This window comes from Hyperoodon ampullatus, assembly GCF_949752795.1.
Source record: "Hyperoodon ampullatus genome assembly, chromosome: 16".
NCBI lineage: Eukaryota > Metazoa > Chordata > Mammalia > Artiodactyla > Ziphiidae > Hyperoodon > Hyperoodon ampullatus.
Window position 1 is genome coordinate 44,307,911 of NC_136929.1, and position 72,089 is coordinate 44,379,999.

A 72,089-nucleotide genomic window follows, 5' to 3' on the forward strand; every position below is an offset into this window, starting at 1 on the left:
GCAGCACGTATATGGGTATTTCCTTTTTATCCATTCAGGCACTCTGTGTCTTTTGATTGAAGCATTTAGTCCATATCCATTTAAAGTAATCATAGGTATGCATTTATTCCTATTTTGTTCATTGTTTTCTGGTTGTTTTTGTAGTTCTCTGTTCCTTTCTTCTTTTCTTGTTCTCTTCCCTTGTGATTTGGTAATATTCTTTAGTGTTGTGTTTGTATTCCTTTCTCTTTATTGTTTGTGTATCTATTATAGGTTTTTGATTCTGGTTACCATGAGGTTCATATATAAGAAACTATGTATATAGCAGTCTATTTTAAGTTGATACTCATTTAAGTCTGAGCACATTCTAAAAGCACTACATTTTTACTCTGCCCTCTCCAATTTTTTTTTTTTTTTTTTTTTGCGGTACGTTGGCCTCTCACTGTCGTGGCCTCTCCCGTTGCGGAGCACAGGCTCTGGAAGCGCAGGCTCAGCAGCCGTGGCTCACGGGCCCAGCCACTCCACGGCATGTGGGATCCTTCCAGACCGGGGCACGAACCCGCGTTCCCTGCATCGGCAGGCGGACTCTCAACCACTGCGCCACCAGGGAAGCCCTGCCCTCTCCATTTTAATGTTATATTTTATATTCATTTATTTTGTGTATTGCTTAACAAATTATTTTGGATATAGATGATTTTACTACATTACTATATTTGCCTTTATACTAGCTTTATAGCTGACTGATCCACTACCTATACTATATGTTTTCCTTTACCAATGATATTTTTTTCTTTTATAATTTTCTTATTTCTAGTTATGGTCTTTCTTTTCCATTTTTTCTGTTTTTTAAAAATTTTTATTGGAGTATAGTTGATATACAATATTGTGTTAGTTTCAGGTGTACAGCAAAGTGAATAAGTTACAGATATACATATATCCACTCTTTTTCAGATGCTTGTTGCATATAGTCCATCACAGAGAATTAAGTAGAGTTCCCTGTGCCATACGGTAGGTCCGTATTATCTATTATATATATGGTACAGTGGATATGTCAATCTCAATCTCCCAATTTATCCCTCCCCCCACCTTACACCCTAGTAACAATAAGTTTGTTTCCTACATCTGTGACTTTATTTCTGTTTTGTAGATAGGTTCATTTGTACATTCTATGTATAAGCAATATCAGATGACATCTGTCTTTCTCTGTCTGACTTACTTCACACAGTATGATTATATCTAGGTCCATCAATGTTGCTGCAAATGGCCTTATTTCATTATTTTTTTACGGCTGATTCATATGACATTGTAAATATCTGCCACATATTATTTATCCATTCCTCTGTTGATGAACATTTAGGTTGTTTCTGTTTCCTGTCCTGGATATTGTAAATAGTGCTGCAATGAACATTGGGGTACATGTATCTTTTTTAATTATGGTTTTCGCCAAGTATATTCCCAGGAGTAGGATTGCTGAATCATATGGCAGCTCTATTTTTAGTTTTTTAAGGAACCTCCATACTGTTTTCCATAGTGGCTGTACCAATTTACATCCCCACAGTGTAAGATGGTTCCCATTTCTCCACACCCTATCTAGCATTTACTGTTTGTAGAATTTTTGATGATGGTCATTCTGACTGGCATAAGGTGATAACTCGTTGTAGTTTTGATTGGCATTTTTCTAATAATTAGTGATGTTGAGCATCTTTTCATATGTTTTTTAGTCATCTGTATGTCTTCTTTGGGGAAATGTCTATTTAGATCTTCTGCTCATTTTCTGACTAGGTTGTTTAGTTTTTTTGACACTGAGCTGCATGAGCCATTTGTATATTTTAGAGATTAATCCCTTGTTGGTTGCTTCATTTGCAAATATTTTCTCCCATTCTGAGGGTTGTCTTTTCATTTTGTTTATGGTTCCCTTTGCTATGCAAAAGCTCTTAAGTTTCATTAGGTTCCATCTGTTTATTTTTGTTTTTATTTTATTACTCTAAGAGGTGGATCAAAAAATATCTTTCTGTGATTTATATCAAAGAGTGTTCTGCCTATATTTTCCTCTAAAAATTTTATCATATCCAGTGTTACATTTAGGTCTTTAATTCATTTTGAGTTTATTTTTGTGTATGGTGTTAGGGTGTGTTCTAATTTCATTCTTTTACATATAGCTGTCCAGTTTTCCCAGCACCACACATTGAAGAGATGTTTTTGTCTCCATTGTATATTCTTGCCTCCTTTGTCATAGATTAAGTGACCATATGTGCATCGGTTTATCTCTGGAATTTATATCCTGTTCCATTGAACTATATTTCTGTTTTTGTGCCAGTACTATACTGCCTTGATTACTGTAGCTTTGTAGTATAATCTGAAGTCAGGGAGCCTGATTCCTCCAGCTCAGTTTTTCTTTCTTAAGATTCCTCTGGCTATTTGAGATCTTTTGTGTTTCCATACAAATTGTAAAATATTTTGTTTTTAATTCTGTGAAAAATGTCATTGGTCATTTGATAGGGATTGCAATGAATCTGTAGATTACTTTGGATAGTACTGTCATTTTGACAGTATTGATTCTTCTATTCCAAGAACATGTCATATCTCTCCATCTGTTTGTGTTCTTTTATTTCTTTCATCAATATCTTATAGTTTTCAGAGTACAGGTCTTTTGCTTCCTGATGTATGTTTATTCGTAGGTATTTTATACTTTCTTGTGTGATGGTAAATGGGATTGTTTCCTTAAATTCTATTTTTGATCTTTCTTTGTAGTGTATAGGAATGCAAGAGGTTTCTGTGTATCAATTTTGTATCCTGCAACTTTAGCAAATTCATTGATGAGGTCTAGTAGTTTTTGGTAGCATCTTTAGGATTTTCTATGTATAGTATCATATCATCTGCAAACAGTAACAGTTTAAATTATTTTTTTTCTAATTTGGTTTCATTTTATTTCTTTTTCATCTCAGATTGCTGTGGCTAGGACTTCCAAAACTATGTTGAATAAAAGTGGAGACAGTGGACAGCCTTATCTTGTTCGTGATCTTAGAGGAAATGCTTTCAGCTTTTCACCACTGAGAATAATGTTTGCTGTGGGTTTGTCATATATGGCCTTTATTATGTTGAGGCATGTTCCCTCTATGCCCACTTTCTGGAGTGTTTTTTTCATAAATCAGTGTTGAATATTGTCAAAAGCTTTTTCTGCATCTATAGAGATGAACATTTCCTTTTTTTTTAACTTCTTTATTGGAGTATAATTGCTTTACAATGGTGTGTTAGTTTCTGCTTTATAACCATCTCACACCAGTCAGAATGGCAATCATCAAAATATCTACAAACAATAATTTCTGGAGAGAATGTGGAGAAAAGGGAACCCTCTTGCACTGTTGGTGGAAATGTAAATTGATACAGCCACTATGGAGAACATGATGGAGCTTCCTTTAAAAACTAAAACTAGAATTACTATATGACTCAGCAATCCCACTACTCACATATACCCTGAGAAATCCATAATTCAAAAAAAGTCATGTACCAAAATGTTCACTGCAGCTCTATTTACAATAGTCATGACATGGAAGCAACCTAAGTGTCCATCGACAGATGAATGGATAAAGAAGATGTGGCACATATATACAATGGAATATTACTCAGACATAAAAAGAAACGAAATTGAGTTATTTGCAGTGAGGTGGATGGACCTACAATCTGACATACAGAGTGAAGTAAGTCAGAAAGAGAAAAACAAATACCATATGCTAACACATATATATGGAATCTAAAAAAAAAAAGACCATATCCTTTTTACTCTTCAGTTTCTTAATGTGGTATATCACATTGTTTGATTTACATACATTGAAGAATCCTTACAGCCCTGTGATAAATCCAACTGGATAATGGTGTGTGGTCCTTTTAATGTGTTGTTGGATTTGGTTTGCTAGTATTTTGTTGAGGATTTTTGTATCTATCTTCATCAGTGATATTGACCTGTAATTTTTGTTTTTGTGTGATATCTTTGTCTGCTATTGGTATCAGGGTACTAGTGGGCTTGTGGAGTGAGCTTGGGAGTGTTCCTTCCTCTATAATTTTTTGGAATACTTTGAGAAGGAATTGTGTTAACTCTTCTGTAAAGGTTTAATAGAATTCACCTGTGAAGCCATCTTGTTCTGGACTTTTGTTTGTTGGAAATTTTTAAATCACAGTTTCATTTTCAGTACTTGTGATTATTCCATTCCAATTTTCTATGCTTCCTGGTTTAGTCTAGGAAAGTTGTACCTTTCTAAGACCTTCCCCATTTCTTCTAGGTTGTCCATTTTATTGGTGTATATTTGGTTGTAGCAGTCTTTTATGATCCTTTGTATTTCTGTAGTGTCCATTGTAACTTCTCCTTTATCATTTCTAATTTGATTGATTTGAGTCCTCTCCCTTTTTTTCTTGATGAGTCTGGCCAAAGGTGTATCAATTTTGTTTACCATCTCGAAGAACCAGCTTTTCATTTCATTGATCATTGCTATTCTTTTCTTCATTTCTATTTCATTTGTTTCTGCTCTGTTCTTTATGATTTCTTTTCTTCTACTGCCTACTGGTTTCGTTTATTCTTTCTCTGTTTGCTTTAGTTGTAAGGTTAGATTGTTTATTAGAGCATTTTTGTATTCCCTGAGGTAAGAATGTACTGCTAGAAACTTCCCTCTTAGTACTGTTCTTGCTGTATCCCATAGGTTTTGGATCATCATGATTTCATGGTCATTTGTGTCTAGGTATTTTTTTATCTCATCTTTAATTTCTTCAGTGATCCATTGGTGTTTAGTAACATATTGTTTAGCCTCTATATGTTTGTGATTTTAAAGCTTTTTCTTCTGCAATTGATTTCTAATCTCATAGCTCTGTGGTCAGAAAATATGCTTGATATGATTTCCATTTTCTGAAATATACCAAGTCTTGATTTGTGGCCCTAGATGTGATCTATCCTGGAGAATGTTCCAGGTGCCCTTGAGAAAAAAGTGTATTCTGCTGTTTTCACATGGAATGTCCTATAGTTATCAATAAAGTCTTTCTGGTCTAATGTGTCATTTAAGGCTTGTGTTTCCTTATTAATTTTCTGTATGATCTGTCCATTGATGAAATTGAGGTGTTAAGATACCCCACTATTATTGTGTTACTGTCAATTTCCCCTTTTATGGCTGTTAGCATTTGCCTTATGTATTGAGGTGCTCCTATGTTGGATGCATATCTATTTACAATTGTTATATCTTCTTCTTGGACTGATCCCTTGAAGGACATTATGTAGTGTCCTTCTTTGTCTCTTGTAATAGTCTTTATTTTAAAGTGTATTTTGTGTGATATGAGTATTGTTACTCCAGTTTTCTTTTGATTTCCATTTGCATGGAATATCTTTTTCCATCCCCTCACTTTCAGTCTGTATATGTCCCTAAGTATGAAGTGGGTCTCTTGTAGACAGCATATCTATGGATCTTGTTTTTTGTATCCATTCAGCTAGTCTATGTCTTTTGGTTGGAGCATTTAATCCATTTACTCTTAAGGTAGTTATTAATATGTATGTTCCTATTGCCATTTTCTTAATTGTTTTGGGGTTTTTTTGTAGGTCTTTTTCCTTCCCTTCCTCTTTTGTTCTCTTCTCTTGTGTTGTAAAGCTGGTTTGGTAGTGCTGAGTTCTCTTAGTTTTTGCTCGTCTATAAAGTTTTGATTTCCCTCTTGAAGCTGAATGAGAGCCTTCCTCTGTAATCTTGTTTGTAGGGTTTTCCCTTTCATCACTTTAAATATATCATGCCTCTTCCTTCTGACCGGAAGACTTTCTGGTGAAAAATCAGCTGATATACTTATGGGGTCCCCTTGTATGTTATATGTTGCTTTTCCCTTGTTGCTTTTATAATTTTTCACTGTCTTTAATTTTTATCAGTTTTATTAATATGTGTCTCAGCATGTTCCTCCTTGGGTTCATCCTGTGTGGGATTGTCTCTGCTTCCTGAACTGGAGTTTCCTTTCTCATGTTAGGGAAGTTTTCAGTTATAATACCTTCAAATATTTTGTAGGCCTTTTCTCTTTCTCTTCTCCTTCTGGGACCCCTATAATGTTAATGATGGTTTGTTTTAATATTGTCCCAGTTGTCTCTGAGACTGTCCTCATTTCTTTTCATTCTTATCTGTTCTTCTGCCTCAGTTATTCTGTTATTGATTCCTTTTAGTGTATTTTTTATTTCAGTTATTGTATTGTTCATCTCTGTTTGTTCTTTAAATCTTGTAGTTCCTTTTTAAACATTTTTTGTACCTTCTCAATCTGTGCCTCCTTTACTTTTTGGAGACGTTTGATCATCTTTATGTCAACTACAAACTGGCACTTGCCATGGGCACTTGCCATCTACCTATACAAGGATTACATTTTGTGCCAATGCAGATGCTGACTTTCAACACCCCCTGAAAGGAATTCAGTGTGGAGATCAGGAATGAGGCACCCTGTGCTCTGAGAAAAACTGGCAGAACATGTCTCCAGATAGATATTTTCAGGAGCTGATTTTATGCACCCAATTCTTGCATCTCCTCATATCTAAAAAAGCATTAAATTCCTTCATGGTGACGTCTGCTCCTCATGACAAGCAGAAACCCTCATGAGACCTTCTGCAAAAAATATGTGTTTGATTGCATGTACTCCATCTTCACCAAAATCACATATATGCTGACCTTCCCCCCTACTTCTTTGGAGCAGTTTCTCAGAGTTATCTGAAATGCTGTTTCTCAGGCTATAGTCCTCATTTTGCCCCAAATAACACTTAACTCACAACTCTTATGCTGCGCATTTTTTTAAGTCTGAATTTATTATCGTTACTCTGAATAGCTTTTCAAGTAGGTTGACTATCTTCTCTTCATTTGGTTGTTCCTGTGGGTTTTTATCTTGATCCTTCTTTTGCAACATATTTTTTGTCATCTCATTTATTTTTGTCTTTTTACTGTGTTTGTGGTCTCCTTTCTACAGGCTACAGGACTGTAGTTACTCTTGCTTCTGGCATCTGCCCCCTGGTGGGTGAGTTTGGACCATGTACTTGTGCAGGGTTCCTGGTGGGAGGGACTTGTGTCTGCCCTTTCTTTGGTGGAGCTGGGTCTTGTCCCTCTGATGGGCAAGGCCACATCAAGGGGTGTGTTTTTAGTTGTCTGTGAATTCTGTACACCTTTAGCCAGCCTTCTTCTGCTGGGTGGGGCTGTGTTGCTATCTTGGTGGTTGTTTGGTCTGAGTCTTTCCAACACTGGAGCCTGCAGGTTGTTGGGTAGGGCTGGGTCTTGGTGCCAAAATGTGTATCTCTAGGAGAGCTCACCCTGATCGATACTGCCTCGGACTTACACTCCCATTGTCCTTGTCCTCACAGTGAGCTATAGTTTACCTTTGCCTCCTCAGGACACCCTCCAAGAACCATAGGTAGGAGTAGTCCGGGTTCCTATGGATGTACTGCTTTGTGCTGGATCCCAGTGCACATGAAACCTTCTGTGTGTCCTCCAAGAGTGGAGTCTCTATTTCCCCCTGCCCTGTGAAGCTCCTGCACTCAACCCATGCTGGCCTTGAAGGTTAAATGCTCTCAGGGTTCTTCCATCAAGTCAGACTCTCAGACTGTCTTGGAGGGCTATTTTTATGTGGAACGTCTCTCTGTGTAGTCTCAGTGTGTTTAAAATTTTTTGGTGCAAGTGCTGTTTTTAGTATAGATATCTGCCATCTCTTTCCTCAGTGTATGCAGGCTATTATCCCTTTTACAACAGGTGTGACTGATGCTGTGACCAGAGCCTGCACTGGATATTGAGAGGGCCTCCCTTTTGCTCTGTGGTTGTCACTGTCAGAGGTGGGTTCTGCTCCCTAGTAGTTGTAGTAGAGGTTCCCAGATCAGTTTCTTCACTGTGTTTCTGATCTGTTGTGTGAGGTACGTGGGACTGGAGCACTCCCACTGGTACAGAAGCCACTGAGTATTCCTATTCTTGAGCTGTTCACCTGTGAATGTGCTCTGTTGTGTCACCTTTCATCTGTTGGGAGAGCTCTCGGATTACACTGCTCTCAACCCAACCTTAACTGTGGGTATGCCAACAATTGACCCTGGTGTCTCTGAGATGTTGTTTTCACCAGGCCACCAGCATAGATCCACTGCAGTCAGGTCCTAGGATTGCAGTAATCATGGATATGGACCCACTGTGTGTGATATTAAGGTATCTCAGAATCTGGCCTGGCCCAATCCCCACATGTATGTTACCACAAAGTCTACAGCTGCTAAAGCTAGACCCACTGTGGGAGCACTTGTTGTCCATTCAGATGTTCTGTAGCTATTGAGTTTACAAAGCTGGTCACAGGGGTGTCAATTTGCAGTTTGCACAGCTGCAAAGAGAGATTTCAGCTTTTCTTCCTTGGTTGCATAGCCCTTGGTGGTCAGCTGTGGCTTCAGTCCCACCTCTGTGTGTGGGCCATCCACAGGTGTCTGCTCCTAAGGCCTTGGGGCACACAAGTCTGCCTTGGCAAGGAATAGGTGCAGAGACAGCAGTGACCGGGGTCACAGGAGTCCCAGTGAGAACAGGGCTCACGTGGTATCTGGCGGCTGTGGACACAAGAGAGCCAGCACTGGTGAGGGCCCTTCCTAGTTCCCAGGTGCAGGTGCGAGACTCATGAATGTCTTTTTATTGGCACATTTAGTCTGTTTACATTTAAAGTAATTATTCATGGGTATGCAATTATTGCCATTTTGTTAATTGTTTTAAGATTGTTTTTGTAGTTCTTTTTTGTTTTTTCTTCTTCTTCTGCTCTCTTCCTTTGTGATTTGATTATGATCTTTACTGTTATGTTTGAATTCTTTTCTCTTTTATGTGTGTGTACCTATTATAGATTTTTGGTTTGTGGTTACCATGAGGTTTGTGTATAGCAATCTGTATATATACATGATTATTTTAAGTCACTGATTTCTAAAGTTCATACACATTTTAACAAACTTAATTTTTAATCCCACTCTTACATTTAATTTTTGACATCATATTTACATCTTTTTTGTGTATTCCTTAACTACTTATTGTGAATATAGATGATTTTACTACTTGGATTTTATCCTTCCTACTAGCTTTATAAGTGGTTGAACTTTGCTCTATACTTGCCTTTACCAATGAGATTTTTCCTTTTGTAATTTTCTTATTTCTAGTTCTGGTCTTTTCTTTTCCACTTAGAGATGCCTTTTTAACATTTCATGTAAAGCCTGTTTAGCAGTTCTGAACTCTTTTAGTTTTTGTCTGTAAAACTCTTTATCTTTCTTTCAAATATGAATGATAGCCTTACTGCGTATTCTTGGTTGTAGGTATTTTTCTTAATATTATTTTAAATATATTGTGCCATTCCTTTCTGTCCTGCAGAGTTTCTGCTGAAATGTCAGTTCATAGTCTTATGGGAGTTCCCCTGTACATAACTATTTGCTTTTCCTTTTGGAACTTTTAATATACTCTCTTAATTTTAAATTTTTTCTATTTTAATTACAATGTGTCTAGGTGCTGACCTCTTTAGGCTGATCTTGTTTTAGTCTCTCTGTGCTTCCCAGACCTGGATGTCTGCTTCCTTTCCCAGGTTAACGAATTTTTCAACTTTATGTCTTTAAATAAGTTCTCTGTAGCTTTCTCTCTCTCTTTTCATTCTTGCATCTCCTGTAATGAAAATGTTGCACCTGACAACACTTGATGTTGTCCCAGTGGTCTCTTAAACTGTCTTCATTTTTTTAAATACATTTTTCCTGTTGTTTGAGTGATTTCCACTACCTTGTGTACCAGTTCACTGATCCATTTATCTGTATAACCTAATCTATTATTGATTCCATATAGTGTATATTTTATTTCAGTTATTGTAGTATTCAGCTCTGTTAGTATCTCCTTATACTTTCTAACTCCTTTTAAACTTTGCACTGTGTTCATTCATTCTTCTCCGTAGTTCATTGAACATTTTTGCAGTCAGTTCATTGAACATCTTTACGGTCATTATCTTTATCCATTACCTTGGGTAGATTTTTATCTCCATTTCCCTTAGGTTTTCTACTGGGGCTTTATCTTGTTCCTTTGTCTCAAAAATATTCCTCTGTTGCCTCATTTTGCCTGAGTCTCTTTTACATCTCTATGTATTAGTTAGGTTGGTTATGATTCCTGATCTCAGAAAAGGGGGCATATGTAGAAGGTATCTTATGTGACCCAGCATCACACTACTCTCTGTTGACCAGAGCTATATGCTCTAGGTGTATCCCCTATGTGTCCTGCATGGGCCCTTCTGTTGTAGAGAGGCTAACTACCATGGGTGTGCTGATGGGAATGGCTGGCTCCTACCTGGTTGGTTGCCAGACCCTGCCTAATTCAGAGGCTGCTGATCACCGGTGAGCAGGTCTAAGTCCTGGCACAGCTGGCTCTAGGGTCTGAGAGATTCTAGGGCTGATGTGTGAATTGAGTTCATGCATTCTTCTCCTGAGTTTTGTGACCAACTTTATGATTATTCCTTTAAATCCTTAATCTGGTAAATTGTTTGTCTCTGTTTTGTTTAGTTATTTCCAGAGGTTTTGTCATATTCTTTCATTTGGAAGGTGTTCCTTTTTCTCTTCATTTTTGAATAATTCTTTGTGCTAATTTCTGTATATTAGGTATATCAGCTATGTTTCAAGATCGTTGAAGAGTAGTCTTGTGTGGAAGGTGTCCTGTGGGGCCCAGTGATGCAATCCTGCCAGTCACCAGAAACAAGTTTTCCAGGGTTATCCCTTCTGTGAGCAGTATGTGCTCTTCTATTGTGGTTGGACTCAATTGATTTGGCACTCTGCTGAGTATGTTTGGTCCCCAGGGAAGCTGGCTGTGAGGTTTGGGTACAACTGCTGTGGACACCCTGGAGGGTGAGGCTGGTCCCCCCCACCTGGAGCTTATTTGAAGGATGCCAGTGCCAGGACCATTAACTTATTTTTAAAATGCACTTAATACTATTAAAATTTTCACAGATTGAAACAAATGCAAATAATTGTGTAAAAGGGGGATTGGAAAGACTAACTTAAAATCTAACAGTCTATGGGAAGAGGAGCCATGAAAGTAGTTGAGCATGAGAGCCGAAGGTGAAAATTAAACAAAGAAAACCATATAAAATAGATTATGCAAGGAGAAATGATATACTAGCGTGTTATTATTGAGGGACATAGTTAACTCAATTCTATATTCCTGGTAAAATTAGAATAAAAACAAGAATAAAACAGTTACCTTTCAGTCCCCTTTCTAAACTTACTTGGAGTATATTTGTAAATTCTCTTCCTCAATATCTTGCATATTTTTTTTCTTTTCTACTATGCAAATACCCGTGTTATTTCAAAATAAACTGTTATAGTTAAGCTTAGATAAAACTCTAATGTTTCCAAAGTTTGTAAGCCTCTGCTTCCTACATATAATAATAACTGGGATAGAAAAACTGAGTATTAAATGAAAGAATACATGTACAACAATATTAATATGTGTAATATGGAGGGAGAACCCATCTTGTTGTGAAGCAAAGGTGTGCAGAGCCTAGTGCTACAAGAATCTGATTTTGAGTTTCAACATCATCCTCTCTGAGTTTTAAACTGCTTTAATCCATTCTCCTAAAACAAGAGTCTTGAACCCCTTAGCAGCAAAATCGTTTGTTTTAAAAAATTCAACCTGGAGATGGAGACAAGTTCATGGAACAGAAAGACATAAGTTCACCTCTTCTTATAAAAACACCAGAATCACAACAACTGCTGAACAACCATAGACAAACAAACAAAAACATAAAACAAAACAAAACCTGCTGGTACCTACCAAAAAAGATATCCTACGTCAAAAGACAAAGAAGAAGCCACAACGAGACAATGGGGGGGTGCCATCATGATAAAATCAAAACCCATAACCACCAAGTTGGCAACCCGCAAACTGTAAAATAACTATATCACAGATGTTCTCTCACAGGAGTGAAAGTTCTGAGCCCCCACATGAGGCTTTCCAGCCTTGGGGTCTGGCAATGGGAGGAGGATATCCCAGAGAAACTGTTTTTTTGTTTGTTTGTTTTTTGTTTTTTGTTTTTTTGTGGTATGCAGGTCTCTCACTGTTGTGGCCTCTCCCATTGCAGAGGCACAGGCTCCGGATGCACAGGCTCAGTGGCCATGGCTCACGGGCCCAGCTGCTCCACAGTATGTGGGACCTTCCCGGACCGGGGCACGAACCCGTGTCCCCTGCATCGGCAGGCAGACTCTCAACCACTGTGCCACCAAGGAAGCCCGAGAAACTGGTTTTGAAGGCCAGCAGGGTTTGATCACAGGAATTCCACAGGACTGGGAGAAACAGAAACTCAAGTCTTGGAGGGCACATACAAGGTCTCATGTGCACGAAGAACTCATAAGAGACTGGGCCAGACTTACTAGACTGGGCTAGTATTAGAGGGTCTCCTGCAGAGGAAGGGGCAGTTGTGGCTCATTGAGGGTACAAAGACACTGGTAGCAATAGTTTTGGGGAGTACTCTTTGGTGTGAGCCCTCCTGGAGGCTGACATTTTCTCACCAAGTTCTGGTCCCACCCACAGCCACAAGGCTCCAGTGCTGGGACACCTCAGGCCAAACAACCAACAGGGCAGGAACTCAGACACACCTATCAGTATGCAGGCTGCTTAAAGTCTTCCTGAGCAAACAGTGGCCCAGTAAACACAACCCTTGACACAGCCCTGCCACTAGAGGAACAAGATCCAGCTCCACCCAGCAGTTAACAAGGATCAGTCCCTCCCACCATTAGGCCCACAAAAGCCTCTTACACAGCCTCATCCACCAGCAGATAGACAGCAGAAGCAAGAACTACAACACTGCAGCTGATGGAACAGAAACTGCAATCACAGAAATTTAGACAAAATGAGAGGGCAGAGGAACATATACCTTTTCTTGAAGAAACAAAAAAAATACCCAGAAGAACAACTAAGTGAAGTAGAGATAGGAAATCTATCCAAAAAGGAATTCAGAGTAATGATAATAAACGTGATGCAAGACTTTGTAAAAAGAATGGAGTCACAGACCTACCTAGAAGACAAAAGAAATGTTTAGTAAAGACCTAGAAAAACTAAAGAACAAACAAACAGAGATGAATAATAAAATAAATGAAATGAAAAATACACTAGAAGGAATCAATTGCAGAGTAACTGAGGCAGAAGAACGGATAAGTTAACTGGAAGACAGAAGAGTGGAAATCACTGCCATGGAACAGAATAGAGAAAAAAGAATGAAAAGAAATGAAGACAGTCTAAGAGAACTCTGGGACAACATTAAACGCACCAACATTTGCATTATAGGGGTCCCAGAAGGAGGAGAGAAAGAGAAAGGACCTGAAATACTATTTAATAAGATAATAGCTGAAAACTTCTGTAACTTGGGAAAAGAAACAGTCAGCCAAGTCCAGGAAGTGCAGAGTCAAAGGGAGGATAAACCCAAGGAGGAATATGCTGAGGCATATATTAATCAAACTAACAAAAATTAAATACAAGGAAAAAATATTAATACCAACAAGGGAAAAACAACAAATGACATACTAGGGAATTCCCATAAGGTTATCAGCAGATTTTTCAGCAGAAACTCTGCAGGTCAGAAGGGAGTGGCATGATATATTTAAAATGATGACAGGGAAAAACTTACAAACAAAATTACTCTACCCAGCAAGGCTCTCATTCAGATTCAGTGGAGAAATCAAAAGCCTTACAGACAAGCAAAGCTAAGAGAATTCAGCACCACCAGACCAGCTTTATAACAAATGTTAATGGAACTTCTCTAGGTGGCAAACAAAAGGCCACAATGAGAAAAAATAAAATTATGAATGGAAAAGCTCACCAGGAAAGGCAAACATACTGTAAAAATAAGAAATCATACACACACAAATATGATATCAAAACCAGCAAACTTGAGAAGATAGTACAAATGCAACATATTGGAAATGCATTTGAAAATAAAAGAACTGCCACTTAAAACAATTTTGTTTATATATAGACTTGTATAACAAAACTTCATGGTAACCACAAACCAAACATCTAAAATAGATAAACACACACAAAAAAAGAGAAAGGAATCCAAACACAACACTAAAGTTAATCAGGAAATCCAAAGAGAAGAGAACGAAAGAAGAAGGGAAGAAAAAAAGAACAACAACAAAAAAACTCAAACCACAAAATGGCAATAAGAACATACATATCAATAATTACCTCAAAGGTAAACAGATTAAATGCTCCAATCATAAGACATGGACAGGCTGAATGGATTTTTTTTTTAAATCCATATATATGCTGTCTACAAGAGAACTACTTCAGATCTAGGAACACATACAGACTGAAAGTGAGGGGATGGAAAATGTATTCCATGAAAATTGAAATCAAAAGAAAGCTGGAGTAGCAATTTTCATATCAGACAAAATGGGCTTTAAAAAAGAAAAAAAAAACTCTTACAAGAGACATAGAAAAACACTACATAATGATTAAGGGATCAATCTAAGAAAAAGATATAATAATTGTAAATATACATGCACCAAAAAAGGGGGCACTCCAATATATAAGGCAAATATTAACAACCATAAAAGGAGAAATCGACAGTAACACAATAATAGTGGAGGATTTTAATATCCCATTTTCATCAATGGACAGATCATCCAGACAGAAAATAAATAAGTAAACACAAGCCTTAAAAGATACATTAGGCTAGATAGAGTTAATTGATAGTTATACAGCATTGTATCCAAAAGCAGCAGAATACATGTTCTTCTCACATGCACATGGAACATTCGTCAGGACTGATCATATTTTGGGCCACAAAGCAAGATTTGGTAAACTTAAGAAAACAAATCATTTCAAGCATCTTTTCCAACCAAAACGCTATGAAATTAGAAATCAACTACAAGGACAATAAAACTGTGAAAACACAAACACGTGGAGGCTAAACAATATGCTACTAAACAAACAATGAAACACTGAAGAAATCAAAGAGGAAATAAAAAAATACTGAGACAAATGAAAAATAAAGCACGATGATCCAAAACCTATGGGACACAGCAAAAGCAGTTCTAAGATGGAAGTTTATAGCAATACAGTCTTTACTTCAGGAAACAAGAAAAATGTGAAATAAACAACACACCTGAAGCAACTAGAGAAAGAACAACAAGCAAAATCCAAAGTTAGTAGAAGGGAAAAAAATCATAAAGATCAGAAAAGAAATAAATGAAATAGAGATGAAGAAAGCAATAGCAAAGATCAATGAAACTAAAAGTTGGGTCTTTGAGAAGATAAACAAAATTGATAAACCTTTAGCCAGACATGTCAATAAATAAAGGGAAAGGGTTCAATTCAATAAAATTAGTAGTGAAAAACGAGAAGCTGGACTTCCCTGGTAGTGCAGTGGTTAAGGTTCTGCCTGCCAATGTAGGGACACAGGTTCACGCCCTGGTCCTGGAAGATCTCACATGCTGCGGAGCAACCAAGCCCATACACCACAACTACCAAGCCTGCAGTCTAGAGCCTGCAAGCCACAATGACTGAGCCTGCATGCCACAACTACTGAAGCCTGAGTGAAGCCATAGCAATGAGAAGCCAATGCACCACAATGAAGAGCAGCCACCCTTCTCCAAATGTGCAGCAATGAAGACCCAATGCAGGAAAAATAAATAAATTTTTTTAAAGAAGTTACAACAGACACCACAGAAGTACAAAGGATCATGAGGGAATACCACAAGCAACTATATGCCAATAAAATGGGCAACCTGGAAGGAATGGATAAATTCTTAGAAAGGTACAATCTCCCTGGACCAAACCAAGGAGAAATAGAACATATGAAAAGACCAATCACAAGTACTGAAATTGAAACTGTGATTTAAAAACTCCCAACAAACAAAACCCAGGACCAAATGGCTTCACAGGCAAATTCTATCAAAGTTTTAAAGAAGAGTTAACACCTATCCTTCTGAAACTATTATGAAAAATTGCCAAGGATGGAACACACCCAAAGTCATTCTATGAGTGACCTTCACCTTGATACTAGAACCAGGAAAAGATATCACAAAAGAAGAAAATTACAGGCCAATATCACTAGTGAACATAGAGGAAAAAATAATTAACAAAATAGTAGCAAACCAAATCCAAAAACACATTAAAAAGATTATCATGGTCAAGTGGGATTTATCCCAGGGATGCAAGGATTTTTCAATATCTGCAAAGCAATCAATGTGATACATATGACAACTGAAGAATAAAAACCATATGACCATCTCAATAGATGCAGAAAAATCTTCTGACAAAACTTAACACCAATTTATGATAGTCTCCAGAAAGTGGACATAGAGGGAATATACATCAACATAATAAATACCATATATGACAAACCTACATCTAGCTTCATACTCAATGTGGAAAAGCTGAAAGCATTTCCTCTATGATCAGGAACTAGACAAGGATGTCCACACTCTCCACTTTTACTCAACACATTATTGGAAGTCTTTGCCAGGACAAACAGAGAAAAAGATAAGAAAGGAATGCAAATTGGAAAAGAAGGCATAAAACTGTCACTGTATGCATATGTCATGATAATATATGCAGAAAATCCTAAAGATGCTACCAGAAAACTACTAGAGCTCATCAATGAATTCAGTAATGTTGCAGGGTACAATATGAACACAGAGACATCTATTACATTTCTATACACTAACAACAAAAGAACAGAAAGAGAAATTAAGGAAACAATAGCATTTATCATCACACGAAAAAGAATAAAATACCTAGGAATAAACCTACTTAAAGAGGCAAAAGACCTGTACTTAGAAAACTCTAAGATACTGATGAAAGAAACCAAAGATGACACAAACAGATAGACATACCATGTTCTTGGATTGGAAGAAATTATATTATGAAAATGGCTATACTATCCAAAGCAATCTACAGATTTTCTGCAATCCCTATCAAATTTCCAATGGTATTTTTCACAGAAGTAGAACAAAAAAATCTTAAAATTTTTATGGAGACAGAAAAGACTACAATAGCCAAAGCAATCTTGAGAAAGAAAAACTGAGCTGGAGGAATCAGGCTCCATGGCTTCAGATTATACTACAAAGCTACAGTCATCAAAACAGTATAGCACTGGCACAAAAACAGATCAATGGAACAGGATAGAAAGCCCAGAGATAAACCCACACACCTGTGGTCAATTAATCTACAACAAATGAGGCAAGATTATACAATAGTTGAAAGACAGTCTCTTCAATGAATAGTGCTGGGAAATTGGACAGCTACATGTAAAAAAAATGAAATTAGAACCTTCTTTAATACCATATACATAAACAAACTCAAAATTGATTAAAGACTAAATGCAAGACAGGATACTATAAAACTCTTAGAGAAAAACATAGGCTGAACACTTTCTGACATAAATCACAGCAATCATTTTTGAGCCACTTCCTAGGTAATGGAAATGAAAACAAAATAAACAAATGGGACCTAATGAAACTTAAAAGATTTTTCACAGCAAAGGAAACCATAAACAAAACAAAAAGACAACCCACAGAATTGGAGAAAATATTTGCAAATCTTGAGACTGACATGGGATTAATCTCCAAAATTTACATCAGCTCATGCAGCTCAATATCAAAAACCCAAAAACCCAATCAAAAAATGGGCAGAAGATCTAAATAGACATTTCTCCAAAGAAGACATACAGATGGCTAAAAAACATATGAAAAGAAGCTCAACATCACTAATTATTAGAAAAATGCAAATTAAAGCCACAATGATGCATCACCTTACTCCGGTCAGAATGGCCATGATCATATAATCTACACGTGATAAATGCTGGATTAGGTATATAGAAAAGAGAATCTGCCTACACTGTTGGTGGGAATATAAATTGGTACAGCCACTATGGAGAACAGTGTGGATCTTCCTTAGTAAACTAAAGATAAAGCTATCATATGATCCAACAATCCCACTCCTGGGCATATATCTGGAGAAAACCATGGTTTGAATGGATACATGCACCTCAATGTTCATTGCAGCACTGTTTCTAATAGCCAAGACATAGAAGCAACCTAAATGTTCATCAACAGAGGAATGGATAAAGAAGATGTGGTACATATATACAATGGAATATTACTCAGCCATTAAAAAAGAATGAAATAATGCCATTTGCAGCAACATGGATGGACCTGGAGATTATCATACTAAGTGAAGTAAGTCAGACAAAGACAAATATCATATGATATTGCTCATATGCAGAATCTTAAAAATATGATACAAATGAAATTATTTACAAAACAGAAACAAACTCACAGACTTAAAGAATGAACTATGGTTACCAAGGGGGAAGGGTGGGGGGGAAGGGATAGATTAGGATTTGGGATTGACATAGACACACTGCTATATTTAAAATGGGTAACCAACAGGGACCTATTGTATATCACAGGGAACTCTGTTCAATATTCTGCAATAACCTACATGGAAAAAGAAATTAATAATGAATAGATACACATATATGTATAACTGAATCATGTTGCTGTACACCTGAAATTTGTACAACAATTTTAATCAACTGTACTCTAATATAAATATTGTTTTTAATTTGTATGTGTAATGTACTTAGTTTTTAATAAATAATAACTCCTTTTCTTCCTTCTTTCTTCTTCATACTGAGATTTTCCTTATTATCTCTGAACCTTCTCCAGGTTCTTACTACTGTCTCTGCTACATAATTTGCTAATAATTTTTTTTTTTTTTTTTTGCGTTATGTGGGCCTCTCACTGTTGTGGCCTCTCCCATTGCGGAGCACAAGCTCCTGACGTGCAGGCTCAGCGGCCATGGCTCACGGGCCCAGCCGCTCTGAGGAATGCGGGATCTTCCCAGACTGGGGCACGAACCCATGTCCCCTGCATCAGCAGGTGGACTCTCAACCACTGCGCCACCAGGGAAGACCTTCCAGATCATTTTTGCATTCTTCTATATCACTTAGTCTTCTATTCATTTCTTCTAGTGTGTTTTTTATTTCAGTTTTGAATTATTTATTTCTGAATGGGCATTTTTTAAAATACTTTCTAGCTCCTTGTTAAGATGTTCACTATTTACATAAATGCTTTCTCTAATTCAGTTAACATTTTTATTACCAATATTTATTACCAATGAATTATTTATCTGGTAAATTGTTTTATTTCTGTTCCACTTTTTCTCAGGGTTTTTCCCTTGCTCTTTCAATTCAGAGTAGTTTTGCTTCCTTTTCATTTTGCTTAAATTTCTCTGTCTTTATGAATTGAGGTGAATTTACCTATTGCAGTCTTGAAGGGGTGTTCTTATGTAAGAGTGTCTCTATACAGACTATGTGTCCGATGCTTTTGTTGAGAGAACTAGATCTGACATGGATTCAAATCACATCTTTCCTGAGGTTGTGCTGGCAGCTCTCACATTGGTAGGTGGTGGGGCTGGAGACGGAAGGGCTAGAGGGTGTTAGGCAGGACTTCCTCTCTGCTAATTGTTAATCACTGCCCCGTTGAGGACCGGGTCTGATCCCAAGTTCCTGAAGCAGAAGCCCTGAAGGTCTTGCCTGAAGAGGTTCTTCTCTCTTTGTGTGTTTTTCACTTTCCCTGTGCTGGGACACTTGCCTCAGTAGAGGGGAGTGCTAAAACAAGTGGGGACCATTCATGGACAGAGGTCTGATGTGCTGCCTGTTTAGGTGATTGTGTCTCCACTCAGACTCAGCCTCAACTGCAAGTCCCCTTTATCCCTCACTCAATCATTATGCCCAGCCTCTGAGTCCCCCTCTTATTTGTGGAGCTGCTCCACAGGGTTAGCCAGGGCCCACATAGACTGTTGTTGTGTGTCAAGAATTGAACTGTGGTGGGGAAGCTGCCATCAGAGATCTGGGCAGCTTGAAGAGTGCTGTTTAAGTAAGCACCAACAATGGTTGTCTCCACCCCACCCAGGTCCCACCCTGGGACCAGGTTGCCTCTGTATCCCAAGGTCGAGTGTCTTCCCCAGTTATGGCTTCTCCAGATCCTGTGCTGCACTGTGGCATGGAGTAAGCAGAACTGGAGTGTTTGCTCAGCTTGGGCTGGGATATACAGTGAGGTGGTCCTTGGAAATCCAGTAGCCACTAGAGCATACATCTCTCTGCACTGTCTTGGGGATAGCCAGTGTGCATACTCCTCACAAGTCCAGGTTTCCCACAAGCCCACAGGTTTCCCAGCAGTCCTCCAACCATCCAAGGGGGCTTGTCTCCTCTGCATATGACCCCAGGACAGGGGTGTCCAATTTGTGGCTTAACCGCTTACTCTCCAGGGCAGGTATCCACCTGTGTAATCTCTTTTTTCCTCTGAGTCCCTTCCCAGGGGCACAGGTCTCGACCTTATTGCTTTCTTTCCCTTCCTACTTGATTTCATGTTTATCTTTCTTACAGCTTTGGTTGTACAGGAATCCTTCTGCCAGTTTCCAGTTAACTTTCAGTGAGAATTGTTCCACAAGTAGATATAGTTTTGATGTGTTTGTTGGGGGAAGTGAGCTCCACATCTTCTTCCTCCAACATCTTGATGTCTCCCCTCAGGAGTATTAACAAATGCTAGCTAATGCATTCCCTTTCAAAAAGAACCATATGAATCCAGAACAGTGTAGCCTCTACTACATGAAAAATATTTTTGGTCTTCTCCTCTGCATCAGCCATTCTCTCTCTGACGTATTATTTTCATTGGCATCCTAACATGATAAATGATAAACCATGTATATAAAATGCTTCCCTTGCCCTCACATCCCTCCAACAATCACCCCATTTCTCTGCTCAATTTTTTTCTATTTCTAAACTTCTTGTTTTCTCTTTAGTACACTCCAGTGGAGTTTTTAATACCCATCACTTCTCTCATCTATGTCACCAGTGAACACCATCTTGCCAAGCCTAATGTACACTTGCCTGTCTTCCTCTTTCTTGACTGCTCAGCAGAACTTAATACAGGTGACCATTTCTCATCCTTGAAACACTTTCTTTACTTTACTTCCATGTCACCAAAGACACTTATTTTCAGTTACCAGCAGCTCCTTCTTGGTCTCCTCTAGTAGATCTTCTTCCTTCTCCCTATTTCTGAATTCTAGAGTTCCCTAGACATAGTCCTTAGTCCTCTTCACTTTTCTATCTGTACTCATTCTGTGTGTGTTTAAATTTAACCCCATGGCTCTAAATACTCTGAGTCATAATTTAGAGTAATGCCAGTTGCTTTAACAAAGAAGAAACAGACCAAATTACTGTAATTAAATAAAATAAAAGTTTACTTCTTACATAGCAGCTCAGTGCACTTTCCTGATAAGTGAAGTTATAGTGAAGAAATAATTAGGAATCTCATGATCAGAAGAGTTTTGTATGACTTTCTTTCTCTCTCCCTCTTCAATTCTTACTTCTACTCCAGGGGCTTGACTTTTTTTAGTTATTCTTTGTTAATTGAAGTTATTATATTCTAACAGTTATTAATGGTATTAATGATCTGATTATAGAGGCATGTGGTCTCAAATGAGCATGTACTTAACAGGAAACAGGTTCTACATGCATCACATAAAAGAACTGGTTAGAGCACACAGAAATAAGTAGATCCACTGGGAAGGATGCAGTCCGATAGGGGAACCAAGTTAGTAGATCAATTTAGAGAAGTTACTTTAACTCAAGGCAAGGCCAAAGCTTTTGTGAATGAATATTCAAATCCATCTGATACCCTCATGATTTTTGCCAATTTATCAGGTATAAATGGAACAGAAACAGCACATGAATTTAAAATACATTTGTCAGGAAAGTAGAGAATTTATATTATTTAGAAAAAAATCACCAAGGTTCAGATGGTATAATTTTTTTTTAACTGAACAAATATGAACTTATTTTTTTATTTTATTATTGTTAACACCTTTATTGGAGTATAATTGCTTTACAATGTTGTATTAGTTTCTGCTGTATAACAAAGTGAATCAGCAATATGTATACATATATCCCCATATCCCCTCCCTCTTGCATTTCCCTCACACCCTTCATATCTCACCACTCTAGGTGGTCACAAAGCACTGAGGTGATATCCCTGTGCGATGCACCTACTTCCCACTAGCTATCTATTTTACTTTTGGTAGTATATATATATGTCAGTGCTACTCTCTTAATTCGTCCAGCTTACCTTCCCCTTCCCCATGTCCTCAAGACCATTCTCTACGTCTGCATCTTTATTCCTGTCCTGTCCCTAAGTTCGTCAGAAACATTTTTTTTCTTAGATTCCATATATATGTGTTAGTGTATGATATTTGTTTTTCTCTTTCTGACTTACTTCACTTTGTATGACAGACTATAGGTCCATCCACCTGACTACAAATAACTCAATTTCGTTTATTTTTCTGGCTGGGTAATATTCCATTGTATATATGTGCCACATCTTCTTTATCCATTCATCTGTCGTTGGACATTAGGTTGATCCATGTCCTGGCTGTTGTAAATAGTGCTGCAATGAACATTGTGGTACATGACTATTTTTGAATTATGATTTTCTCAGGGTATATGCCCAGTAGTGGGATTGCTGGATCATACAGTATTTCTATTTTCAGGTTTTAAGGAACCTCCATACTGTTCTCCATAGTGGCTGTATCAATTCACATTCCCATCAACAGTACAAGAGGGTTCCCTTTTCTCCACACCCTTTCAGGAATTTATTGTTTTTAGATTTTTTGATGATGGCCATTCTGACTGGTGTGAACTTATATCACATTGAATATTTGATTTGTATTTCTCTAATGATTTGTGATGTTCAGCATCCTTTCATGTGTTTTTTGGCAATCTGTATATCTTCTTTGAAGAAATATTTATTTAGATCTTCTGCCCATTTTTGGATTGGTTTGTTTGTACCTTTGATATTGAGCTACATCTGTTGGTTGTATATTTTGGAGATTAATCCTTTGTCAGTTGCTTCATTTGCAAATATTTCCTACCATTCTGAAGGTTGTCTTTCCATCTTGTTTATGGTGTCCTTTGCTGTGCAAAAGCTTTTAAGTTTCGTTAGGTCCAATTTGCTTATTTTTGTTCTTATATCCATTTCTCTAGGAGGTGGGTCAAAATGAATTTTCCTCTGATGTAAGTCAAAGAGCATTCTGCCTATGTTTTCCTCTAAGAGTTTAATGGTCTCTGGCCTTACATTTATGTCTTTAATCCATTTTGAGATTATTTTTGTGTATGGTGTTAGGAAGCATTCTAATTTTATTCTTTTACATGTAGCTGTCCAGGTTTCCCAGCACCATTTATTGAAGGGGCTGTCTTTTCTCCATTGTATATTCTTGCCTCCTTTATCAAAGATAAGTTGAACATATGTGCGTGGGTTAATGGGCTTTCTATACTGTTCCATTGATCTATATTTCTGTTTCTGTGCCAGTGCCATACTGTCTTGATTACTGTAGCTTTGTAGTATAGTCTGAAGTCTGGGACCCTGATTCCTCCAGCTCCATTTTTCTTCCTCAAGATTGCTTTGGTTATTCAGGGTCTTTTGTGTTTCCACACAAATTGTGAAAATTTTGTTCTAGTTCCATGAAAAATGCCATTGGTAATTTGACAGGTAATCTGTCAAATCTGTAGATTGTTTTGGGTAGTATAATTATTATCACAATGTTGATTCTTCCAATCATAGAAGATGGTATATCTCTCCATCTGTTTGTATCATCTTTAATTTCCTTCATCAGTGTCATAGTTTTCTGCATACAGGCATTTTTCTCCTTAGGTAGGTTTATTCCTAGGTATTTTATTCTTTTTTTTGCAATGGTAAAGGGGAGTGTTTCCTTAATTTCTCTTTCAGATTTTTCATCATTAGTGTACAGGAATGCCAGAGATTTCTGTGCATTAATTTTGTATCCTGCTACTTTACCAAATTCATTGATTAGTTCTAGTAGTTTTCAGGTAGCAGTTTTAAGATTCTCTATGTATGGTATCATGTCATCTTCAAACAGTGCCAGCTTTACCTCTTCTTTTCCAATTTGGATTCCTTTTATTTCTTTTTCTTCTCTGATTGCTGTGGCTAAAACTTCCAAAACTATGTTGTATAATTGTGGTGAGTGTGAGCCTCCTTGTCTTGTTCCTGATTTTAGAGGAAATTGTTTTAGATTTTCAGCATTGAGAATGATGTTGGAAGTGAGTTTTTCGTATATGGTCTTTAGTATGTTGAGGTAGGTTCCCTCTATGCCTATTTTCTGGAGAGTTTTTAACATAAATCAGTGTTGAAATTTGTCAAAAGCTTTTCCTGCATCTGTTGAGATTATCATATGTTTGTTTTTGTTTTTGTTTTTGTTTTTGTTTTGGTACAAGGGCCTCTCACTCTTGTGGCCTCTCCTGTTGCGGAGCACAGACTCCAGATGCGCAGGCTCAGCCGCCATGGCTTACAGGCCTAGTCGCTCCGCGGCATGTGGGATCTCCCCTGACCAGGGCACGAACCCGTGTCCCCTGCATTGGCAGGTGGACTCTCAACCACTGCACCACCAGGGAATCATTATCATATGGTTTTTATCCTTCACATGTTTTTTGTTTTTTTTTTTTTTGTGTGTGTTATGCAGGCCTCTCACTGTTGTGGCCTCTCCCGTTGCGGAGCACAGGCTCTGGATGCGCAGGCTCAGCGGCCATGGCTCACGGGCCCAGCCGCTCCGCGGCATGTGGGATCTTCCCAGACCGGGGCACGAACCCGTGTCCCCTGCATCGGCAGGCGAACTCTCAACCACTGCGCCACCAGGGAAGCCCAATCCTTCACTTTTTTAATATGGTTAACATTGATTGATTTGTGTATATTGAAGAATCCTTGTATTCTTGGGATAAGCCCCATTTCATCATGGTGTATGATCCTTTTAATGTGCTGTTGGATTCTGTTTGCTAGTATTTTGTTGAGGATTTTTGCATCTATGTTCATCAGTGATATTGGCCTGTAGGTTTCTTTTTTGAGACATATTTGATTGGTTTTGGTATCAAGGTGATGGTTGCCTCCTAGAATGAACTTGGTGAGTGTTCCTCCCTCTCTTATATTTTGGAAGAGTTTGAGGAGGATAAGTGTTAGCTCTTCTCTAAATGTTTGATAGAATTCACCTGTGAAGACATCTGGTCCTGGGATTTTTTTTGGGGGGGGAAGTTTTTAATCACGGTTTCAATTTCAATGCTTGTGATTGGTCCGTTTATATGTTCTATTTCTCTTTGGTTCAGTCTCAAATGGTTGTGCTTTTCTAAGAATTTGTCTATTTCTTCCAGGTTGTGCATTTTATTGGAATAGAGTTGCTTGTAGCAATCTCTCATGATCCTTTATATTTCTGCAGGTTAAGTTGTTACTTCTGTTTAACTTTTAGTTTTGTTGATTTGAGCCTTCTCCCCTTTTTTTATGACAAGTCTGTCTAATGGTTTATTGATTTTGTTTATTTTTACAAAGAACCAGCTTTTAGTTTTACTGATCTTTGCTATTGTTTCCTTCTTTTCTTTTTCATTTATTTTTGATCAAATCTTTATGATTTCTTTCCTTCTGCTAACTTTGGGGTTTTTTTTTTTGTTTGTTTGTTCTTCTTTCTCTAATTGCTTTAGGTGTAAAGTTAGGGTGTTTATTTGAGATGTTTCTTGTTTCTTGAGGTAGGTTTGCATTGTTATAAACTTTCCTCTTAGAACTGCTTTTACTGCATCTCATAGGTTTTGGGTCATTGTGTTTTCATTGTCATTTGTTTCTAGGTATTTTTTTGATTTCCTCTTTGATTTCTTCAGTTATCTCTAGTTATTTAGTAGCATATGGTTTAGCCTCCATGTGTTTGTATTTTTTACAGTTTTTTTTCCTGTAATTTATACCAAGTCTCATAGCATTGTGGTCAGCAAAGATACCTGATATGATTTTAATATTCTTAAATTTACCAAGCCTTGATTTGTGACTCAAGATATGGTCTATCCTGGAGAATGTTCTCTGAGTACTTGAGAATAAAATGTGTTCTGTTGTTTTTAGTTGGAATGTCCTATAAATGTCAATTAAGTCCATCTTGTTTAATGTGTCATTTAAAGTTTGTGTTTCCTTATTTGTTTTCATTTTGGATGATATGTCTATTTGTGAAAGTGGGGTGTTAAAGTCTCCTACTATTATTGTGTTACTGTTGATTTCCCCTTTTATTGCTGTTAGCATTTTCCTTATGTGTTGAGGTCCTCCTGTGTTGGGCACACAAATATTTACAATTGTTATATGTTCTTCTTGGATTGATCCCTTGATCATTATGCAGTGTCCTTCTTTGTATTTTATAATAGTCTTTGTTTTAAAGTCTATTTTGTTTGATATGAGAATTGCTACTCCAGCTTTCTTTTGATTTTCATTTGCATGGAATATCTTTTTACATCCCCTCACTTTCAGTCTGTATGTGTCCCTAAGTCTGAAGTGGGTCTCTTGTAGACAGCATATTTATGGGTCTTGTTTTTATATCCATTCAGCCAGTCTATGTTTTTTGGTTGGAGCATTTAATCCATTTACATTTAAGGTAATTATCAATATGTATGTTCCTGTTACGTTTTTCTTAATTGTTTTGGGTTTGTTATTGTAGGTCTTTTGCTTCTCTTGTGTTTCCTTCCTAGAGAAGTTCCTTTAGCACTTGTGAAGTTGGTTTGGTGGTGATCTTAACTTTTGCTTGTCTGTAAAGGTTTATTCTGTCAAATCTGAATGAGGTCCTTACTGGGTAGAGTAATCTTAGTTGTAGGTTTTTCCCTTTCATCACTTTAAATTTGTCCTGCCACTCCCTTCTGACTTGCAGAATTTCTGCTGAAAGTGCAGCTGTAACATTATGGGCATTCCCTTGTATATTATTTGTTGCTTTTCTCTTGCTGCTTTTAATATATTTTCTTTGTATGTAATTTTTGTTAGTTTGATTAATATGTGTCTTGGCATGTTTCTACTTGGATTTATCCTGTTGGGACTCTCTGCACTTCTGGGACTTGATTGACTATTTCCTTTCCTACGTTACAGAAGTTTTCAACTATAACCTCTTCAAATATTTTCTCAGTCCATTTCTTTCACTCTTCTTCTCCTTGCACCCCTATAATTTGAATGTTGGTACGTTTAATGTTGTCCCTGAGGTCTCTGAGACTATCCTCAATTCTTTTCATTCTTTTTTCTTTATTCTGTTCTGCCGTAGTTATTTCCATTATTTTATCTTCCTGGTCACTTATCCATTCTTCTGCCTCAGTTATTCTGCTATTGATTACTTCTAGAGAAATTTTAATTTCATTTATTGTGTTCTTCATCATTGTTTGTTTGCTCTTTAGTTCTTCTAGGTCCTTGTTAAATGTTTCTTGTATTTTCTCCTTTATATTTCCACAATTTTTGATATCTTTACTATCATTACTCTGGATTCCTTTTCAGGTAGACTGCCTATTTCCTCTTCATTTTTTTGGTCTAGTGGGTTTTTACTTTGCTCCTTCATCTGCTGTGTATTTCTCTGTCTTCTCATTTAGCTTAACTTACTGTGTTTGAGGTCTCCTTTTTGTGGGCTGCAGGTTCGTAGTTCCTATTATTTTTGGTGTCTGCTCCCAGTGGGTAAGGTTGGTTCAGTGGCTTGTGTAGGCTTCATGGTGTAGGGGGCTAGTGACTGTGTTCTGGTGGGTGGAGCTCGATCTTGTCTTTCTGTTGGCTAGAGCTTCATCCAGTGGTGCGTTTTAGGTTTTCTGTGTACTTAGTATTATTTTCAGCACCTTCTCTGTTAATGGGTGGGATTGTGTTCCTCTCTTGCTAGTTGATTGTCATGGGACATCCAGCACTGGAGCTTGCTGGCCATTGGATGGAGCTGGGTCTTAGTGTTGAGACAGAGGTCTCTAGAAGAGCTCTCATTGATTGATATTACGTGGGTCCAGGTTGTCTCTGGTGGTCTAATGTCCTGAACTCTGTTCTCCCATTTAAGAGCATCAGGTCTGACACTAGGCCATAACACCAAGACCCTGTCAGCCACACAGCCTGGTAAGTGTGGATTTTCTTGACTTTTGGGAAATCTGAGGTCTTCTGCCAGCATTCAGTATGTGTTCTGTAGGAGTTGTTCCAAGTGTCAGATGGTATAAATTTAAAAATTAGCTCAGCAGCTCAATGATTTAATTAACATTTCACTGCATAATAACAATAGCTACAATAATGATAGTTACTATCAATTCATGTTATTCTTCATAGCTCTTCATAGCTTACCATACATAATGCTTACAACAATACTAAGAACTAAATTCCATTTATACAGATGAGAAAACTGAAAGGCAGAGCTGGTTAAGTGACATGTTAATGTTCTATAATAAGCTGCTGGGGGCATCCGATAAAATTCAACATCCATTAATGATAAAAAAAAAAACCCTTATTAAAGTGGGTATAGAGGGAACATATCTCAAAATAGTAAAAACTATTTATAACAAATGCACAACTTCTATAATACTCAATGGTGAAAAGTTGAAAGCCTTCCCACTAAAATCTGGAACAAGATTAGGATGCCCACTCTCACCACTTCTCTTCAACAAAGTATTGGAAAGTCCTAGATATAGCAATCAGACAAGAAAAAGAAATAAACAGTATCCAAATTGGAAGGGAAGAGGTACAGTCGACATCATATGTAGATGATATGATACTATACATAGAAAACCCTAAAGATTCCACACAAAAACTACTAGAACTTATAACTGAATTCAGCAAAGTAGCAGGTTACAAGATTAACATGTTGAAATCAGTGGCAATTCTTTACACCAACAATGAAATATCAGAAAGGGAATGTTAAAACAAAACAATAACTTTTAAAATTGCAACCCCCCAAATAAAACACTTAGGAATAAACCTCACCAAGGAGGTGAAAAACTTATACTCTGAGAACTATAAAACATTAATAAAGGAAATTGAAGATGTTTCAAAGAAATGGAAAGATATCAATACTCTTGGATTGGAAGAATTAATATTGTTAAAATGGACATATTACCTAAAGTAATCTACCGATTTAATGTAATCCCTATCAAATTACCCATGACTTTTTTTTCACAGAACTAGAACGAATAATCCTAAAATTCATATGGAACCATAAAAGACCAAGAATTGTCAAATTGATCCTGAAGAAAAATAGCAAAGCAGGAGGCATAACCATCCCAGACTTCAGACAATACTACAAAGCTACAGTAATCAAAACAGTGTAGTATTGGCACAAAAATAGACATACAGATCAATGGAACAGAATAGAGAGCCCAGAAATAAACCCACACACCTATGTTCAATTAATCTTTGACAAAGGAGGCAAGAATATACAATGGGAAAAAGACAGTCTCTTCAGCCAGTGATGTTGGGAAAGTTGGGCAGCCGCATGTAAATCAATGAAGTTAGAGCATGCCCTCTCACCATACACAAAAATAAACTCAAAATGGCTTACAAACTTGAACATAAGACATGACATCCCAAAACTCCTAGAAGAGAAATAGGCAAAATATTCTCTGACATAAATTGTACCAATGTTTTCTTAGGTCAGTCTCCCAAGGCAATAAAAATAAAAACAAAAATAAACAAATAAAACCTAATCAAACTTACAAGCTTCTGCACACAAAGGAAACCATAAACAAAATGAAAAGACAACCTACAGAATGGGAGAAAATATTTGCTAATTATGTGACTGACAAGTGCTTAATTTCCAAAATATACAAATAACTCGTACAATTTGACAACAACAACAAAACCAACCCAATCAAAAAATGGGTAGAAGACCTAAAGAGACATTTCTCCAAAGAAGAAATACAGATGGTCAATAGGCACATTAAAATTTGCTCAACTTTGCTAATTATTAGAGAAATACAAATCAAATCTACAATGAGATATCATGTCACACCAGTCAGAATGGCCATCGTTAAAAACTCTACAAATAACAAATGCTGTAGAGTGTATGGAGAAAAGGGAACCCTCCTACACTGTTTGTGGGATGTAAATTGGTGTAGCCACTTGGAAAACAGTATGGAGTTTCCTCAGAAAACTAAAATTTGAATCACTATATGATCCAGCAATCCCACTCCCCGGCATGTATCCAGACAAAACTGCAATTCAAAAAGATATATGCACCCCAATGTTCATAGCAGCACTATTCAGAGTAACCAAGACATGGAAACCACCTAAATGTCCATCAACATGTGAATGGATAAAGACGATGTTGTACATATATACAATGGAATACTACTTAGCCATAACAGATGAAATAATGTCCTTTGCAGCAACATGGATTCAACTAGAGATGATCATACTAAGTGATGTAAATCAGAAAGAGAAAGACAAATACCATATGGTATCACCTATATATGGAATCTAAAATATGACACAAAAGAACCTATCTATGAAACAGAAACAAAATAAGGGACATAGAGAATAGACTGGTGGCTGCCAAGGGGAAGGGGGTTGGGAGAGTGTAGGCGTGGGAGTTTGGGATTAGCAGATGCAAACTGGTATGTATAGAATGGATAAACAAGGTCCTATTGTATAGCACAGGGAAATATATTCAATATCCTGTGATAAACCATAATGGAAAAGAATATGAAAAAGAATCTATATGTATAACTGAGTAACTTTGCTGTACAGCAGTAATTAACACAACACTGTAATTTAGCTTTACTTCAATAAAAAAAAAGACTATTTGCCCCACTTCTATGGAAGTTTTATTTGTGTCAAATGGATTCCTGGTGGGCCCTTTCCATCTCTTGTGAAAGCAAGGCTATATGATGGCACGCATGATCTGACCACTGTTCAGACTCAGCCTGGACCACTGCTTCTAATTTCATTGTCCCTGGATCTGATATGTTAAACACATGGCATTTGCTATGTTCTTATTTAGATGGAATGAAACTTTGGATCCTATCTGAATTATGAAAAAAAAATTTAAGGGGATGAAAACTTATTGAATATTACTTCCTCACAATAAAGTTGTCAATTGTTCTTAATGAAAAAACTTGAAAATACTGAAAAAGTTAAATGAATTTTAGAAAGTTATCATTAATACTCTTGCCAGTAAGAAATAATTCCATATGAATTTCTTTTAAGACTATTGCATATACTTGAAATCATAATTTGTTTACCTTTCTCTTCTATATTTTTACTAAAAATAAATTTTTCAGATTATTAAATTTTCTTATAAAAATAATGTGAATGCCATGATCACATTCCATTGTATGTATATACCATATTTTACTTAATCCGTTCATTGTTATTGAACATTTAGTTCATAATTTTTCATTATTGTAAATAAAACTGCAGCAAACATCTTGAATACAGAAAACGGTCCTCCTTTCTGGTTTTATCTTTAGTATTAGTAGTGTGGATAAAACCAAGCAACTTAACATTTTCATCTTTGTAAATCTTTTGTTCCATTATCTTAAACTTGTATTCTGGAAAGACTGTGTACCTTTGAATAGTCTCACTAGAAATGTACAAAATACCCAACTAGCAAAGCATCATCAACTTTATGAATTTCCCCACTTATATTTTGCTGATTTGATGAATGAACATGTCTCATTCCACGAACTTAAATTTATTTGATTACTCTTGGTGAGAAATGATTTTTTTAATTTTTATATTATTAATATGTCTCTACTTAATTAATCCTCCAGAGGACCTCGTCTGAGATACATTCATTCAATCTACTCTTTTTCCTGTTCTCTGATTCATTCACTTCAGCTCGAATTTTATAGTTCAGTTCTTCCTTTTTATCTTTAAGCCTTCTGTAATTGTTCCTTTTCTAAATCCTTGGTTTGAAAGTCAAATATATAAATTTTCTGTCATTGTAATAAACAATTTGCTTTTAAGAACTGCTTTGGCTATGAGGTACTCTGTTTCAGTATATCTGGATCATGTGTGTTGATTTGAGAACATCTTTTTAAATTTTTATAGTTTAGATATTACAAATTTAACTTTCATTAATCTCTGGGTTTATTGCTTTCTGGTCATAAATTATGGCCTGTATAATTTCTCTTGATAATTTTTGTAAATACTTCAGGAGTTATTTTTGATCTCTTTTTTGAGATAAAAAAAAAGGCCACCCCCATTTTCTCTCACCAAGCGTTTTTACTTCAGAGAATTACCACTGTTAGTAATTACATATTTCTTAGCAATTTCACTTGCTTATTTTTTCCCACACTGTGTTATTAGCTCTGTAAGGATAGCAATCAAGATGCCTGCTTTTCTCATCATGGATTCCCAGAACCTATGGGAGTTTTTTGGGTTTTTTTTTTTTTTTGGTTTTTTTTGGGGGGGTGTTTTGTAATGGAAGTAAATAATTAAATGTCCAAGGAATGTTCATAGGATGAAGGCAAGAAGGATGGAGAGTAATGGAAAATGGCACGGTTGATAATAAATACACCCAAGAGATTGCCATGACTAAAAAGTCAATGTCAGCCTTAAGTGAGAGATATTGGCATTGCTTGCCTTCTGCTTGATTTGGACAAGCTAAGGGAAGAAGGCAGAGAGTTGGAGTGTCTAAATACCAACTTCCTGACTGGGTGTGCTGTTTCTTTTAAACAGGCAAATTGTGCAAAATAATGGATTGATTTTTTTGTTCTCTTGTTTTCTGTATGTGTGTGTTGTTGATGATGATGATGTTGCTCTCTCTATATTGACATTTAGTTTATAAATCTTCCAAGAGTGCCAATCAATTTTATTGTTGCAAGTTTTAATCTCTTTAATAAGTTTTCATCAGTTTTCTGGGGTCTTAATAAAAAGTTGAAAGACTGTATTAGAATTCCTAGTCTAATCTTGTTTTAACCTGAAATCTAGATGTTGCTTCTTATGCTTGGAATTGTGCTGTTGAGATTTCAGTTAATGCGTTTGTTATCTCATAAACACACGTCAGTTAGAGCACCATGTTGTCTCTTTATTTAACAGCTTCCACAAGCACATTATTTTCCACAAAAACTGAAAAACTCATTTTAATTCAAACTGTGGAAAAATTCTACAGTGGATGAGGTGTCATTGCTTGTTACTATCCATTATTTATGAAGCATAATTGGGAATGAGTTGACCTAGGAACAAAATTTCCAAGCCTCTCTTTAAGGAATCACTGCAACTACCAATGATAATGACAAAAGAAGGTTTTTAATGATAGGCTTGTTTTCTGATTGCAAGTCATTCATCTTAGTGCAGACTGACATTATCATCTTTCTTTTCCTGAAGAATTATCACTGAGCTTCCAGATACATCACAAGCAGCACCCCTCTGGTTTCCCTCTTCCCAAAGTAGATTAGGTGTCTTCTTTGCTGTTCTCTCACAGAAGAGTTTTCATATATTTTCACATCACTATTACTTTTCTCATTACACACTGTAATTATCTACTCACCTGTCAGTATCCCCAATGGGATTTTGAACTCCTTGACAGCATTATTATTCATTTGTAGAGCCCCAAGCTTACCACAGTGCCTAGGAAATAGTAACACTCAATAAATACTAGTAAATTGAGGGGAGGGAGAAAATGAGGTGTGAAAGGAGTAAAGGAAGGTGAGGGGAAGTGAAGAAAAGAAGGATGATATTTTTTTTAAAAAATAGCCTGAATTAGAATTGATATTGTAAGCATGGGCACTTTTATGTATGAAAGTGTGTTTTGGCAAGCAGAAATAAACTTATATAGAACAAATGAAAATCATGAAAAGATTGATGACTACTCTATTCCCTCAGATTCTGTTGTGGAGTTAATAATCCTAATAAAAATATTCTAGTCCTTTCTAGAAAAGCATTTTTTCCCATATCTGTCTCACTTTTGTACTTTATTTGCTTCCTTTTTCTATCTAATTAACCATCTGAAGAAATGAGTAGCAGACTGAACACATATTTAGTAAGCACATAACATCTGCTAAATAAATCAATGAGTGAATGAATACCTAACAATAAAAGAATACCTAAGGCAGAAAGTTAAAGAAAAAATTTTGTTTACCTACTCAGAATTTTTTAAATGTGCTTGAAATACTTTAATTCTTTAGTGAAGTGATTGTCAACACTGCAAAATGAGAGGTATGAATTTTGTAAAACTTTGTTAATTAGATAGGGAAAAATTCACCATAACTGTCCTTTGTGTTTAAAGTGGAGGCTATTGACAGCCACATCCAGTTCTATTCTAGACCAATAACTTTCTAGACACTGATTTAACTCTGCTGTCTAAAAAGCAAAGGAGTTAATTAGCAAGTGAGAATAATACTTGACTGACTCTCTACTAAATTAGATTTTGTTGACCTACCAAAGTGAATTTGTTATTAGCATTTATTAGAAACACATACACACTCCCTCTAAAGGACTTAAACACCCTAGATTGTTAGTGGTATTTTCTTTTCACTCATTAATAGTATAACTGAAAAGACAGAGCTTTGGAGTCAAAGGCCTATGAAAAACTGTCAGCTTTTCCCATTTCAACTGTTGTCCCCAGACATGCTGTTTAACCTCTCTAAGTCTCAGTGTTCTAATATATAAGATAGTGATAATAGTGCTTTCATTGTAGGATTATTATGAGATTCAAAGGACTTAATAAAAAGAAAAGCTTATCTGTACCTAATATTATGCCTTATATTTATTAGGTACCTGATAAATCCTTTTAAGCAAGACCCTTTAGGATTAATTCTGTCATTATAACAGCTTTGAAGTTGAAGAAGGTGATCTGGCTTGATTAATTAATTCATTTATTTGGTGTACATGTATTGCAAGAAAATTGTATGAAAGACCTTGATAGACACTTCAATATCCTAATTCCTGTCTTCAAGAGGATGATGATTCACTTAGAGAGATAAAATACATGCAATATGACTAAAATACTATGTAAGATATGATATGATTAGATTATTTTCATCCTTCTTCCTATAGCAAATTGAAGTGTCTTTCCAAAATTGAAGTATAAGGGTGATGGATGAGCTGACAATGAATAAGAACAGTGCTGGTTGAGAACACACAAGAGGGTTCAACATTTTAATTCATATTTGAGAGCTAAGGCAAACTGAAAGATGTTTTGAGTTTTGTATAGGAATGCCAGTATGTCAATTAAAATTCTGAACTTCTATAATGCTTAAATAGTTGCCACTCACCCTCCCCCCAAAGGTTGCCCCATGCTTTACTTGTGTCACTATCATTCAAAGATATTTTGCTAAATTTAGTACAAATTACAACCAGTTATATTTATCTCTATTAAGTGAACAGTTGAAAGTGTTGCTGTTACATGTTTTCTTTTCTAAAAGGAATAGTATGTAATTTCTGCTTCCTACAAAGAAAACAGACTAATATTAAGCTGTGAGCAAGTGCTCATGCTTTACTGAGAAGTGAATATATTAGCTTTTCTCTTCACCATCCTTCATAACACCACTCACTAGCTCTGTGCACTTATGAAAATTATTTAGCTCACTGAACTTAGTGTTTATAATGTGGAGATAATGCCTGTCTTTTAAAGTTTGATATAATAAATGTAACCTAAGGAATATTATATGCATAAGTATTGTTAATATTATTTCTACTTGTTTACTATTTCTTCAATCTTCACTTGTCATTAGGAACAGCTGTCTGACTACTCTTTCCTACTCTGGAGGAGAGCATGCTGAATAAGTGTAATTATAAGCTACAGCTCCAGAAGTATGGTCCTTATACATTATAAAGTTCAATAAAACACAGAGAAAAAACAAATGAGAAAGAAATTACTTCTTAAATAAATATTGCTCCTCTCTAGTCCTTTGAAAATAAATAAAAATTTAAGTCGGACTTCCCTGGTGGCGCAGTGGTTGAGAATCCGCCTGCCGATGCAGGGGATACGGGTTCGTGCCCCGGTCCGGGAAGATCCCACATGCCGCAGAGCAGCTGGGCCCATGAGCCATGGACACTGAGCCTGTGCGTCCGGAGCCTGTGCTCTGCAACGGGAGAAGCCACAACAGTGAGAGGCCCGTGTACCGCAGGAAAAAAAATTTAAGTCAACGTCCTCCCATAAAAACAATCTACAGAATTGATTCCATACCCGAGCTATGGAAAGATAAAATCAGTCCTTTGTGCTAGTCTAATCCAAGTTCTAAAGCCAAAATACGCAATCTCTAATCTAGAGGGAAAACAGCAAGTAATTTCAAGCTACAAAGTTAGCTTGAAGCCAAGAACAAGTTAGGTCCAATTGCAATAAGTAAATAAATTTTAAAAAAGTAAATTAATGGGGCTTCCTGGTGGCACAGTGGTTGAGAGTCTGCCTGCCGATGCAGGGGACACGGGTTCGTGCCCTGGTCCGGGAAGATCCCACATGCCACGGAGCGGCTAGACCCGTGAGCCATGGCCGCTGGGCCTGCGCATCCGGAGCCTGTACTCCACAACGGGAGAGACCACAACAGTGAGAGGCCCGCATACCGCAAAAAAAAAAAAAAAAGTAAATTAATGAATTAAGTTTTTATTATAAAATACAAATTTTATAATAAAAGGAGCAAGAACTGTTCTAGGGATGAAGGAAAATATTTTTATTTATGTAATGTCTATAAAATGTATTTAATGATATCAGAAACCATACTGTGATAGGCAGTGCCCTCAAAGAATCAATGTTTTCTTGTATACACATTATCAAAGGACACTTTAGTCTTTTAATAGCAGTAACATTATTTTAATAGCAGGTATAGTCCTCTAAGAATATTATGAGAAGTTTTTGGCTTTATTTGCCTTTTAACATTATATAAGCCTTTGTACTGAAAGGCGGCTTTGGGCAAGATGCAGGCATATTGTTAATAAGCTAAAAATAAAGTTGGGAGGCAATAATAGCATATATATATTTTTAGAGTTTGAACCAAGCACAACTACGAAGAAATAATAATCAAATGTAGCAAGCACTACCACTGTCTCTAAAAGGAAAGCACAGTGTATGCAGTGGAAAAGCTCCAAACTAATAAACAAATCCTCTGAAATCGCAAGACACACTTTCCAAGAAATACACAACACTCAAATACACACATACACAAGAAAATATGACAAAGAGATCATAAGTATTCTGATCACTGAGGCTGCCAAAAGGCTAACTTAATTAGTATAATCTCAAAGGACTTCAAAGTGCTATGGTCTTAATAATAACTTGTTATACCAGTACTTCATGAACTGTAGGGCAATTTCTTATGAGCTGAAGAGCTGTGTCTAAGGGAAGCATCACGCCTCCCAGCCCCATAGGTTCTGCTGTCTCACTGCCTCTCCTTCATTGCACTAAACAGCTACAGTTGCCCTCTCTCATCGAGAAAGAATAAGAGGCATTAATTTGTTTCAACCACAGCTTGCTACTCCTCTACCCTACTTATAAGAAGGCTGCAAGAGCAGCAGTCATCAGAGACAGAAGGCAGCAGCGACTGTAAAATAAGATCCCTAACTCCTCTGACTTACACCCCATTCTGTGAGGAACTGAGGATATATTCAAACAGGAAAATGTAGCTTATTTAGGATTTTTGCACCTACACCAGCAGAAGCTCACCCTGAAGAAATGATTGATTAAGTATGTACATGAATATCCTCAAAGAGAAAATAGTTACATGTTTTCAACCCTGTATACAATTGATAATATCTATTTATCCACCTATAAGATTCCTAACTATGTCACTGGCATTATAAGCTGTGGGAAAGCACAGGCACATACATAAAGAGCTCTGTGAGAAAATGACCTTCATTGTTATATGTGTGTAATTCCTATTCTACAAGTGCTTTCATTATTGTATTATGTAAGAAATAGACACAATTGGATCTGTCATGCAAAAGACAAAATTTGCTGTGACAAGGGCTGGTTCTTATTTTCATTAATTCATTAAAACGTATAATACTTACTGAGAACATTTCATGTGCCAGAAAGCCAGAATATATTACTGGTATTGTTCAGCTCTGAGTAAAACATGTATACCTACAAACATATAAAATCATGTGGGAAAATGCCCTGTATTATTATATGTGTGTAATTTCTATTATATAAATGGTATCATTATTCTATTATATTAGAAATACAGATATCTGGGTCTGTCAAGATAAAGACATAATTCACTATGAAGAGAGCTAGATCTTACTTTCATTTATTCATGCATTCAAAAATAGTTATTGAGAACATTCACTCAGCCCAGAATAGTATTCAGTCCTAGAGAATACAATATACAAGATGAAAAACAGTCCCTGCTTTCATAGATCTAACAGTACAGAGGGACAGTCAGAATTTAAACCAGCAACTGCTGTCCATGGGAATGAGTACTCAGAGACGAGGTTAAGGGCACTATGGGGGTACCTTGGACAGTGAAGGTGAATCTGAAGAAATTTCCCTATAGACTTTGTGTCTGGTTCAAAAGGTAACTGGGACAGTGTCCAGTAGGTATCGAAGTCCTAAGGTAAAAGAGAGAAGTGACTTCATCTAAGAACAGAGATGATATGGCTGGACTAAAAAGTGGTCAGATACGAGGTAGAACAGATCAGCAGAGTCAAATTTGAAGTCCCTTTATCCCTTGATGTGGGGTTTGAATTTTATCTCAAGGGATAGTGGATTCAAGAAAGTTTTCTAATCAGTTGACTGACAGGATCAGATTGGCATTTTATTCCTCTGATTGTAGTTAGAGAGTGAATTTGAACAAGGTGACCCAAGAGTCAAGAGATCTGGGGGTGTGAGGAATGTTTAACATATTTAGTTAGCACTGGTGAATGAAGATGCCAGTAAGACATCTAAATAGAGATATCCAAAAAGCAAGTGGTAATATAAGTCTGGAGTTCAGAACAGGGACTAAGTTTGAGAACAATCAGCACTATCAATGTTGTGATGTCACATACAGAGAGTGTGTAAACAAAAGAACAGAACCAAAAAGGATATCAATGATTTTAAAGGAAGAGATTAGCACAGAGACAATTGAGAAGTGATGAAGAGGGAGATGTAGTTTTACAGAAGCCAAGAACAGACTTTGCTTCAGAAAGTCTCACTTTGCGGTGAGACCAAGAAAAATGAAGACTGGAAAGGTCCATCCTCAAAGAAGTAAGCTCTGATGTAGGTGAAACCAGTTCCAGACAGAAATGGGTTAAGAAGTAAGCTGGAGATGGAAAAATGAGAGTGAGTTCTTTTACCAGGTGTTGTATAGAAGAGATAGTCTTTCTCAGACAAGATACTGGAACAGGTAGATAAACCTAGGCAAAAAGTAGTTTCTCTTCTGGATAAGGACTCTTTTTTTTATTGGAGTATAGTTGCTTTACAATGCTGTGTTTCTGCTGTACAGCAAAGTGAATCAGCCACATGTGTACAAATACCTTTGAAAGTGTCAGTTCTCCATGGATCTCTTACATTTCTGCATGTCTTAAAAGCAGAGGCACTGACTTCCCTTTGTTGCAGAATTTGTACAGTAAACAGCCTTGGATAGTAGAATAAGTCTCTCTACAGCAAGTGGTGGGCATGCTTAATGACCATTATAAGATATTTAAGTTCCCTAAGTTTGGGGTTTCTCTCCTATAACACAACACACTGCATATATGGGTGTCACCTGGCCCTCTTCATACCTCCTTGTGGAAACTGGGTCTCAGAGAACTTGCACAAAAAATGATGAGACTCTGGCTATTACTGTAAGTAATAAAGTCCTTTGTCTCTGGCCGAGGAGTCTCTTGTCTTCTACCAGTATCCATGAAATGGTGGTAGGCTAACTTGTCCGCTTCAAGTATGGTAAAATCTCAGATTCTTCACAATTCTTGACAGTTTGGCTATTTGCATTTCTGTCCTGGTTCTGCTCGGAACTTTGACTTTTCAGGATTTATACCACCTAAAAAGTCAGAGTAAAACTGTTACTGTATAGAGAAAGAGCTTACTGGTTTATGTTGTATTCTCCCAAGTATATACTGTCAACTCCAATGGAAGCTATAGACTAGCAGCATAAATTAGAAAAATGAGAATGCATCCTGCACACCACTGACAAGCTTGCAAGACAATATTTCTTAGTTCTGCATTTGAGTACATGGCTTAGAGTGCATATTTCCTGGTTATGTTCACTCTGCATACATATACACAGCGATAACTGCAGTGCTGTCATTTTAATGCCAAGTTACCTATATGACACAGACATATGATTTTGGTAAAACACTGCAAGGTGAATAATTTCTGAATGATGGAGGCTCTTTTGAAATGCATTATAATTCTTCAAGGAATGTTATATAATTTAAAAACGGTTATTTTTTTTTAAATGAAGTATAATAGACTTTTTCTAATAGACTTTTTCTAAGGGATCTAGTAGAATCCAACTATGTCTTGAGTTAAATTCAACACTGACCAGGTGTTTATGCTAGCTGGGAGCCTCGTTGGTTAAAGTCATCTAAAGTCTTCTCTGAGTAAGTTAGAATCTATCAATATCTTTTAATAGATTGCATTCCCTTAAAGAAGTATAGACCCTAGCAGGCTAAAAGTTACAGAAAACAAATCATGTTGACCTGTACTTCATTAAACGTTCAATAAACAGAAAGTAATTGAAAACAATATAAAGCTAAAAGAACAAACACTGAAGGGGCCTGTGTATACATTTAGTTCAAAGGAACATAATAATAATAAAAATAGAATTGTCAGTTTGAAATCATAATGAATAGCTCAGATATTACCATGAAAAATAAATAACCAGAAAGATGAGATATTTGTATTCTTTAATGTCTACTGAGACCATCATTATGCAGACTTCTCCCTATCAGATAGGACTCAGTATTAGGTTTGGCAAGGGGAGATGAGTAATCAACTAAATACTGCAGATTAGGAGTAGAGGGGGAGCATTTTTAAAACCATTTTAAGCTCCAAGTAACTCTGGGCAGAATCATTGCAAGATGCATTATGTCCTGAATTACAAGTAAATTTTCAAAGAGAGTTAACTAAAGGTAATACGAACATCCTCTCTGGTGAAAAGTCACAGCTCAAGAACAGACACATTTATGAAATACAAGATTTTCAGTTTTTATTTTTGAAGAAGTTCTTTTTGGGGTGCAGTAGTTAAATGCCACAAATGTTTACTTTTTAGGTAAAAAGTAAAAAGGTCCTGAGGTCTCAGGACCTCTATAGGTCCTGAGAGTACCACAACCCTAGATTATCACTAATGGCCATCTGAAAAGAAAACAATATTTAACGTAAATTGTTGCTAGAATAATTACTCCTTTTCACATTTAATAGTTTTCATTTGTTAGTATAAGTATGCTATTATGTCAATATATGGAAATTTTCCTAGATGGTCAAATAGCACCTTTGAAATGCCCACAGACCTTTCCAAACTCCCAAACAGTATCTTCCAAATAAATTGATAAGTATGGGAAATATTTAATAATCATACTTAAGGCAGGTAAGCTGATAACTGATTCCAGAGATAAGACAAGTTATCAAGAGAGTAATAGCTATACTTGCAACTCTTTTAGAAAATTATTAGCTTCAGTTCACAGGATGCAGATAAAAGGACAACCTAAAGATGACAGTGACAGAAGTTTTCATTCCATTTCACCTGTGACAATCTCAAGTGGTTCAATTACCTAGTATGTGTGTGGCAAGAATTTAAAATCTCTACCTCATTGTACTGAAGAGAAGAGCAAAGTGGCCAACTCCTTCATCAGCTGATCTGTCTGCAGAATCACAGCAAAAGTATTAGGCTTATTCATTCTCTAAGTACTGGAGCATCTAATTTGTTTCTACCCAACTTGCTCATCTGTTTTATCATCTTTTCATCAGACAGCACTGTTTTGAGTAATGGGCAAACATAACTTACCTAGGATAAGCCATCAAGGAGATGCTATGGTTTACCATTATCCATTTTAAAATGTAGGTTTATGTGTGTCTGGGTTGTACTGTGCAGGTGTATGGGTCTGGATGGCATATAGTGTGTGAAGGAGGGTAAGCAAAATCTGCTTTCATGGGCATGGAAAGAAATTTATGGGAAAGTGATTAATATACATGATGAAAAGTGTTACAGTCTTAAGCCAGGAGAACATCTTGGATGAATCATTTAGCCTATTCTCATCACATCTTCCTCCAAATATAGTTTTTTTTTCCATATTTTTAAGTCGTCAAAAAATAACCCTTAATACCACCAATATAATGTTTCACAGCTGGTAACAGCAAAATTTTTATCCCAAACTCTAAACTCCTTCTCTACTGCTTTATAGGCATACCTCCTTGTCCTGACCTCCAGAAAAACAGAGAAAAAATTAGTCAACATTATCCTTAAAATATCTTTCTACAGTTACTAATGTATCTAAGTTATCATCAAGACAGAGAGAAAGTATGGTATAAGGGAAAGAAAACTGTAATTAAAGGTTAAAAATAGCTAAATTTATGTCACAGCTCCAATAGTTACTAAGAAAACCCAGGGAAGTCACGATTTAATTGAACCTTTGTTGTTTCAGCTGTTACTTGGAGCTACAGAAATCTCTATTAGCAACTACAAAGAGATGTTATTTCAAACAAGATAGTGGAAGTGATAAAGCTTCTAAAGGTCTATAACACTTTTAGTCTTTCAACAAAGAAATCAGTACTATTCCAGCCAAATATGGATTTCTCATCTACAAAGCTGCATTAAAAATTTCTTTCTGGCCAATTTAATTTTAAAATTATATGTAGAGAACATAACATAAAGTAGCTGGCTCAATAAAATAGCTCAATATGTTTATGTAAAGCCACTGCCCCAATACAGATTACATAACAGATGCTCAGTAAACAAAAATTATTGCTAATAGTAGCATTAGAAGTGGCAGTAATGCTGTCCCTCAATTATGCTTTCACTTTATTTATAGGAGAAAGAATTGGAACAGTTGATTTATTGAGTGCCTTATGTGCCAGACACAATATCTGATATCATTTAGAACATCTTAACACCAAGAATTAGAATTAGTTTCCCCATTTTGTACGTGAAGAAATGGCGACTTGTGCAGGTTTAATAACTTGCCAAAGGCTCAAAGCTCAAACCAAGTTATGTTCAATTCCAAAGGTGTTCATGTTCAATTACAATCTATTGCCTCCCAGAAGTTCAAAGTTAAACTTCCTTGTCTTAGAAAAGTGTGGCTAGTGCTGAATAAATATGTGTACCGGAAGGTAATCCCTCTATCTCTACAGACTCTTTAGCAATTTACATAGGATTTACAATTTTAAACTAACCTCTCAGATTCTTCAAACATGCTGAGGGATGAAAGAAAAAGTTATTATTTTTGGTTAAACAGAGCTGTAATATTTTGATTTCTCTAGTAAGTATGAAGAATTATGGTAATGCATGCAATTAAAATTTCCTTTGTTATAGAATTCCATTACTGTTTTAAATTGCTTCATTAAGGAGAACTACATTTCCTTACACATTACAGCATGTGTGTTTTGCCACATCCTTCTTGTCAATATTGTCCTACTAATTATATACCAAAAATGTCTCTCTTTAAATAACTCATAATTATTTTAAAAATAAATAAATAAAGGAAATTGTCTTTGGAGTGTAGCATCTTGTGGTCCTGCTGCTCTTTTAAATTTGTAAAAATATTGAGATTAAGATACACATTTAAAGCTTTGAATATTATGTCCAGACTATTTTCAACAAAGTTAACAGACTAGGATCCAGTAATTCTAATTACTCTAGTATTAGATTTCTGGAGAGTTGTAGTTTATCATTTTTATAAATTTCTCATATTTGTGATTAATGTAATGATATTGTGTTTGTCCTTTATCCTTATTACTTACAAAGCTCCCATAGATTGTTGTTAACATTTTAAATAAATTAGCCCATTTTGTAAAAATCTTTATATTTTGCATGCTAGCTTAGACCTACAAGCTTTTAATATGTATTTTGACTGGACACTTACTACAGCAATTTCTAGGTAAATTATTTACTCATACACTAATCAAATGTAGTCTTACTACAAGATAGCAATGGACAATGCATTTACAGAAAACAATACATTTCAAATTCAATTCAAAGTAATTCTTTTGAGAGTTAACAAAAAAATCTAATTACTTATTTTAATACTGAGTCCATAAGAAAACTTGTAACACAGAAAAAAAAAAAAAAAACCTCATTTTGACCCTGCCGTAGCTCTGTTGCTGTTGGCTCCTGAAGAACAGGAAATTCTATTATTCCATCCTTACTGGTATGAACTCATAGCCATCCTAGGCTCTCCTGCCCAACCATTTCAACAAAATGCACTATTTCTTACCACTGGACCTGGTTTGATTTTGTTTTATTTTCCATTACAGACTCATTTGATCTAAGGTAGTCATTACTCTCATTTTAGCATCTGACCAGTTCTACTTACAGACAAGCAAGCTCAGATTCAGATTATCCCAGTCCAATCATAGAAGCATGAGCCTCATGCATGCACTCAGGTCCCATGGAATTGCTGACTCACACAGGGGTGTGCACAGTGCTAGAGCTAATATTAGGACTGACTCATGGTCAGTGTCCCAGTGCCTAGGACATCTGAGGTAAGCTGCCATTACCTTCGGTGACACACCCTGTTCAAAAGATAGACAAATTTGGGCTTCCCTGGTGGCACAGTGGTTCAGAGTCCACCTGCCGATGCAGGGGACACGGGTTCGTGCCCCGGTCCAGGAAGATCCCACATTCCGCGGATCGGCTGGGCCCGTGAGCCATGGCCGCTGAGCCTGCGCTCCACAACGGGAGAGGTCACAACAGTGACAGGCCCTCGTACCGCAAAAAAAAAATAAAAAAGAGTTTGACACGACCCTCACATAACATCATGTTACATTGGCCAAAATATTTTGTGCATAAAATGATAACATCATATCAATTATATTTTCCCCTAATGTTTTATAACAAAACTGTGGCAATATGTGTTTTTCTCATATAATAGAAACAAAGCCAATGAAACATATTGAGACATGGTTGTTCTTATCTCAAGACAAAATACTTTGATTCTCTTTGATCTAAGTGTTCTTTTGTGCTCAGAGTTTCTCATTATGAGTTGAGATTATACCCTTTGCCTTTAGAGATTATGGAAAATGAATAATTTATCAAATAAGCTGAAATATTCTGCCAGAATGCAAAGCTCATACAAAAGTAAAATGACAGCCACCAATACAAACTGCAAAGTAAAACAGCCCCCAGCCCAGCATAAATCCCAATACACATCACACCCACACAATCGCTCAGCAAATATCAAGCAACACATTGAGATAATAGACTTGTCAGGAAAAACAAACATCCCTACAGACAAAAAGAGCCACTTTGTTAATAACAGTCAAATTGTGACATCCATAAATTTTATCTGAGGCCTTATTAAGCTAATCATAGCCTTCATTCAATTATTTGCTGCCTTAAGAGTGGCAGATCACAATTGGAGGTCACCAGGAATTATTCGCATCTTGAACATTCTTGCCAAATGAAAATAAAAGAAAGTTGAAGTGTTGTTATCTCTCATCAATTGTTTTAACTATCTTTTCTCTCTCTGTGCTGAATGTAGAGTGTTGGCTGCATTGTTACATTAATGTTATACACTGTTATATTGATGTTACAGTCTTCTGCCGATTGTAATAATTTTCCCACTAAGATACTGAAGAGAAGCTGATGGTAAGTAATATTAATTTAAGACAGATTGTTTATGCTTATTAATTTTCCCATGACATTCTCTTTTTATCTTTGGAAAATTTTACAAATTAAAATGGACAGAGGTACTGTACTTCGATCTTTGAAAGATGTTACCGAAGGGGACCAGCCTCAAGAATCCTCGTAATAGCAAGAAATAAAGCAGTGGCATATTGAACAGAAAGCTTCATGGGGATAGCCCTGTAGGAAAAGAAGGAGAAAAAAGTCTCATGGACTCTCATCCACGGTAAGGTAACTGTGAATTATTCATTCAGTTGTTTTAACAAATTTATATTGAAGGCTTACTAATGCCAAAGTATAATGGTAAACAAAGTAATAATAAACAAACAAAAAATAGTCATTATCCCAAAATCCTGGAGATTAGGGTTGAGGATTGAGGGTCATCAGACAACAATTAAGCACAAATAAATATAAGTGGAGAGCTGTGATCAGAGGGAAAGCTTCATGACAATAGGAAAACATCAAATGAGGTGACTGACAGTGTCAGGCAGTCAGGGATGCTGCCTTGAGTAAATAATGATTAAACTGAGATCTGAGGGAAGAGTAGGAGTTAGCTAAATAGTGCTGTTTATCTGTTTATGGTATAAGAGCATTCAAGCATAGGGAAGAGCATTCAGGAAATGTTCTGTGTTAAAGGAGCAGGGAACATTCGAAGAATTGACAGAAAAGAAGGCTATATGACTGGGGCACAGAGAGCTGGAAGGACTGTGGGGCAGGATGATGCTGAAGAGGTAGATAGAAGCCAGCTCTCCATTGCCTTGTAACTCCAAGATATTATTTTTAATCCCAAGAACAATGGAAAGCCACAGATTATAGAGGGAGGGTGCATGCCGGGTATGATCCAACTGTATTTTGAAAGCATCTCTTTGCTGCCGTGTGAAGAATAGATTGTCACAGGCATGAGTAAGTGCAGAGAGAGCACTTAGGAGGGCATTTTAGTACTTGAGGGATAAGGTGACTGCTTCAGATTAGAGTGGTAGTAAATGAGATAGGCAGAAGTGAATAGATTTAAACTGTCTATATCTACAGACATATAGACATATAGATAGTTTATGCTTATGATGATGACCTAAGGGGCAGGATATAGACTAGATGTGGAAGGGAGGAAGCAAAAAGCAGCAGGGTTGATCAATAGGTTTCTGGATTTCATTAATGGGTCAACTAAAGTATCATTGAGAAAGTGAGATGTGGGACACTGGAGAGGAGCAAATTGGATTTTGGTTGGTTAAGTGTGGAGCTTGACATGCTCTTAAGACATCAAGGAGGACAGTTTGGGAAGAAAATTAGCTATGTGGGACGCTAGTTCAAAGAGGAGGAGATCTGGGATGGCAGTTCACATTTGACAGTCATCTGTGTATAAATAGGAATTTGGGGAATCTTCTGTGTTTTGTGTTCTAGCTGATGGTCAAATTGTAGGGTTTTTCCCAATAATTTTGGTTTCTAATAGACCATTTATAAATCTAGTAGTTATCATTGGAGTACACTTATTTAATTTTAATTTAATCTTTAAAGAATTAACTCTCTTCTTTTTCAACTCACTCCAAACACCTTTAGATGTAGCCAGGCAGGAAGGCACCTGCAGCACAAAGGGTGGGTACTAAGGATGTCAGAGCCTGGGAAGAGTAAGGGGGGGCTGGTAGTGGTAGTGGCCCTGAATCAGATATCAGAGTCCATCATGGTGAAGAGGCTATTTGTACAGAGTGCAGCCCTGACGTAGAATGTGGGACTCCAGGAAGGATGAAGAGGACATCTGCACATGGGGGACAGAGTGGCCCTCTGCAGGCTGTGGGACCTCAAGAAGAATAAGAAGTGCTTCACCACAGACTGAAGACAGTCCAGAACATCGTTTCAGAGCCTGGGTGGAATGAAGTGAGTATGCAAAATAGGGAAGGGGCTCAGTGTAACCTACGATGGTAAATGAGGGCTTCTGAAAGGATGGCTAAATGTCAGGGTTAGGGAAGAGAGTGTATAAGATGAATCTGGAACAAATTATTGTGCATGAAAATAAGAAAGTGCTCACAGAATGATGGGAATTGACAAAAGGACAAAAAAAATCTTAAAGAACTGACCAAATATGGGAAATTTTGAGTATCAGAAGAAATAATCATAGTAATAAATTATAACTCATTGAATAAAATAGGAATCTGACAGTACTTACTAATAGAAATAAATAAGTGAATAAATTAAATGTTGAGTGAACAATGGATTATTTACATAGTACCAAGTATCTCCCCTCAAAATGCTTTTTAATTACTAAGGGAAGAAAAGATTTGCAGAGCCACCTTTATCACGTAAAAATTAGCATCACCAATAATGAAACAAATCATGTATTATGAGACTGGAAACAATTATTTCTTTGATAGTCTTGTCAAAGATGCATAACCTGCTGAAGTGAATCATGAGGAAGCATCAGAGAATCCCAAACTGAGGGTCATTAATACAAAATGGTATGGAATCTCCAAATCAAGAAAAGATTAAGTAATTGCTCCAGACTGAGGAGACTAAGGTGACATGACAACAAAATACAACATGTGAACTAGAGCTTGCTCTTTTTGTTATAAATAATATTACTGATACAGGTCATGAACACTGGGATCTGTGTGTCAGATGGTAGTAATATGCTATTGTTAATTTCCTGATTTGTTGGTTGTCTTGAGGCTATGTAGGAGAAAGTCCCTATTTTTAGAAAATATGCTCTAGCCTATTCAGAGTGATAGGGAACCATATCAGCAACTAACTTTTAAATGGATCAGGAAAATAATGTTATTTGTACAATACATTTAACTTTTCTCTAGGTTTGAGACTGTGTGTTTTGAAGAGTACCAGATCATCTGGAATTCATAAGTAACCAATTGTGAAAAGTAGATTACTGTTTATTTGATAAAAAAGCAGAAAACAAAATAAAACATTAAATGGAATAAATATTGTGCTTCCATATTTTTTTGTCTGCCTTTTAATCAACAATGCATTTGAACTCATTTTTAAAACATGCAAAATTTGACATAGGAAGATGATGAAGAGCATAAGCAGTCAAGACACAGTGCTTACCAATTTGAGAAGCTTTCAAGTCAGAATGAACCACTGAATGAAACATTAGATTTTAGTCACTTGAAAGTCCTTGATCTTAAATATAGCCTCTTAAGAGTGTGATGTGCCATTTATTTTTCTTTTACTCAAGTTTTACTATTGGATATCTGATTACCTAAAAAGATAAGATGGAAATATTTTAAGATGCTTCTCTCCTCTCAACTATATTTATTACTTGATTTCTGTCACTACTCTAAAGTAAACAATAAATCCTGCAGGGTTAGGATCCTGAGACCTAAAGACATAATAATTCTTCGGTTGGAACTTAATGTACCACCAAAGATGAGCTCTGTCACTGGAATAAAATGGTGCGGTGAACTAGCTGACTACCTTCTAAGGTTATCACTCTAACTTTTCACATCATGATCCTAACACTTCATTCCATTGTAGAAAAGGAAAACGTGGAAGAAGTAAATATGTGAGGAAGGAGAGCTTAGATAAAATTCTTTCAAAAAGAAAGCCATTGATACAATTAATAAATATAAAATATATGTTAAATGGCAAAGATTTATTACCATTATTATTAGAGTAAATCTGTCTATGGCTTTTTGATTTTACAGATTGCACTAAAATAACCAGACATGTGACCTCTTTCTGAAATTAAATAATAAATAGTACATGCAGAATGAGGGTAAGGGTAATGTGTAATTTGTGTCTCTTCAATCCACGTTCATGTTATCACTATTAATGGTATCATCAGTAGTTATCTGTTCCTTGTCAGAACAGCTAAATTACTTGAATTGTGCCTTTCATCTCCCTTCCATCCCCCACACCACTACTTCAGGTATTTGTCCATGGAAACAAATACACTCTGCTTCCATGTGGCATCCTGTTTTCTTTAGTCTTTTCCTTAAGAGGTACTCCCAAAAAAAGGGAGAGTAAAACCTCATCATTTTCCTCTTTTCAGCTTGAACTCTCTTTATTAATGCCCACCATCTCTGAAGATCCAGAAGAGTCTATATACCACTTCCAAATGAAGCCTAGAGTTGCATGCACACCAACTGCTTTAACTCTCACAGAAAATGAAAGCTTGAATCTCATTAATATCTTGAGGTCCACTATGTCCTATGTCTACAAAAGTCCACTAACTCTACTACTACTTCCTCGACCAGGTGATCTGCATCCTTATGATACATCTGGTTGCTCCAGCAGTGTGATTGTATTAGAAGCCCTTGAAATGTCAAAAACAATAAGAACAACAGAAAAAACTGTCGTGCTTTCCACCAAAGAAGAGGGAATCTCTGGGTCTCTCTCTTTCTTCCTCTCTCTCACCTTTTTGTTACTACAGCACTTGGCTCTCATTAAATGTCTGCCATGTACTTCAAATACCAGTCAGAGCATTTTAATGAAATAGCCTCTTCAGGTTGTATTTACCACCCTCAGTCTACCTAGGACAATGGGGAGCCTATTGTGATCAATCTGAGAGCTAGAATTCTGCTATCAAAACTATAAATTCTTTCTGTGACCCTATTTTACCTGCCCTAAAACCTTATAGCTAAATGAAAATTAACAGGTTTTCATTGAGTGCTGTGGTAATTTCATGTTTCTAGTCACAGTAGCATGACGTTTCCTGGTGGAAGGGCATTTGTTCATTCATCCCTTCACTCGATTTTAAAAGTCCACTGTGCTCTAGACAGGTGTGTATATAAATAATTAACCTGTAGTGGGTAAGGGCACCTTGGCAGTTTGGACCAGGACCAGGCAAGTAGAAAGGAAAGTATCATCAATTCTGCTTGGTTGAATGAAGGAAAGCTTAATAGAGGAGAACACACATGAGATGGTCTTGCAGGATGAAAGTCTCAGAGTTTATCAGGGGAATGATAAGGAAGAGCATTACAGGCAAAATAAAAGTTTGTGCAAAGGAATGAAATAATGAGGCTTGTTCAGGGAACTGTAAATAGTTCTACATACTTAGAGAGTCCCAGAGGCCACAGATTTTGGCATCAGAAAAGCTGGATTTGAACTTAGCTCTGATGTATACTCTCTGTGTAACTTAGATCAAGTCACTTAAATTTTCAACACTTCAGTTTTTTCAATTTGAAAAATGAAAATAATGGTATTCACTTCAGGTTTTTTTAAGAATGAAAAAAATATATATGGCCTTCTATAGAGTCTTGCCACAGTTCCTGGAATATGGAAAATACCCTGTAATTTCAAATGGTCATTATGGTCAACACTGTCATCATGACTGTTGTTGTTGCTAGTATAAGGAAAAGAGGAAATAAAGTTGAAGAGGTAAGCAAGGATCAAGTCACAGAGGACTTGGATGTTCTGCTAAGAAATCTGATCAGAACATTTCTAAATGTTAATTTCACTGATAATAATGTTTTTCAAAATTTAATGAAATCCATCTTTAAAACTTACCATCCTTTATCTGCACAATTTAACCTTCCAGTTATATTTCTATGATCCCTTCCTTGTCACACATTCTTTCAAATGCCACTTTTCTTTTATGTCTAGCTATGTAATTTTAATTCTTTTTCAAAGATCCACAAATTAATTTTGATTTGCATCTTCACTTACAGTCATTTCTGTGAAGGAAGAATTAAACTTTTAACTTGACACTTTTATCGTAAAGCCTCTCAAACTTCTTTTCTTCATCTTAATTTTCTCATTAAACTCACTTGCTTAAATGATTAGCTGTTAAGAAAAGGGAAAAAATACTCTTTTATCCACATACTTTAATGGAACTACAAGACTGACATAACTATGTTAATTATGAAGTATAAATAGAGTTTTCATTACATGTTGTCAAAAAACTTGTTTTTTTAATCTATGCTATAATTTACAAATGTGGACAGATCATTTGATTCAGATTTGCCAGTCTGAACAGAAAAAAGGAAGCTATGTATGGAAGCTATCAGGAAGATATTTATGCATGAAAATGAATTTGAGTTTGAATAGCAACCTGTAAAAGTATTTATTTTTTGCTATATTTCAAAGTAGTCATTTCCAAAACTCTCACCAATGATATATTTGAATTGCCAAATCCCTCCTACTGAACTAGCAGTAACTGAAAAATTCATCAGACATAAAATGATGTTTGAGGAAAGTTACACTTTGCAAGCTGAATATGTCAGAATACTACCTTTAAATTTTTCTCATAGTAAAATCATTAAAAAATATATTTTTTGGAAAAAAATTCATAGAAAAAGAGATCAAATTTGTGGTTAAGGGAGGCTGGGATGGGGGGAGGAGGAACTGGAGTAAGGTGGCCAAAATGTACAAATTTCCAGTTATTAGATAAGTGAATTAGAAGGATATAATACACAACATGATGGCTATAGCTAACATGGCTGTATGGTATATAGGAAATGTGCTAAAGGTGTAAATTCTAAGAGTTCTCATCACGAGGAGAAAAATACTTTTTTTTTTGTATCCATGTGAGATTATGGATGTTAACTAAACTTACTGCAGCAATCATTCCATGATATATGTAAGCCAACTCATTATGCTGTACACAAATTTATACAGTGATGTATGTCAATTTTATCTCAATAGAATTGGAAAAATTTTGAAGAATAAACTTTTTTGAAATTAAGAGTAATGAACGTTTAAATATAAGGCATTTATGCAGTAGGGACATATTTAACATCTTTTTTTTTTTTGAAGTTTAATCTTTATTTTTTATTTTTATTTATTTATTTTTTATTAGTTTCTCCTTTACAACAAAGTGAATCAGTCATACATATACATCTGTTCCCACATCCCTTCCCTCATGCATCTCCCTCCCTCCCACCCTCCCCATCCCAACGCTCCAGGTGGTCACAAAGCACCGAGCTGATCTCCCTGTGCTCTGCGGCTGCTTCCCACTATCTATCTACCTTATGTTTGGTAGTGTATATATGTCCATGCCTCTCTTTCGTTTTGTCACAGCTTACCCTTCCCCCTCCCCATATCCTCAAGTCCATTCTCAAGTAGGTCTGTGTCTTTATTCCTGTCTTACTCCTAGGTTCTTCATGACATTTTTTTTTAATTCCATATATATGTGTTAGCATACGGTATTTGTCGTTCTATTTCTGACTTACTTCACTCTGTATGACAGACTCTAGGTCTATCCACCTCATTACAAATAGCTCAGTTTCATTTCTTTTTATGGCTGAGTAATATTCCATTGTATATATGTGCCACATCTTCTTTATCCATTCATCCATTGATGGACTCTTAGGTTGTTTCCAGCTCCTGGCTATTGTGAATAGAGCTGCAATGAACATTTTGGTACATGTCTCTTTTTGAATTATGGTTTTCTCAGGGTATATGCCTAGTAGTCGGATTGCTGGATCAAATGATAGTTCTATTTTCAGTTTTTTAAGGAACCTCCATACTGTTCTCCATAGTGGCTGTACCAATTCATATTCCCACCAGCAGTGCAAGAGTGTTCCCTTTTCTGCACACCCTCTCCAGCATTTATTGTTTCTAGATTTCTTGATGATGGCCATTCTGACTGGTGTGAGATGATATCTCATTGTAGTTTGGATTTGCATTTCTCTAATGATTAATGATGTTGAGCATTCTTTCATGTGTTTGTTGGCAGTCTGTATATCTTCTTTGGAGAAATGCCTATTTAAGTCTTCTGCCCATTTTTGGATTGGGTTGTTTGGTTTTTTGCTATTGAGCTGCATGAGCTGCTTATAAATTTTGGAGATTAATCTTTTGTCAGTTGCTTCATTTGCAAATATTTTCTCCCATTCTGAGGGTTGTCTTTTGGTCTTGTTTATGGTTTCCTTTGCTGTGCAAAAGCTTTGAAGTTTCATTAGGTCCCATTTGTTTATCTTTGTTTTTATTTCCATTTCTCTAGAAGGTGGGTCCAAAAGGACCTTGCTGTGATTTATGTCATAGAGTGTTCTGCCTATGTTTTCCTCTAAGAGTTTGATAGTTTCTGGCCTTACATTTAGGTCTTTAATCTATTTTGAGCTTATTTTTGTGTATGGTGTTAGGGAATGATGTAATCTCATACTTTTACATGTCCCTGTCCCGTTTTCCCAGCAGCACTTATTGAAGAGGCTGTCCTTTCTCCACTGTACATTCCTGCCTCCCTTAGCAAAGATAAGTTGACCATATGTGCGTGGGTTTATCTCTGGGGTTTCTATCCTGTTCCATTGATCTATCTTTCTGTTTTTGTGCCAGTACCACACTGTCTTGATTACTGTAGCTTTGTAGTATAGTCTGAAGTCAGGGAGCCTGATTCCTCCAGCTCCGTTTTTCGTTCTCAAGATTGCTTTGGCTATTCAGGGTCTTTTGTTTTTCCAAAGAAATTTTGAAATTTTTTGTTCTAGTTCTGCGAAAAATGCCAGTGGTAGTTTGATAGGGATTGCATTGAATCTGTAGATTGCTTTGGGTAGTAGAGTCATTTTCACAATATTGATTCTTCCAATCCAGGAGCATGGTATATCTCTCCATCTATTTGTATCATCTTTAATTTCTCTCATCAGTGCCTTATAATTTTCTGCATACAGGTTTTTTGTCTCCTTAGGTAGGTTTATTCCGAGATATTTTATTCTTTTTGTTGCAATGGTAAATGGGAGTGTTTTCTTGATTTCATTTTCAGATTTTTCATCATTAGTGTACAGGAATGCCAGAGATTTCTGTGCATTAATTTTGTATCCTGCTACTTTACCAAATTCATTGATTAGCTCTAGTAGTTTTCTGGTAGCATCTTTAGGATTCTCTATGTATAGTATCATGTCATCTGCAAACAGTGAGAGCTTTACTTCTTTTCCAATTTTGATTCCTATTATTTCCTTTTCTTCTCTGATTGCTGTGGCTAAAACTTCCAAAACTAAGTTGAATAAGAGTAGTGAGAGTGGGCAGCCTTGTCTTGCTCCTGATCTTAGTTGAAATGGTTTCAGTTTTTCACCATTGAGGACAATATTGGCTGTGGGTTTGTCATATATGGCCTTTATTATGTTGAGAAAAGTTCCCTCTATGCCTACTTTCTGCAGGGTTTTTATCATAAATGGGTGTTGAATTTTGTCAAAAGCTTTCTCTGCATCTATTGAGATGATCATATGTTTTTTCTCCTTCAATTTGTTAATATGGTGTATCACGTTGATTGATTTGTGCATATTGAAGAATCCTTGCATTCCTGGAATAAACCCCACTTGATCATGGTGTATGATCCTTTTAATGTGCTGTTGGATTCTGTTTGCTGGTATTTTGTTGAGGATTTTTGCATCTATGTTCATCAGTGATATTAGCCTGTAGTTTTCTTTCTTTGTGACATCCTTGCCTGGTTTTGGACTCAAGTTGATGTTGGCCTCGTAGAATGATTTTGGGAGTGTTCCTTCCTCTGATATTGTTTGGAAGAGTTTGAGAAGGATGGGTGTTAGCTCTTCTCTAAATGATTGATAGAATTCGCCTGTGAAGCCATCTGGTCCTGGGCTTTTGTTTGATGGAAGATTTTTAATCACAGTTTCAATTTCAGTGCTTGTGATTGGTCTATTCATATTTTCTATTTCTCCCTGAGTCAGTCTTGGCAGGTTGTGCATTTCTAAGAATTTGTCCATTTCTTCCAGGTTGTCCATTTTATTGGCATAGAGTTGCTTGTAGTAATCTCTCATGATCTTTTGTATTTCTGCAGTGTCAGTTGTTACTTCTCCTTTTTCATTTCTAATTCTATTGATTTGAGTCTTCTCCCTTCTTTTCTTGATGAGTCTGGCTAATGGTTTGTCAATTTTGTTTATCTTCTCAAAGAACCAGCTTTTAGTTTGGTTGATCTTTGCTATCGTTTCCTTCATTTCTTTTTCATTTATTTCTGATCTGATCTTTATGATTTCTTTCCTTCTGCTAGCTTTGGGGGTTTTTTGTTCTTCTTTCTCTAATTGCTTTAGGTGCAGGGTCAGGTTGTTTACTCGAAATATTTCCTGTTTCTTAAGGTGGGATTGTATTGCTATAAACTTCCCTCTTAGAACTGCTTTTGCTGCATCCCATAGGATTTGGGTCGTCGTGTCTCCATTGTCATTTGTTTCTAGGTATTTTTTAATTTCCTCTTTGATTTCTTCAGTGATCACTTCGTTATTGAGTAGTGTATTGTTTAGCCTCCATGTGTTTGTATTTTTTACAGATCTTTTCCTCTAATTGATGTCGTCTCATAGCATTGTGGTCGGAAAAGATACTTGATACAATTTCAATTTTCTTAAATTTACCAAGGCTTGATTTGTGACCCAAGATATGATCTATCCTGGAGAATGTTCCATGAGCACTTGAGAAAAACGTGTATTCTGTTGTTTTTGGATGGAATGTCCTATAAATATCAACTAAGTCCATCTTGTTTAATGTATCATTTAAAGCTTGTGTTTCCTGATTTATTGTCATTTTGGATGATCTGTCCATTGGTGAAAGTGGGGTGTTAAAATCCCCTACTATGATTGTGTTACTGTCGATTTCCCCTTTTATGGCTGTTAGTATTTGCCTTATGTATTGAGGTGCTCCTATGTTGGGTGCATAAATATTTACAATTGTTAGATCTTCTTCTTGGATCGATCCCTTTATCGTTATGTAGTGTCCTTCTTTGTCTCTTCTAATAGTCTTTATTTTAAAGTCTATTTTGTCTGATATAAGAATTGCTACTCCAGCTTTCTTTTGATTTCCATTTGCATGGAATATCTTTTTCCATCCCCTTACTTTCAATCTGTATGTGTCTCTAGGTCTGAAGTGGGTCTCTTGTAGACAGCATATATATGGGTCTTGTTTTTGTATCCATTCAGCCAATCTGTGTCTTTTGGTGGGAGCATTTAGTCCATTTACATTTAAGGTAATTATTAATATGTATGTTCCTATTCCCATTTCCTTAATTGCTTTGGGTTCGTTATTGTAGGTATATTCCTTCTGTTGTGTTTCTTGCCTAGAGAAGTTCCTTTAGCATTTGTTTTAAAGCTGGTTTGGTGGTGCTGAACTCTCTCAGCTTTTGCTTGTCTGGAAACGTTTTAATTTCTCCATCAAATCTGAATGAGATCCTTGCTGGGTAGAGTAATCTTGGTTGCAGGTTTCTCTCCTTCATCACTTTAATTATGTCCTGCCACTCCCTCCTGACTTGTAGAGTTTCTGCTGAGAGATCAGCTGTTATCCTGATGGGGATTCCCTTGTGTGTTATTTGTTGTTTTTGCCTTGCTGCTTTTAATATGATTTCTTTGTGTTTAATTTTTAACAGTTTGATTAATACGTGTCTTGGCGTATTTCTCCTTGGATTTATTCTTTATGGGAAACACTGTGCCTCCTGTACTTGATTAACTATTTCCTTTCCCATATTAAGGAAGTTTTCAACTATAATCTCTTCATATATTTTCTCAGTCCCTTTCTTTTTCTCTTCTTCTTCTGGAACCCCTATAATTAGAATGTTGGTGCATTTAATGTTGTCGCTGAGGTCTCTGAGACTGTCCTCTGTTCTTTTCATTCTTTTTTCTTTATTTTGCTCTGCATCAGTTATTTCCACTATTTTATCTTCCACCTCACTTATCCGTTCTTCTGCCTCAGTTATTCTGCTATTGATCCCATCTAGAGTATTTTTCATTTCATTTATTGTGTTTTTAATCGATGCTTGATTCATCTTTAGTTCTTCTAGGTCCTTGTTAACTGTTTCTTGCATTTTGTCTATTCTATTTTCAAGATTTTGGATCTTGGAAATAGAATCTTGGATCATCTTTACTATCATTTTTCTGAATTCTTTTTCAGGTAGACTGCCTATTACCTCTTCATTTGTTAGGTCTGGTAGTTTTTTATCTTGCTCCTTCACTTGCTGTGTGTTTTTCTGTCTTCTCATTTTGCTTATGTTACTGTGTTTGTGGTCTCCTTTTTGCAGGCTGCAGATTCGTAGTTCCCGTTGTTTTCGGTGTCTGTCCCCGGTGGCTAAGGTTGTTTCAGTAGGTTGTGTAGGCTTCCTGGTGGGGGGGACTAGTGCCTGTGTTCTGGTGGTTGAGGCTCGACCTTGTCTTTCTGGTGGACAGGTCCACATCTGGTGGTGTGTTTTGGGGTGCCTGTGGCCTTATTATGTTTTTAGGCAGCCTCTCTGTTAATGGGTGGGGTTCTGTTCCTGCCTTGCTAGTTGCTTGGCATAGGGTGACCAGCACTGTAGCTTGCTGTCGTTGAGTGAAGCTGGGTGCTGGTGTTGAGATGGAGATCTCTGGGAGATTTTCGCTGCTTGATATTATGTGGAGCTGGGAGGTCTCTTGTGGACCCGTGTCCTGAAGTTGGCTCTCCCACTTCAGAGGCACAGCACTGACTCCTGGCTGCAGCACCTAGAGCCTTTCATCTACTCAGCTCAGAATAAAAGGGAGAAAAAGTAGAAAGAAAGAATTAGTAGAAGAAAGAAAGAGAGAGAGAAAGAAAGGAAGAAGGAAAGAAAGGAAGGAAGCAACAAGCAAAGAAAGGAGGGAGGGAGGGAGGAAGGATGGAAAGAAAGAAAGAAAGAATGGAGGGTGGGAGGGAGGAATGAAAGCAAAAGGAAGAGTGAATGGAAGAAGGGAGGGAGGGAGGGAGGAAGGAAAGAAAGAAAGAAAGACAGGAGGGAGGGAGGGAGGAAGGAAAGAAAAATAAAGTGAAAGGAAGAGGGGTGGGAGGGAGGGAGGAAGGAAAGAAAGACAGGAGTGAGGGAGGGAGGTAGTAAAGAAAAAGAAAGAGTGAAAAGAAGAAGGGAGGGAGGGAGGGAGGAAGGAAAGAAAAAGAGAAAGAAGGAAAGGAGGGGCGGAGGGAGGGAGGGAGGAAGGGAAGGTAGGAAAAAAAGAAAGAGCAGGTAAAGTAAAATAGAATAAAGTATGAAATATAGTAGCGTTATTAAAATTAAAAAGTAATTATTGAAAAAAAAACGGACAGATAGAACCCTGGGACATATGGTGGAAGCAAAGCTATACAGAGAGAATCTTACACAGAATACACGTACACATTCACAAAAAGAGAGCAGGGGGAAAAATCAAAAATCTTGCTCTCCAAGTCCACCTCCTCAATTTGGGATAATTTGTTGTAAAAAGAGGAAAAGGGCGAGAAGTCTGAAATCTTGCTCTCTAAGTTCACCTCCTTAATTTGGGATAATTCGTTGTAAAAAGAGGAAAAGAGGGGAATGTCTTAAATCTTGTCCTCAATGTCCACTTCCTCAATTTGGGATGATTCGCTGTCTATTCATGCACTCCACAGACGCAGGGCACATCAAGTGGACCGTGGAGCTTTAATCCGCTGCCTCCGAGGCTGCACAAAGAGATTTCCCTGTCTCTTCTCTGCTCTCACAGCTCCCGGGTTTCAGCCTTCGACCGCCCCCGCCTCTGCGCGTTGTCGCCGGAGGGCATCCGTTCTTCACTCAGACAGGACGGGTTTAAAGGAGCCGCTGATGTGGGGGCTCTGGCTCACTCAGGCAGAGGGGAGGGAGGGGCGCGCAGAGTGGGGCGGGCCTGCGGCGGCAGAGGCCGGCGTGACGTTGCACCAGACCGAGGCGCTCCGTGCGTTTTCCCGGGAAAGCCGTCCCCGGGTTCCGGGACCCCGGCAGTGGCGGGGTGCACAGGCCCCCCGGAAGGCGGGGCGGACAGTGACCCGCGCTCGCACACAGGCCCCGCGGCGGTGGCAGCAGCAGCAGCCCCAGCGTCCCACGCCCGTCTCCGGTGTCCGCGCCTTTACCCGCGGCTCGCGCCTGTCTCCGGCGCTTCCCAAAGCAGCCCTCTTAATGCCCTCTCCTCGCGCACCAGGAAGCAAAAGGGAAGAAAAAGCCTCTTGCCTCTTCGGCAGCTCCAGACCCTTTCCCCAGACTCCCTCCGGGCTAGTCGTGGTGCACTAACCCCTTCAGGCTCTCTTCCTGCCGCCAGCCCCTGTCCTCTCCCTGCGCTCCGACTGAAAGCCGATACCCGAGCCTCCTAACATCTTTATTAAGATATAATTTATAAAGTTCACTCATTGAAAATTTAAATTCAATATTGCAACCACCACCAAAATCTAAATTTAGAATATTTTCATCACCCCACTACCCTTTATCCATTACAGTCCCTTCCCATACCTGCCCCAACCCTAGGCACTATATCTACTTTTTGTCTCCATTAATTTGCCTTATCTGGACTTTTCATGTAAATGGAATCATACAGCATATGATTTTTTTGTAATTGGCTTCTTTCACTTAGTATGTTTTCAAAGTTCATCCATTATGTAGCATGTATCAGTAATTCACTCCTTTTATTAATAACTAATATTCTTTTGTATGGATATAACACAGTGTGTTTATCTGTTCATCAGTTGATGGACATTTGGGTTGTTTCCTTATCTTGCTTATTATGAATAATGATACTGTTAACACTAAAGTGCAAATTTTGTGTGGATATATGTTTTCATTTAACTTCTAATATACCTATGAGAGGAATTGCTGGGCATACAATTAACTCTATTCTTTATCTTTTGAGAAACTGCCAAGCCATTTTCCAAAGCACTGTACCATTTTTAATTTCATCAGCAGTGTAAGGATTCCAATTTCTTCACCTACTTTCTATCTTTTTGATTGTTTCTATCCCAGTAGGTATGAAGTGATATTTCATTATAGTTCACTTTGCATGTCTGCAATGACTAATGATGATGACACACTTTTTGTGTGCTTATTGGCTATTTGTATACCTTTTTTTGGAGAAATTCAGGTCCTTGTCTCATTCTTTAAATTGGGCTCTCTCATTATTTAGTTGTAAGAGTTCTTTATATATTCTGAACACCAGTTATTTATCAGATATATAATTTGCAAATATTTTCTCTTATTCTGCAGATTGTATATTTACTTTCTTGGAGGTATTTTTGCAACACAACAATTTTTAATTTTGATATAGTCCGGTTTATCTATTTTTTTTTCCTTTGCTGCTTGTACCTTTGGTGTCATATCTAAGAAACTATTGTCTAATATTTGGTCACAAATATTTACTCCTATGTTTTCTTCTAAGAGTTTAATAGTTTAGTTCTTACATTAGGTTTATTATTTATCTTAAGCTTTTGTTCTGTTTTGTTGGTACAGTATAATGAAGGGGTCCAACTTTATTTTTTGCATGCTGATACCCAGTTATCCCAGCCCTATTTGTTGAAAAGACTTTATTTTCATTGTATTGTCTATGAACTCTTGTCAAAATTCAATTGAGCATAAATGTAAAGACTCATTTCTGGACTCTCAGTTCTATTCTATTGATCTACATGTCTATCTTTATTCCATTACCACATGACTGTATTAATTACTGTAGCTTTGTACTAAGTTTTGAAACCAGGAACTGTGAATACTCCAGTTTTGTTGGTTTTTTTTTTCCCCAAGATTATTCTGGTTATTTGGGTCCCTTGAGTTTCCATATGAATTTTAAGTTTAGCTTGTCAATTTCTGCAAATAAAAATATGGTAGCTGGAATTTTGATATGTATGCTGTTCAATCTCTAGATCAATTTGGGGAATATTTTCATTTTAAAATATTAACTCTTCTGATTCATGAACATGGGATATAAGTTTATTTAGAACTTTTTAAAAATTTCTTTCAACAACATAGTATTTTCCAGTGTACAAGCCTTGTGCTCCTTTTGTTAAATTTGTTCCTAAGTATTTTGCTATTTTTGAGGCTTATTGTAAATAAAATTATATTCTTAATTTCATTTTCAACTTGTTCACTGCAGTGTGTAAACATACAATTTATATGTGTATATTCATCTTGTATCCTGCAGCATGATGAATTCACTTATTAGTTCTAAATAGGTTTGGTGAATTCCTTATGATTTTCTGTATATAAGATTACATCATCTGTGAATGGAGATAATTTTAGTTCTTTCTTTACTATCTGGATAACTTTTATTTCTGTTTCTCATGTATTTGCTCTGGCTAGAACCTCCAGTACAATATTGAGTATAAGTGACTAGAGAGGACATCGTTATCTTGTACCTGCTCTCAGGAGGAAAATATCCAGTGTTTTATCATTAAGTATAGTGTTAGCTGTGGAGTTTTGTAGATACTATTTATCATATTGAGGAAATTCCCTACCATTTCTAGTTTGTAGATTTTTTTTTTCACATAAGGATGTTGGATTTTGTCAAATGACTCTTCTTCAGGCCGAGAGATGACCATTTGATTTTTGTCCTTTTTTTCTATTAATATAATGTATTACACTGATTATCAGATATTAAACCACTCTTGCATTTCTCTCTTGTTTATGGTGTATTATCATTTTCATATGTTGCTGGATTATGTTTGCTAGTATTTTGTTGAATATTTTTGTGTAGTGGGGGAGCAAAATTTGCCACCCTAAAATGTATCTCTTTGGCATGAGGATTAACTTAGCCTGATTATTTTTAAGAAACAGAAGACTCAGGAAGTTTTTCTTGTTACCTCTCCTTTAACTGCCTAAAAGAATTTAGATAAAGGGCCTGCTTCTCAAATAGAACTAGCACCAGAGATACCTGCAAAGAATTAGGGCTGGGGTAGAGTGGGCAGGGGAGAATCAGACTCCACTCTGTGTCCCATGTTCATTGCATGGTAAATATTTGTTAACCAAACACTTTTTTCATCTTCACGAAAATTGCCTTTGAAGTCTCAAACCATTACCCCCAACATTCTCATTTTGTCTTTAGCTAAAGATGGTATTTATGGTAAGGGGGTTGGCCATTTTGGCAAGTTACTCAGTTTTCCTAGGTCTCTCCCATGGATACATGTTATTAACCTTTTGTTTGATTTTCTCCTTTTAATCTATCTCATGTCAACTTAATACCTAGACTAGCCAGAAGAACCTGGAAGAGTAGAGGAAAATTTCTTTCTCCCTGACAGTGTCTTTATTCATAAGGGATATTTTCCTGTACTTTTCTTGTGATGACTTTGCCTGGCTTTGGTGTCAGGATAATATTGACCTCATGGAATGAGTTGGGAAAACTCCAAAATCACCTTCTAGAGTTGGTTTCAGTAATTTGTGTTTTTTTCTAGAAATTTGCCCATTTTATTTAAGTTATCTAATTTATTAATGTTATTATTCACAATATTCCCTTATAAACCATTTTATTTCTGTAAGGCCAGTAATGATGTCTTATCATCCTGATTTTGGTCATTTGAGTTTTTTCTCTTATTCTCTTGGTCAATTTAGCCAAAAATTTGATAATGTTGTTGATCTTTTTAAGAAATCAACTTTTGATTTTTTTATCTTTGACAATGTTGTTGATCTTTTTAATAAATCAACTTCTATTTTTTTAATCTCCTCTATTATTCTTATGTTCTCTATTTCATTTATTTCCCTTCTAATATTTATTACTTTTTCCCTTCCACATGACTGGATTTAGTTTGCTCTTTTTTAAAAAAAATTTATTTTATATTGAAATATAGTTGATTAACAATATTGTGTTAGTTTCAGGTGTCCAGCAAAGTGATTCAGTTATACATATATATGTATCTATTCTTTTTGAAATTCTTTTCCCATTTAGATTGTTACAGAATATTGAGCAGAGATCCCTGTGCTATACAGTAGGTGCTTGTTGGTTGTCTATTTTAAATATGCCTAGTTTCTTGATGTGAAAGATAAGGTTATTGATTTTAGATTTTTCTTCTTTCTTTAATGTAGGTGTTAAATTTCCCTCCTAGTACTGCTTTCATTGAATCCCATAAGTTGTGGCATATTGTATTTTGCATTCATTTATCTCAAGGTATTTCTAATTTCCCTGGTGATTTCCTTTTTGACTCATTGGTCATGAAGGAGTGTATTGTTTAATTTCCACAAATTTCTTAATTTACCAAATATCTTTATTGATTTCATTCAATTATACTTGGAGGACATAATTTATGTGATTTCAATCCTTTCAAATTTAATGAGACTTGTTCTATGGCCTAACTGAGTAGAAAATAGTCAGTTGAAAACTTACATAAATAAAAATCAAGTTTTAAAAAATAATCTGTTTCACAACTTAAAGGAATGTAGCAACCGCATCTACAACATTAAAGCACTATTGTTGCTTTTGATAACTTTGAATGTATTTATTCTTGTAAAAAAATATGACTTAAATCCATAAATACCTCTCCTTTCTAAATTTTATGTTTGAATCAGGCTCTCTGACTTCAGACTATACAACAAAGCTACAGTCATCAAAACAGTATGGTACTGGCACAAAAGCAGAAAATAGATCAATGGAGCAGAAGAGAAAGCCCAGAAATAAACCCATGCACTTATGGCCAATTAATCTATGACCAAGGAGGTAAGGATATACAATGGAGAAAATACAGTTTCTTCAATAAGTGGCACTGGGAAAACTGGACAGCTGCATGTAAAAAACTGAAATCAGAACATTCTCTAACACCATACATAAAAATATACTCAAAATGAATTAGAGACCTAAATGGAATAAGACTGGTTACTAGAAATCTCCTAGAGGAAAACATAGGCAGAACACTCTTTGACATAAATTGCAGCAACCTCTTTTTTGATCCACGTCCTAGATTAATGAAAATAAAAACAAAACTAAACAAATGAGATCTAATTAAACTTAATAGCTTTTGCACAGCAAAGGAAACCATAAGCAAAACAAAAAGACACCCTACAGAATGGGGAAAAGTATTTGCAAATGATGTGGACAACAAAGGATTAATTTCCAGAATATACAAACAGATCATACAGCTAAATATCAAAAAAATAAACAACCCAATCAAAAAATGGGCAGAAGACCTAAATATACACTTCTGCAAAGAAGATATACAGATGGACAAGAGGCACATGAAAAGAAGCTCAACATCGCTAATTATTAGAAAAATGCAAATCAGACCTACAATGACATATCACTTCACACTGGTCAGAATGGCCATCATCAAAATGATTACAAATAATAAATGCTGGAGAGGGTGTGGAGAAAAAGGATCTCTCCTAGCCTGTTGGTGGGAAGGTAAATTGGTATAGCCACTATGGAGAACATTGTGGAGGTTACTTAAAAATATAAAACTAGAGTTACCATATGATCCTGCATGTGTGTACACACACACACACACACACACACACACACACACACACATATATCTGAATCACTTTGCTGTGCACCTGAAACGAACACAACATTGTAAATCAACTATACTTCAATAGTTGACATAAATAAATATTATGTTCATATCATCTTCTTCTTTAACAATTGAGTGTCTGTATTTTCTCTGAGATACTTTCACTTAACCAGAAGCAAGTACTAAATACTAAGTTATTCACTGTTTTTTAAAGTAACATTGACTTTTCTTGCAAATTCTTCCACATTATATTAAAATTTTCCAAAGATTACTAATGGAGGAGATGTTGTGAGAGCAGCACTGAATGTTCTATGATCTACTGATAGCTAAAACTAGCTGCAACCAAATTTGTAGCTTCCTCTACCCAAAACCTTCTCCCTTACCTCATATACAGGTGTAACTCTGCTTAGCATATAATGTATGTCCAATAAGAGAAAGCTTATTTGATTTTTTTCACAAAGTTGGTATCATACTGTAACAAACAGGAGAGTACATAGAATAGCCAGAAGTTTTCTCATAAAAAGGAGAGGAGAACTCTCTTACATTGCATACTTCCTCCAAGAATCATTGGAGAATTTGTAATTCCAGTCCAAGGCCACAGTAGTTTTGCCTAAAGAGAAAGAAAATGACAATAAGGGATAAAAAACAGGGTGGTTAGCAAAGATCAGGAGGATAGAAAATAGGCACAACAAAGAGCAATCAAAAAGCAAAATGGTGTTCATTTTAGAATAGAATAGCAACAAACTCACATCACAAATCAGTAACTCTTGTAGAAAAGATAAGGAGTGCAGGAGAAAAAATTCATAAAAAGCAACTGGTACCAGGTGAGAAATACTTCATTCTAGCATATATTAAGAGTTTTTATTAGTAAAATATTTATTCTATGTACAGTACTAGCAATTTAAAATATATTTCTTAGATTATGCATTTCCAGTTGTATTGCAGCTTATTGATGGTTCACATACTGTACTTCTATTTGATTAGTGTTAAGGTATTCATTCTTTGTTCCATTTCTAACCATTCTTATATTTTCCAAGAGCCTTTGACTATCTTTCTGTTCCATTGTGGTGTTACTTGAATATTCTTCAGTGATTTCTCCAAATTCTTAAACCTGATTCAGAAATTTTTATAATTCTTAATATTATCAAACTTTTGCTAGATAAGTAAATACTCAAGAACACATTAAATTCTTTGAAGAAATAAACACTAAGAAATGTACATTTTACTTATAAATGCTTCTATACTCCATATTAATATTAAAAGAGATGACACATAGGAAACAATTCAGGCTATAGACATCCTAATTATATTTTCAAAAAGATTAATAAATATTTGAAAATATATTCAAGTATTATAATACCTATCCATTAGCTTTGTCAACATTTATACATTAAGCATGGTTTTTACCTACTCATCATAGCCTTCTGTGAATACCGAAGTAATGACATAAATACATACTCAGCTAAACATTCAAGAGAAAGATAATAAGAGAATTCTGTACTTTATGGGGACATGAAAGTTGGATCATAAGCAAAACTTTAAAGCAAACACGTGGACTACAAATGACTTTGCTGATAAAGGAAGCTACAAAAGGGAGCAATTTTTTTTGTTTGCTTTTTGCAGGTTTCAAAAACTCACTTTATCCCAATGTGAAATGAAGACATGATTGTTTAAAAACAAATTTAGAGTATGATACTATGTAAGCATAAGAGAAGAGCTTTTTAAAGTGGACAACTGGTATAATTAGTAGTTAAAGTCAATATACAGTTGTTATTTTGTCACTAAAGACTTTTTCTTGAGGGGAGACATGGGTTTCCAACAACCACTGAGAAGAATAAATGAAAGTGTCTTTGCTGCTATTTATCGAAAGGCTACATCCTATTAAAATGGGAACTGGGTTAACTTCCACTCCCTACATGCTCTCTCAGGTAAATTCTTAAAGGAGGGAGGGCTGGAGGATTACTAGATTTGGCTAATCTCTAAGCAGTGTTTCTCAATCTTAGCTGCTTATTCAGATCCTGGGGCATTTGATTCCCACCCAGATTCTGATAGAACTGGCCTAGAGTACAGGTAGGGAATTTTTTAATCTCCCTATTGATTTTAGTGCAGCCAAGATTGGGAACCACTGCTCTATAGGTAAGTTGAGAGAGAGAGAATTTTTGTTATTTCTGGTCTAGGAGAGATAGAGAGAATCATGTGGTAAAACAAGGGAGAGCATGAAAGAGAAAAACAGAAAGAGAGAGATGATAAGAAAATCTGTGGTGTATTTTTCTGTGTATTCTGTTATTTTCATGTTCTATGGTCTGAGAGGATAAGATTCAGTCAGAACATTAAAAGGCTCCAGAATCTTTGGGTTTTGTTTTTTAATAAATCTATTTATTTATTTATTTATTTATTTATTTATTTATTTATTTATGATTCCTCACTTCTCACCTCCCTCCCACTGGAGTGAATACAAGAGAAGAGTAGAATGAAAGAGGAGAGATGAATGGTCACCAAAGAAAATTTTCTTCTTCATAATTTTACTCAAGAATTGCCCTACCTATGGAAAATATAAAATACCTGAGAAAAGCACAATGCATCTCTTTCCTTTGCCTACTCTCTTCTCAATGTGACACCAAGAACAGGTAGTGAATGATTATTTTCATCTATGAAAAAATTGCTCTATTCTGCCAGTTGGTTGTATCAAAGCAAAAATTGAACTGGGCGAAGTTAAACAATAGGGAAGATTTTATTTAAGATACAATGAACTGGGCTTCCCTGGTGGTGCAGTGGTTGAGTGTCCACCTGCCAATGCAGGGGACACAGGTTCGTGCCCCGGTCTGGGAGGATCCCACAGGTCGCGGAGTGGCTGGGCCCGTGAGCCATGGCCACTGAGCCTGCATGTCTGGAGCCTGTGCTCTGCAATGGGAAGGGTCACAGCGGTGAGAGGTCTGTGTACCAAAAAAAAAAAGAAAAGAAAAGAAAAGATACAATGAACTGAATTTTATTCAATGTACCCAAAATTCATATTTGAAACTTTAATCCCCAGTGTGACAGTATGTGGAGGTGGGTCCTTTGGGAAGTAATTAAGTTTAGATGAGGTCATGAGGGTGGGGCCCTAATAAAGGAATTGGTGCCCTTTAAGAAGAGACATCAGAGAGCTTGCTTGCTCTTTCTCTCTGCCATGTGAGGACACAGGGAGGAGGCAGCCATCTGCAAGCCAGAACAAGAGCCCACTTGCTGGAACCTTCATCTTAGGCTTCCCAGCCCCCAGAACCATGAGAAATAAATTTCTACTGTGTAAACCACCTAGTCTATTTTGTTAAGATGGCATGAACTGACTAAGATAAAAGGCTATTGCAATAGAGGAAAGAGGACAGAATTTGGCCTGAACTTAACTTCATTAAAACAAAAGGGGGAGGGTTTTTAAGTTCTGGGGTAACTAGGAGAAAAGTACTGGAGGATGTTAGGAGGGGAAGGTTGATCAATGGAATGTGTTAAACAGGTTGAGTTATTCCAGAATTTTCAAATCTCTTTGATTAATCCATCTGTGCTTGCTAATTTGCTCCCATCGAAGGTAGACAGGGAGATTAGGGGTGCTATTTTCTTGATGATTACATTTTAAATGGATGGTTCCTAGGTCCTTGGGAAAGGCATTTCTGGGTTGTAAAATTAGCAAGAATCTTTTAAGAAGCCTTACATATATCTAAAATGGCCAGAAAAAGTATTTATAATTACAAGTTTTCTAAAGTAAATCCTCTAAGAAAAAGGAGGTCAGAGTCCTGTCTAAAATTTAGTCAACCTGGGGAGAATGTTAAAGCGCTTGTACTCAGTTGTCATTATCATCTCTTAACCACCTACCCTCTTAAACTGTTTATGTAGAAATAAAAATATTGACCCTATCAGATCCATTTGAGTCATCTTCATTTATTCTTTATATCAACTTGTCTTACCATATTGGGATTTCACAGTTTTTGTTCCATTTAAATGTTGAGTTCTCTTCAAAGTCCTCTTGCACAGAGGAGTTTCCAAGCATTGCAATTAACCAAAATATAAGATTATTGACTTACAATAGTAATATAAAAATAATATAATAAATAACATAAGATGCCTGTGCTTGCATGGGTGTGTATGTGTGTATATATATAAAGCAATTTACCTTTAGAATGAAAAAAGCATTCATAAATAGAAATTAACAGTAGTGATTTTTTTATTTAACACTGTATCCTATGACATCTTGTTAACATTTATTACATCAAGTAAGGAAAGATTCCATATCTCATGGATCAAAGTTTTTCAAATGAGTTTGGGTTTACCAAACAGATAAATCTGTGCCTCTGATTCTCATTTGTGAAACTGTTTATTGTGTTGTTCAAATCAAGAAACAAGGGCCTTTGTTCAGATGTATCAGCTCTGTCAAATGAGCTAGAAAAGGGGAGCTGAATTTGCAACCCCAGATTATATATCTTGGTCAAAAGGATTACTTTGAGCCTGTTATTAAGAAACAAAAACAAAACAAACAAACAAACAAAAATCAGATGCTATGGGAGAAACTCTGAAATTCTGGTAGAAGTTATACTTTTCTAGGAGACATTTCCATTTATAAGGGACATTTCCATTTGTAAGGGTGTTTCCCTCTCTGTACAAGGAAGAGAAGGATGACTTTTTATTACAGGGGAAGGGTCTCAACCAAGAACTTTGAAGGATAGAGGTAAAATTATTTTTCTTACCCCACACTGATAGTAAATAAAACAGAAATTCATGCAGCATGCATTTGTAAACTCAACTAAATCTCTCCTAATTTTTGTCAAATCATATGGAAACCATCTCATCAAGTTCAGAAGCAAACAGCAATTGAGGATTGAACCAGCATTAAATATGAAAAAAAGTTTTTAAAAATCCTAGAAATTACCATTAACTCTATTTATAAAGAAATAACTTTTCACGAGGTGACATTTTTCCTTGAAAAAGGAAACACATGGAGTTCACTCAAGTGATGTATTGCCAGAAAGTCTAAATATCACTAATTTTCTTTGCCCTGGAAGAAGGAGGCAGCCACGTTGACTTTAAAATAGTTGGTAATTTGCAAAGTTACTAAGGTTAAAATATTGACCTTATAAGCCCTTGTTAAATCTATGAGTGGAGGGTTGTCTATATTATTTAAGTAAAAAATGTAGTAAAGCAAAGTCTAACCTCCATAAAAATTAAAAAGGAAGAAAGATACTAGGGAAGAAGATGTTAAGATGGAATATATACAATAACCCAAAAGTATTGAAGATGTAAATTAGTTTCATTTTAACATGCTGTGTATGGGTAGATTATTTTCTAACTAAAAACAAAATCTTTTATTTTCCCTCCCTATTTGAGGACACACTGGTATAAGGACAAGTGTATTACTGGGTACCATTTATTTGCAAGAATCAGAATCTCCTTAGAGAAACTAAAATGTTGAAAAATTCGTAAGCAAGTTGTCTTTCATACTTTTATTGTTATTTATTCATTTTTCCTACTATATGAAAGAGAAGAAAAAATAAATCCACAGTTGATGTCATATTAGGTTCAGAGACAAAGGACATCAAAACTACAACAGAAGGGAAAGCATTGACCCCAACCCCTGGCCTGGATGACTACAAAGCTCTTAAGTTCTTTCTGCACCACAACGTATTCTGAACACTGAATAACTCTAGTTACACTGAAGTGCAGAATCATCTTAAGGACTATTTTGACTAACTAAATTCGCTTTATTCAAAAACTTTTGATATTGCTTCTCTTTTTGAGAACAGGCTATTCCTTATCTTAAGAAGAATAAAAGTGTATTCTAGATTTAGATTCATGAAAAAGAGAAATTGGAAAATTTATTTATGGTTCTATATAACTCGATCTTGTTTTAGTCCAAACACTGAGTAATAGAAAATAAATTTTATTCTATTCTGGTTGGATCGATGAACAGAAAGGAAAAGCAATTATACTGAAAAAAAAAGTGGGGAGACAAGAAAATGATTTGGTAGACAGAGGGAGACTTTCTCTTCACAAAGCTCTTCTCTACATGAAAACCTCAGTCTTTGGAGAGCTAATCCAAACCAAGCTCCATTTCATTTGTATATATAAATGTCTGGGATAAACTAGTGAACTTCATCCTGATCTAAACAGGATTAGAAAAGAATACTTATCATCCTCAGGGATGAAACAGAAATAGAATCTTATCAGTGTAACTTCACTCTATTCGCTTAAACATGTCAGGAAACATAATATCTTTCTGTAGTGTACAAACCTTGCTAATTGCTTGTATTATCTTGTTATCCAGGTTTCACAACAGTTAGTAGATAAATTATAATTGGCACATCCCTAAAGACTATAGATTAAGGACTAAACAGAATAGAAAAATAAATCTCTTCTGATTACCTTCAAAATCCTCAATGAATGTAATTAAGAAATTATTTTAAAACTTTCCCTTCTGACAGTAATGGAGCATTTGTCAGTTGCTATTATAAAGCGAAGATAGAGTTACTGTGTAGCAAAGTACTTAGTACCTAATGCTGATTTTTTGCTGCTACTTATACCTTGGCAATCATTGGAGATAAGACTGAGAATTGGAACTGGAACAGAGATAGTTAGCTCCTTCATGAAAAGGCTGATTTATTCTGAAATACTTTTCACTGAGTAGTACAAATCAAACGATAAATTTGGAGATCAACAACTGTGACAAAATTCATATCCGAAAATCTAAGACGTCGATGAACTCCTGCTGGTTTCTTTTCGGGAATCACAGCAAAGTAAAAGCAGCCACAGAAGCATACTAAGATATTTGCTTTTCAAATCATTTTGTATTTCAAGAAATATTTTATTTTGCATATATTGATGTGTGAAACTTTAAAATCATAAATAAAATTTCTCTTGAAAACTTAATGATATCTAAAATTTGCCCTTTGATAAGGAAACTCTCATTACTTCTTACATATATAAAATTTATAATAGGAAAAGATGGATGTAGGTCCCTTTAAATTATTTTCATACAAGTATAGTTAATTACATGTATTAACCACATTATAATTCTTTAATTATGTTATACATGTACAGTAAGTGTTAATTTTATAAATTTAATTCCTGTATCTTATATCTCACAATATTATCTCACAGTTAACACCTTAATTTTCTTTCTCAAGATAATATAGAAGGTTTGTAGGTCTGAAATGTACAACCCAAAACAAAACTTAGCTACAAAGGTCAAAGAATCAAAACACATTTAAGTATAACATGTATGGGTACACTCATACCTTCCAATAAAATAGGTAATGCCAGTTCAAAAGAGGAGTTAGGCCTGTATCTCTGAAATGAGTCAAAATACCAACATTTTAAAGTGGCTTAAGTAAAATGACTGAGTCAACTTTTTTTTTTTCCGGTATGCGGGCCTCTCACTGTTGCGGCCTCTCCCCCTGCGGAGCACAGGCTCTGGACGCGCAGACCCAGAGGCCATGGCTCATGGACCCAGCCGCTCCATGACATGTGGGATCCTCCCGGACCGGGGCACGAACCTGCGTCCCCTGCATCGGCAGGCGGACCCCCAACAACTTGCGCCACCAGGGAAG